Source organism: Panicum virgatum, chromosome 4N (genome assembly GCF_016808335.1).
Source record: "Panicum virgatum strain AP13 chromosome 4N, P.virgatum_v5, whole genome shotgun sequence".
In the NCBI taxonomy this organism is placed as follows: domain Eukaryota; kingdom Viridiplantae; phylum Streptophyta; class Magnoliopsida; order Poales; family Poaceae; genus Panicum; species Panicum virgatum.
Window position 1 is genome coordinate 10,658,489 of NC_053148.1, and position 71,511 is coordinate 10,729,999.

Consider the following 71,511-nt stretch of genomic DNA (forward strand, 5'->3'; position numbering starts at 1 on the left):
AGGGAGTAGGCTGTACTGACTCATATGCTACTAATGATCACAATCTTCTCTCTGAAAGTGATGTGCAGAATTTTTCCGGTGATGGTTTACAGCAGAGTTTAGCAGAGCCACAGGCGCCTGATGTCGCACCGGATCCCAGCGCCGGATCCCAAGAAGATCTGCCCAGGGGCTCCAGCTCGCGATCCTAGGTAGATACGCCTGCTCCATCCAATGATGAGGGAGCCTGCCCCAGATCGCCGCGTGGGGGGGCAGACGTAGTCTCGCGCAGCGCGGCCTCTCCTACTGAGACACCTGGCCCGACAGAGGCTGCATCAGATCCCCCTGGTCACGCCCCTTCGCCAGGATCTTCTGTGACTAGTCCCGGATCCGGTGTGGATGCAGCTCCAGCACCAATAGCGCCTGGACCAAGGACTCGCCTGCAGAGCGGTATTGTGAAACCCAAAGTTTATACTGATGGTCATGTTCGTTGGTGCAACAGCTGTATTACTGGTGAGCCAGAAAACTTGAAGGAAGCATTTGGTGATCCACGGTGGAAACAAGCAATGCAAGAAGAGTATGATGCCTTGATACAGAACAAGACTTGGCATCTAGTACCTCCAAAAGAAGCGAGAAACTTGATTGACTGCAAATGGGTGTACAAGATTAAAAAGAAGTCAGATGGAACTGTGGATAGATTCAAAGCTATGTTAGTGGGACAAAGGCTTTAAACAACGTTATGGCATTGATTATGAAGACATATTTAGTCCCGTGGTCAAAATTTGCTACTATCAGAACAGTTCTATCTATTGCTGTCTCAAGAGGGTGGTGCTTAAGGCAATTAGATGTGCAGAATGTGTTTTTGCATGGTGTTCTAGAAGAAGAAGTATACATGCGACAACCACCTGGGTTTGAGAATGAAGTTGCCCCTCATCTTGTGTGCAAACTTGATAAAGCTATCTATGGCTTAAAACAGGCTCCAACGGCCTGGTATTGAAGGTTAAGTTCTAAGCTTGTTAGGCTTGGTTTTCATGCTTCCAAGTCAAACACTTCGCTGTTTATTTATTCCAAGCAAGAAGTCACATTGTTTATGCTTATTTATGTTGATGATATAATTGTCACTGGTAATTCTGAAAAAGCAGTAGCAGCTCTACTCGGTGATCTTAAACAAGACTTTGCTTTCAAGGATCTTGGTGATTTACATTATTTCTTGGGCATAGAAGTGAAACAAGAGAAGGGAGGCATATTGCTGTCTCAAGAGAAATATGCCTAGGATATCCTGAACCGAGTAGGTATGCGAAATTGTAAGACCTCCTCAACTCCTTTATCTGTCTCGGAAAAATTGTCCAAACATGAGGGTGAATTGTTGAATGCTGAAGATAGTACCAAGTACAGAAGTGTTGTAGGAGCCTTGCAGTATCTTACGCTTACCAGGCCTGATTTGGCTTACTTAGTAAATAAAGTCTGTCAGTTTCTACATTCTCCTACAACAGTACATTGGTCTGCAGTAAAAAGGATTCTTAGATATGTCAGATATTCAGATGCTGACTAGGCAGGGAGTGTTGATGATAGAAGATCAACATGAGGTTTTGTTGTTTTCCTTAGTGATAATCTAGTTTCTTGGAGTGCCAGAAAACAAGCAACCATATCTAGGTCAAGCACAGAAGCAGAGTACAAGTCCATGGCCAATGCGACGGCGGAATTGATCTGGCTGGAGTCCTTACTTGCTGAACTTGGAGTCAGGTTAAGTCAGCCGCCATGTTTGTGGTGTGATAATCTTGGTGCAACGTATCTCTCTGCAAATCCGGTGTTTCATGCAAGAGCAAAACATATAGAGATAGATTTTCACTTTGTAAGAGAACGGGTCACCAAGAAGCAACTACAAATCCGGCTGATTGCTTCTCAGGATCAGCTTGCAGATGGTTTCACCAAGGCGTTACCAGTACAAAAGTTTGAGGACTTCAAGCGCAATCTTAATCTCTTGAACAAAGACAAGCTTAGATTGAGGGAGGCTGTTAGTTGAATAGATTAGTTCGGTTGTAACAGTCTGTTGTTATCCGGTAGTTGTACACAGCGTTGATCTCCTTTAGAGATAGATTCAGGTTGTTGTAAACAATAGCTTGGAGATCAAGTCGATGACAACTATCTGCCCTATAATCTTGGAACGATTGTTTCCTATAACTACCAATATGTAACCGAGAGCTACCCAAGATAGGCAGCCTCGTTCCTTCCACTTTTACAGGTTGCGATTACCCTCAGCCATGGGAGGGACCTGCTGCTGCCAGGCGAGGCTGTGCCATCGGGCTAATGGGTTCCGGGGGATGCAACCAAAGCCAGAGTGCAAGATTTGTCCCCGGCGCCCGCCGCTGTGTTGCCAATTTTTGAGAGAACAGTCCGCCCCTGTGCTGCCTTCGCCTCGCTCCCGCAGCAGCGCCATCACCCCCACGCGGCCACGCCCCTGTGGACGAGCACGATGGCGTTGCCCAAAGCAAGGCGTGGCGCGACAGCCCATCGAGCAAGGGGGCGGCCAGAGGACGCAGACACCCGCATCCAATTTGGAGAAACGAAAAAAAAAGTCATGTGCACACGGTACGGGGTGGGAGATTGACGGACGAAACGAATAGGCAGAACTCACTAAGGATTACTTGCTTTTAGAAATTTATTATAAAATTAAATAGGCAGAACTCAGGAAGGATTACTTACTTGCTTTTAGAAATTTAAAATAGCAGTGTCTGTGTTGCTACGAATAATATAATAGATCTATATAATACCATCAACTTTATGTTTGTTCACTCCATGTACCAACTGTGTTGTTGCTTTTAGAAATTTAAAATAGCATAGTGTCTGTATGATGCTACAAATAATATAATAGATCTACATAATACCATCGAATTTATGTTCGTTCACTCCATGTACCAACTGTGTTGTGATCATACGAGATATTAATTGTCCAGGGTCCGATTAAGTTTCTGATTGATTTGTACGGATTCCAATTATAATTCTAATTGATTTGTCTGCATTCCAATTAAAATTTCAATTGATGAAAAACTAGTCGAACTCACATATAGGATGGACTAAAATCCACCTATCAGTGAACAAGGCAAACCAAACCAAAATTTGAGATGAAAACTTGGTGTAGATCTAGATTTGCCAACGCCAAGTAAGCCTAAACGATGCGAGCAGAGCTAGGATGCTCTACCACTCAAAAAGTCGGGAACATGGCAACCAGAACGTGGAATTTAGCATGTGGTACCAACAAGGCAGCATATGATATCTGAATGAGAATTATGATGCGCAAACTGGACAAAAATTGGAGGGAAACAACATATCAAATCATAGCCTGATGAACCGCAAGCTAAGAACAATCGTCCCTGATCCACAAAATCCCAAAGGCTGGGACACAGCAACAGGACATAAATATGCAGAAGAGATCATTAACAATAGAGACCATAGATTACCTATATATTTCTATAAACAACTCTCGAGTCCCAGCTACCTGTAAAGACAACATTCATGAAATCACCCGACTCCACTACGTTGGAATCTCTAGCAGCCGATCCGGAATACGCTCCAATAATCGATACGACAAACAGGGCGTGTGCCAGGCAAGAATACATGTTCATGGATACCAATCAGCACGACTAGTATCTTGGTGGTGCTGGAGGCAACCGGTTTGGCGTGCGTCGGTTGCCAGAGTTGGCACCTGTGCTCACATCCCCATTCTCGTAGCGCCGGCTGCGACCATCAGCGCTTCTCGACCTTGACTCGCTGTTTGAGCTGGCAGCAGCAGGCCCATTAGATGCAGAATCGAAGGCAGACCTCCAGTCCTCACCTGAGCGGCTGGGTATTCGAGGGCTCTCTGCAAATGATAAATTAGCATGCGTTACAAAGACCAAATTCTAAATTGTTACTACTCCCTCCGTTCCAAATATATTAGTCGTTTTGTCCTTTTCTATGTGCGTGGATTTTGCTATGCATATAGATATACATTATGTCTAGGTGCATATCAAAATCTATATATCTAGAAAAGCCAAAACAGTTAATAGTTTGCGACAGAGGGAGTACCTCTGTTCTTAAATATTTATACAGATACATAAATCTACAAGTCAAACATAAAGTAATTTGATGACAAATCTAGTGATACTTATTTTACTTTACTGAATTAATTGAGTATGTAAATATTGTTAGTCAAACTTTGAGCAAAAAGTCAATGGAGTCATATATTTAAGAATGGAGAAAGTACTCTATCAAGTCTTCCATGTACAGCCAAGAACATCTAAAGGACAAAGGGCGTGTTTAGATGAAACGCAAAAAAAATTTGCGATGGAATCTTACTAATTTGAAGTACTAAATGAAGTCTATTTACAAAACTTTTTGCACAGATGGGTTGTAAATCGCGAGACGAATCTAATGATGCTAATTAATCCATGATTAGCGGATGGTTACTGTAGCATACTGTTGCAGATCCTGGATTAAGTAGGCTCATTAGATTCGTCTCGCAATTTACAGCCCATCCATGCAAAAAGTTTTGTAAATAGACTTCATTTAGTACTCCATGCATGTGTCCAAACATTCGATATGACGTTTTTTTTTGCGTTTACGGGGTTTACGGGTTGTGATCTAAACAGGGCCAAATTTGGTTTGGCAAAAAAAAATGTCTCCTTATCACCGACCTCGACCATAAGGATTATCTAGCTAAAGACGGTTTCAATTCATGAGCCTCCTTACGTTGATTTAGCTTGTCTAAGCTGACTTCTTAACATTTGCTAATATAATTGCAAGCTAGTAAACATCAGCATCAAAATTACCACATACCAGACAGTATATTATCTACAATTCTATATTAAGCACCAATGCCAATAGTTGTTACAATGATAACAGAAGGGGAAGAAAGTTTATTGCACTTGCTGTTGTTAGCTTACCAGCTTCACAGGTGTCGTTAGAATAAGAGGAAACAGATGCCCTGTTGTCATGGATACTGAGTTGACGAGTAAGTTTTGACAGGAGAGATGATTGTTTTTGGTACTTCTCCCTTCTGCGCTTAGCATTATGGTCTTCTTGGAGAAGCTCCTCAATCTTAGCATTGCTTTGCCCACTGGTAGAGAAATGATTGAGATTACCAAAGCTATTCAAAATGTACTTAAAATAATAAACCATACTGAACATATGGCAACCATCCTTGATTATAAATACTAGAAAATGAGAGAAGTTACATCTCAATTAGTGAGTTCTACATCCTTAGTTTGGAACTCTGTTGTCCAGATAAACTCAGGATTTTTTTTAAAAAAAAACATATGTCCATACAGTCTAGAATCCAGATAATAGGTCTAGGGGATAGTGTACTTCTGTGTTCAAGTATATGTTAGCGTTATTTTCTAGAATGGTGTATCGCCCCAATATTTCTTAGTCTAATGGATTATCAAGCTACTTTGCTTAAATCATCTGCGAAGTGCTGATCTCCAAATGACAATAGATAATGTATGCTCCCTCTGGTAAAAAAAAAAATTGTTTTTACATTTTTTATGTTGACCTTCCAGCACGACTTTAACCACTTAGAATATATATATTTATAAATTTAATATTTAAGATATTATGAAGGTACTTTTCAACAAAAATTCTACCCATGGCTCTTATGTTTCCTAACCAAATATCTTATAAGTGACTGACAGTGAAAGTTTTAAAAAGTCATTGCATCTTCCAGAACACCAACTATTTGGAACCAGAGTACTAATGTACAGAACAACCTTATTGAGCTGTATAGCTGGTTAAGCATATCTTCCTTTGCTTTCTCCACTTGGCAAAGCACAATGGCCTAATAGGCAAAGAAAAACGATGAAAAATTAGAAACAAATAACAAGGTAACAAAATGAATATTGTTAGAATATGAACCTTTGGAACATTTGCTGCAAGACTATTCAAAACAGCCTCAACATAACCACGAACTTCTTGAGACATCCATCTAAGTTCTTCTTCTGGATCAGCAGGTCTCCGTGCCATAGTATCCTTTGAAAAGTGTATGATCAAATGTTAATTTGTGTAAGACGGCCAAGGGAAGAGTATCTGTATACACTTCCTAAACATATTGGTGAGGGAACCTCAAATTCCATGATGACTAAACATATAACACAGAGATAGTTACAAATGCAATTCAGCCATGAATAATCTAAGACTTACTAAGGAGCCATCCGAATGGCTTTGCCTCATTGAACCACCCTCAGTATTAGGACCCTTGAAAGAACCGCCTTTGCTCTGAATAACAGCTTTGATCTTATTTACCCACTCAACCTTGTCAGCCATGCTCTCAGCCTTTAATACAACGGCACTGTGAGCTGCAAAATTTAAACCAACCAATTATATATGTATATAGAAAAAAACCCGTTAAGTACTATGTTACATTCAAAAGGGTATTAACCTTTGAGGACTGTTTTGTAAGCAACCCTATTGGTTATCTTAAACACAAGACTTGGAGTTTTTTCTGGTCCATTTGCCTTTTTTGAATCCTTTGAACTTTTAGAAGGTTCCTCCTCTACCTCCTCAAGGTTGCACTCCTGCCAAAGAATACAGCTTCCAGCATAAATAAGTTGCTAAAGCAGTCTTACAATTTTTGTGGTTACATCAAGTCTATGTTTTGCGAGGTCAGTATATCTTTCTGCTAGGATCCAGTCAACAGGGTGGAACTGTTTAAGTGACAGTGCAAAAATTATGTAATCAGATATCATTTCAGCGTCGCAGAGTAAATAACACAGAATATAAAGGCAAAAATTATGCACACCTCAAGAGTGATGACACCACGAAAATGTCTCTCCTCTTGTTTTTTTGTGTATCCAAGCTGATATAGAAAAAACACATGGTGAATACAATCACACCACGTAGATCAAATAAGTACCATGAAGTATAATGATCAACAACAAGCACTAAGGAAAATTTGAAAAACAGAAGGACATCCTCATAACTTTAAGTACCACAAACAAATCAGGAGTTCAAAAAAAATATTCAGGAGAACTGATTAACCTTTCCACTCTTCTCATTAAGAACAAACCACCTTTTGCTCCAGCCATTAGTTTTTGCGCTTTTCTTTAAGAGGTAACCTGCAGATGAAAAGAAAAATATGCTTATACCTCTATTTGTTAAATCAGTCAAAATGTATCTATTACCACAAAGTTAGACACTGATAATCCAATGGACTAAATAGGTAAGGCCTCAAAAATACTAGGGGCCGTTTGGGAGAGCTCCAGCTCCAGCTTCTCCAAAGAGAATCACTCCCAACCAGCCAAACGCTCAAATGTCAACTGATTCAAGTGGGGATCAGGGGAGAATCACTTCTCCATTTACACTAGGAGCTGGGAGCTAAAAAAAACCTGCTTCACGCTGCTCCCTGTTATATTCTGGTGGGGATCAGCGAAGAATCAATTCTAATTAGCTCCCCACCCTGCTCCCTCCTAGGAATCTCATAGAATCATTGCAATTGGGGAGCAGAGCTCTCCCAAACGGGGCCTACATTTAGTAAGCGCATAACGCAAGGAAACAGCCGATTTGTGATGAGGAATTAATCCGGTCAGCAGAATGTTGGCTTGCACAAGTATAACATTAATGTATTTCTATGACTTAACTTAGGCGCAGAAATATTTGAGTATCATACCTGCAGTAATTTCACCAGCAGGACCAGCAACCTGCAAATTCGATCCCTCTTTTGTGTCTTTATCTTGCTTGTCTTTATCTTGCTGACCAGATTTGTCTTTCATTGATTTTAAGCTGCCACCACCTTGCTCAGAGTCTGTTTGCGGACTGGAGGCCTATAATAAACAGTTTACGTCAACAACCAGAGCCAATACGTACTTTAAGTCAACAAAGTCAATATGAACTATACGCCTGTAACAATACAAAGATCTTAGATTTCCAAATATAGCATTACAATAAAACAAGTGCCCACAGCAAAGATAGATGCAAAATCATACCCTCTTTGACGTTGACTGTTCAGCCTCTTGTGTTTTCTTAGAAGATCGATTTTTTAACTCATCCTCGCGACGCTGCCTTTCCATTCTGCCAGTATCAGACAAAAAAAAGTGAAGGCCAAGGGTCAGTATTAATAATGTCATCATGACCCGCAAAAAAAATAATCTCATCATGAAATAATGGACAGTTTAGTTTACAATAACTGTAATTCAGTACATTTAAACATAGCAAATATGTATGCTTGATAATGCCCTTTGGTGTTCTCGTGTGATGTGGTGACTGGGCAGTTCAAAAGTGCAAGTATGATTGTACTACTTCAGCTAGAGCTCATTTAACATCAGACTCGTAGTCGAAAAGGAGGTGAAAGTGAAAGAACATAATACCTTTTGTCAAGTCACAAGCACAGAACAGTGCAAATGAAATAGAAATCTACATCTAGAGACAGCTACATCAATCTAATGACTGACCTTCTTTGCACTAAGCGGATAAAATGTTGAGGAGGAACAAAGGCACGCTCCATATCAACAAGTGCTACAACCATCTTCTTGGCATCGTTTTTGAAGCTCTCGAGTGCATTTGATGCTATTGCAACAACCTTGACCAAAGAATAAAAGAGTTTACACCCAAAAAGGCGAAAACTACTTGCGAAACAGAAACCTACTTGCAAAACAGAAAAGTGATACCTCACGCTTGAATGGAGGATACCTTCCAAGTCCTGGTGTGGCATTTGCAGAAGCATTGACTATGTCTAACAATACACGATGAACCTAATGCAATAACAAATTAGTTTCCGGAGGAAGGAGGCAGTTAAGACTTAGATAGTGTTACTCAACATGTGCACACACAAAGAATTTCACAACCATATACACGACATTAAGACAGACAATGCTAACGAGGCCATAGCAGATACCAACTGGGAAACTCTAAATAGAGCACAGTAAAACATTGCGGTGAGTATAGAATGCAAAGTTTGTCAAAACGTGATGTGTGAAATAATGTCCATCACAAAAGAGACAACTAAGTTCCATCATTGCTTGTCTCCTGAGGAGTAGGGAGTACAAGAATAAGTGTCTCGACACAAAGTTGTGACAGCTTCTTTTTTTTTATTGATTGATTAGGACATACCTCTTCAACACATAGTCGTGATGGCTCCTTTGCCATTTCCAGTACTATTTTTATTAAGGATCTCAGTCCTTTCTCTGGAGATATCAAATATGGTTGATAACCATCGGCTTCCAAGACAATCTAGTGCATCAAGAGAAATCTATTTAAGTAAGTGGCTAGAGGTCCACCAGAGCTCAATGTAAAAGTTGAAACTGATCTTACCCTTTTGACATTGTTGAGATCAAAATGCCTGTCCAATGGTAGCTGTTTAATTCTATCTGGAAACTTGCCTTCAAAGCTTGCAACAATTTTCCAACCAGATCCCTTTTATATGAAAGAAAAAAGTATACTAACCTCAATATCAACTATTCATTTTAAAGAGGCATAATCAAACCTTTAGTGTAAGTTCATTACTAACCTCACCAGATGTTATATGAGCAAGAAATTTATCTTCAAATTCCCGGCATAGCTCCAAAGCAACTGCCCTGGTTCCTTCGGGACTTTGCACCATAGACTCTCCTAGTCTTGCTAGTTCATCTTGCACCATCTGAGATTTACCCTGAAGGCTGATATTGTAGCACAACCAAGTGGATGTGATTTAACACTAGACCATGCATACAAGTGAATTACATCATTTTAAGGAACTCGTCTAATACTATATACCATGTATATCCAAGAATTACATAGCAGATGCAATGGTTAATGAAGGAAATGACACATAATTCTTACCCACTCAATAGGTTAGGAAGCCGCACTTTCATTCTTTTACGTATCTGCTTTGCAATGGTGTCAACCAAAGCAAGTCTGCCAAGCTTATTCTGAGGAGCACTAGTTAAGATGTTTTTCAGGCTTTCAGCTTCAGCTCGCCAAGCTGTTTCTAGCGAGTTTTCAGACCCAACTGATTGCGCTGACGCAATTGCAACAGATTGTCCTATTAGAGCAACCCACTCAATGTCTGGAAGGTTTTTTGGGCCCTTGTTTGACAGTAGAGCCTGAACACAAGCTATAGTTTTTGCATCTCCATTTGCTTGATCAACTTTGCTTATAACACCAACAGTTCTCGTCCCTACAGTTACAGTGAACGGAAATACATCACTCAATACAATAATGGCAATAGAAATAGTGATGATATTTTCAGAGAGACCAACCATCTGAATCAATATCCTTGGCCAGCCTTAGAGCTCGAGATGATGCGACATCAGCAGCTTGCATTGCAGGTATCACAACAAGCAGTATTGCATCATTGTGCCCAGCATACTCATTGATCTAAAGTAAGGAAACAATCAGCACTCTGCTACAAGGAGTAAGAAAGTTGACAGCCTCAAAGAACTAGAAGTGATCTCCCTAAAGTAAATGTGCAATAATAGTTCAAAAGCTATAAAGGAAAATGAAACAAGCTATAGAGAAACGAAAGTATGTTCTAAGTGTGTGTCCCAGGATAAAACATGTAGCATGTGCTTCACGATTAAAGTTTGATCAAAGTTTACTGTGCAATTGGTTAATGAGCATTCTACTTACTCTCTAAGCATTTACGAACAGGAAAAGTAGCTAAAAATAATTCAAGAACCTACCATGGAATCATCAACAGCTCGCTGGTCTATCCCAGGTAAATCAATCAGCTTTAATGGGGGAGCTGAAGATAAACACAAGTAATGTGAGGGATTTTTATAAAGCAGAATAACAAAATAAAAGGCAAACTACCTCAAAGCAGATTTAGAAAAGAGATTATGCATAGGGATAGCGTTCACCAAGACATTAAACATAGATAAGAAATGGACTACTCGCAAAATGTTTCTCCTGTTACTTTGTTTCCACAGAGCAGTGTGCAACTGCAAACAGCGCATACAGTGCCACAAACATAAATACAACAAGCCAATAGTTGTTCCATAGATAAGAAATGGACTACTCGCAATATGTTTCTCCTGTTACTTTGTTTCCACACAGTGTGCAAACAGCACATACAGTGCCACAAACATAAATACCACAGCCCAATAGTTGTTTCATCATTGTTCCATTACTACAAGTACATCCCCACCATCACCAAAAGTGAGACGATATACTCAGCAGTCAACACCATGTTCTGTATAATGCTAGTGAAGCGGAGGGGGAAAACAGTTAAGGTTTATTAAAATGATTATACTACTCGCAGTCGCAGACAGACCTGTACTCGTCCGCAGCTTGAGGTAAATCTCATCAGCGCGGCCCCTCCCTGATCCACCAGACGCCCCCTTGCTGAGTCTGTCCTGCAGTGAATGCCGGAGGGCACCTGCAGCACAACAGAACGAAACAGGAAATGTCAAGTTCGAGATCAGGTGTAGTCCCCAAGCTCCCAAAACTCGTCAATAGATGCAGGAAGCACAGCGACGAGATCCAACTTACTTGCGGACACCTGCTGTGACTTGCTGTCGACCTGGAGCACGATGGACTTGCTGCTGAGACCCGGCTCCCTCTGCAGGTCCACCACTATCGGCGCCCGCGTTGCCCCGTTCTCCCCTGTCGGCTGCACCGCACACCACCACCACCATCACCCAAATCCAGTAAAAAAAAACCGCAGATGCCACAACGAGGGAAGAGGGGGGAAGGGAGCTGAGATGCTAGGCTAGGAGCTCACCAGGACCGGGTGACCGATGAGGCTGTTCAGCAAGGCCGACTTGCCTGCTCCCTGCACGCACAGACGGATCGGGAAACGGATCAGATCGGAGCACACGAGCAGCAGGAGCAGATCGCGAGGGGTTTTCGTCGGAGGGGCGGGGCTGTGGCGGCGGCCGATTACTTACGACGTTGCCAAGGGCGACGGCGTTGAGGAAGGTGGTGGGGCGACGCGGCGCGGCGTCGTCGGAGGGGTCGTCGTCGGCGAGGAGCGACGCCGCCTGGCGCATCGACTCGGAGAGCTCGGACAGCTCCTCTATGGCCTCCATGGTCGGCGGTCCCTCGGGCGGAGGCGGGGGCAGATCTCGGGGGATCGGGAGCTGCGGGCGGCGGCGGAGACCGAGCCTCGAGCTGCCCCTCCTGGCCTGACGCGGATTTGAATTCTACACGGGGATGGAATGGGGGACTTGGGAGGAGAGACGTGGGGGTGGTGGATTTGGGCGAGTGGGGGGGATGGGAACGGAGCAGCAGCAGCGGAGCCGTTTGCTTGCTTGGCTTCGAAGGTGCACAACTTTTCGGAGAGCGGTGGGGGCCCTCGGGTCTGGGCGGACCCGGGGCTTGGTTCGGGCTAGAATTCTAACGGGCTAGGAATAGTAACAACTTTAATTGTTAATTACGGTGTTAAACAAAGTCAGTTTACAAAACCAACTTCAGAACCCCTGCGCTAGTGACCATAAAAAATCCAACGAGACTTTTGACCGCGCGATTAGAGGATGATTACTGTAGCATCACTGTAGCAAATCACCGATTAATTACCGTCATTAGAGTCGTCGCGAAAAGTTACACCCATCCCTTAAAAGATTTTGCAAATAGACTTCATTTAATACTTCATGCATTGCGAGATTCTTTTTCCAGGAAGCGTGCGCGCTAGATTTGTTGCGGAACCGAACAAGACCCAGATTCGAAATATTTTGCGGGATTGGGCCGTCTGGCATGGGCTCGCGGAGCAGTATTTTGCCTGAAATTTTTATCCATCTTCCATATCATTTGATTTCAGTATAGTTTACACTCCCTCCACTGGTTAACTAATTACTTAAACTTTAATATACTCCCTTCATACAATAAACTTTTCGCTTTCAAAAAAAAGTAAACTTTTGAAATGTCACTAGTTTATTCTTCCGGAACTTCAAGTATTTCAGACTGAAGTGAGCATGTTACTTGGTATCCAAATATCAATAATTAGCATATGATTTGTCACCGTGGCATGTCAATGTGGTCAAGTCTCTCCACCCTTCATGATCAAATCGGAGCTAAAGAGATATGAGGATGTTAAGTGATGACAATTAAGTCACAATAATTTTTTTAATTGGTTGTCACTGTCATGGTTAACCGCCATATGAATGATGAAATGGAAAATTTGAGCGGTATGAATGCCAAGTAGACAAATCAACATTGAATACAGAGGTTTGAATCATAAGTGAGCCACTTAGTAAATTTAGGACCCATCAGATCTGCAAATTATTGTGCCAGGAACTTAGGTGTCATCCTTGCGCAAAATTAGGGGCTAATCCTGTATTTTTACTCTTTGAGTTAATATCATTATAGTGATAAAGGAAGTGTATGTGTATGGCCGGTATGGATAACTTAACCAGCCATATGTATGCCATGTGGCACAATTTGATTGAATGGAATGGTTATGTGATTAATTAGTCTGCATATCAAGCATGAAATGCATTGTCTCATGCAACAAAATAACAGTACATTTTTCAAATCAACACTTGGAAAGTACTTTTCCAATATTTTGAATATAGATCTTCCACATTTGGATATATCTTTTCAACACTTCCGCATAGATAAATCAGACTTCATAGATAGTTAAATTGGCTTTTAGGAAATCTGAAATATGTAAAAATGGAGAAAACTATAATTGAACAAACAAGGTTAGTTATAGAGATTAGTAGGTTCTGTATATTCCTCCACTTCGAATAACTTTGAGGTTGATGCAAACGGGACACATGTAGCCATGATGGCACAAGGCAATGACCTGACAGTACATCATATAGGACATGTGGTCTTTGTGGTGGCTGGGGAATCTCGAGAAATTATTTTAGAAAAACTTCGAATGCATCAAAACATTGCTTTCATTTGACAAATCTTTTGGACCATGATGTCCGCTGTGATTGATTCTGTACAAATGAGATCAAATTATATATTTCATTTTAACAAATAATTTACTATTTTATTTTAAAATCTTAATTTATTCCCAACATTTTCAAATAAATTATTGAGACAATAGTTCCCAAATGTTAATTTTGGTTTTAAAAATGTTGAATACAGCTCTCAAAATGTTAAATGTAAAATATTATAAATATTATGAGTTAATCATCAAAGAGTAAAACAAAAAACGGGAATAAAAGGAATTAGTTCATTGTGCTCAATTTGGTTGAACTCATCCATATTGCCTTTGCTTGGGCATCCTATTTGTGTTTGGCTACTATTTGGTTGTTCAGCAGTGAATCTGAAAAATGATTTCAAATGCCCATATGTAGGGGGCAAATTAGGTGAGTGACCAACAACTAAATGGTCGTGATACCAACTAAGATATACCATTTACAACCATTGTTTGCACCAGATGGGCCACTATGGTCTTTGACATTTGCCCATACACCTTGTTAGAAATTTGCAAAGTAAAATTTTATTTTATATTTTGTACATAAGAAATAAAAAATAATTTTGTTTTTTTGCTTCTCATCAATAATTCAGCTATATATGTACATCGTCCATCATAAATACATAGTAGGTTTAATTACATTTGCACCCCATAAACACAAGGAACTTTGCTAGCAATACCATCTATCATCTGACTACATCCAACATGCATGGTTGTACTTAGTACATAGCAGGTTTCAAGAATGTATGTTAGTACATACAACTGTATAAAAAAATTCAACTACAACTTAATGATGCATCAGCGACTTCTATTAAAAGATATCATGCACCAATTAAGGTTTCAATACATCCATTGCACTTTCATCTAACTAAATCTAACATAGCAGGTTTCAAGAATGCATGCTAAGGCCCCGTTGAGAGAGATCTACTCCTTGATTCTTCCGCTCTGATGGAGTGATTCTATGAGATTCCTAGGAGGGAGCAGGGTGGGGAGCTAATGAGAATTGATTCTTCGCTGATCCCCACTAGAATATAATAGGGAGCAGGGTGAAGCAGTTTTTTTAGCTCCCAGCTCCTAGTATAAATGGAGAAGTGATTATCCCCTGATTACCACCTAATATAGTTGGCATTTTGAGTGTTTTGGCTAGTTGGGAGTGATTCTCTTTGGAAAAGCTGGAGCTGGAGCTGTCCCAAACGGCTACATACAATTGTTAAAAAAATTCAAATACAACTTAATGATCCATCAATGACTTCTGTTAAATGATATCATGCACCGATTAAAGCTTCAGTGCATTCATTGCACTTTCATTTGGTCCAGGTCCAGAACTTAAGGGTATTTTGATTTCTAAATTTCATCAAAAATCTTGTTTGCAATATGAAAATTTGTGTTCACTACATGAACCTAACAGACCAATTTTTTATAGGCATCACAACACATACATCAATAACCAAGTTGATTTATGCATGCCCTACAACAGAAGTAACTACAAGTTGTAGTAAGGTTGTTGTTATTGATAAGAATTGACTATATGTTCAATATCTAGTCAATATAATCATATGGCATGAAATAATGAAAGATATCAATAAAACTATAATGTTTAACATTTAAATATAAATTCTTATTGTAAGTCGTATTGCCAAAAGAGTAAATTTCACCAGCGGTCCTTAAACTTGTCCCAAGTTCTCATCCCCGTCCGATACTCTTAAAATGCACATAATAGTCCACAAACTTGTCCCGAGTTCACATCTTGCTCCCGGTTCTCTTAACATGCACATATAGTCCTTAAACTTGTCCCACACTCTCATCCTGGTCCTTAAACTTGTCCCGAGTTTTCATCCCGGTCCTCGTACTCTTAAAATGTACATAAAAAATCATATACTTATCCTAATCTCTCAAAAAAGTGTATATACTTCCAAAATATTAGAAAAAAACTTTTGCAAATTATTTCAAACTTTTGGAATTTCAAAAGAAGTTCTAATCTCACTCAAAATTGATAAAAAAAATTCATGAGGCAATCATCTTGGATACAATATTTGATGATTTGTAGAGGTGTTGTTTGTTATTTAATAGTTGATTTTATTTTAGAGATTAAAATAATATTGAAATCATTTATCCTCTGCTCTAAACAATCATGAGAAAAACACAAAAATATTCAAATATAGGTTATTTAGAGATTTTGATATTTCACATTCAATTTGTGATAATTTATCCATAAATTTTGGATCCACTTTGAGTGCGAATCAAACTCTTGATTTGAAATTCAAACAAATTTGAAATAATTCGCAAATTTTTTTCTAATTAAATAAAGCATTTTAGAAGCATATATAGACCTAAATAGATACAATAGTAGATAATGTTTAATATTTAAGGTATATTTGGTTCATATCCATGCTTCAACTAAACCATATAACTTCCCATCCGTACTTTGCTAATTAGCAAGACACGTTGATAAAGACATGTAACACTACTCATATACTAATTTGCTTTGAATTTATCCATGCCAGAATTTGAAACATACAATTCATTTGTCGTCATGATACTTCGTTGCTATCGAAATAAATTCCATATGAAAGACATATCCTCTTGTAATAAAGAAGAAAAGGAAGTCTGAAAAAGAATACTGACACCAAGGATTTAGGAGAAACACAAAGGAAGCCAAAGCAAACAACGTCATCCTGACACCAGATTGTACTTAACATGTCGAATTGGTCTGATTGCTACGCTCCACTAAGCTGCTAGCTCAATTGCGAGCTCGACAGCCCACAGGATAGCACGTCCATCTGCGGAAAACAACTAGCCAGCAGCTTTAGTTTGCGAAATTTTTTCGGTTTGGCTACTGTAGCACATTCGTTTTTATTTGGTAATAAGTGTCTAATTATGAACTAACTATGTTCAAAAAAATTCATCTCATCATTTACCGCTAAATTGTGCAATTAATTATTTTTTAAAATTATATTTAATACTCTATCTATGTCCCAAAAATTGATGTGACATAAAATCTTAAAATTTTTTGAGAACTAAACATGGCCTCAACGGCAGCGACACGCATCCGAGAAGAAACCACGGCCAGCCGAGGTTCCAAGGGACAGGCCAGAAAACGCCGTGGTCCGTGGATTCTCACTTTTGCAGATACACCCATAAAAAAGCTTCGCAATCTTCCTCCCAACGAACCTCACTTGGCACAGACCCTTCATAACCAAATAGGCCACTTTCGAGGGACTACACCGTAAAACCACCAGAGCAATCCAAACCGCGCCGTAGTCTCCACGTCCGCTTCCGTTACCCGCCGGCGCCGCCCGGACCAAACCGAGGACACGCCACAAATCCAGGGGCTCCCCCCCCCAAACGACCCACCCAACTAGACCTGGGCATGGGCTGCCCGACCCGACGGACCCGACCTAACCCGCCCGAAAATAGCCCGACCCGAAGAGTTTGATGGGCGGGCTCGGGTCAAAATTTTTGACCCGGTATGACTGACGGGCCGGGCACGGGCTAAAATTTTTGATCCGAAACCCAAAAAACCCGAAAGAACCCGACATTTTACATAGGCCCGGCCCGACCCGACCCGACCCGAACCCGACCCGACCCGACTGGCTATTGGGTCGGGTGCGGGCTCAATTTTACGGCCCGGCCACCGGGTCGGGTCGGGCACGGGCCGCTAGAAAAAACACCGGGTTTTTTTGGCCCGACCCGAACCCGACCCAGCCCGGAGGGCCCATGTCTACACCCAACCCATCGCCCTCGCACCCTCCTCGGCCCTCGCCTACCCCCATAAAACCCACGAGACGGCGACGGTCCCCCTAGCTTCGCCCACGGCATATTCCCCCACAACCCCTCAAACCAAACCAGACCAGTGAGACGCACTCTGCTCTCCGATCCGGGACACATGGCGGCGGCGGCGGTGACGTCCAACGGCGGCGCGGCGGCGGCAGCGAACGGGCCGTCGCCCGGGCGGCTGGCCTCCGTGTACAGCGAGGTGCAGACGAGCCGCCTCCTGCACGCGCTGCCCCTCCCCTCCGTCCTCCGCTCCGACTTCTCCGTCGTCGACGGGCCCGCCAGCTCCGCCGCGGGCAACCCCGGTAAGTTTGACTCCCCCGACCATTACAGCGCGGCGCATCGTCGGATGCTCGTCTGGATCTCTCGGGTCCTGCTTGCGGTCCAGTCTGCGCTGGGTTTGAGCTCATCAGATTTGTTGGGTTTTTTAATCGATCTGGTGCAGATGAGATCGCCAAGCTCTTCCCCAACCTGTTCGGCCAGCCTTCGGCGTCGCTGGTGCCGTCGGCCGAGCCCGCGGCGACAAGGCCGCTCAAGGTCGGTGTCGTGCTCTCCGGTGGACAGGCGCCAGGCGGGCACAATGTGATCTGCGGCATCTTCGGTGAGTACCAACTACCAAGCATTCACGAGCACTAGAAGACCCAGCTTTGTTGCCGATGGAAGTGTCTCAACCAAATTTGGTAGATCTGAAGATGACCATGGGCTTGTATTTGTCTATTATTAGTGTCGTCATGCTAGCTTGTCGATAGTGAAGGAGTGAACCTGCACAATTGTAGATCTTGATAGAACTAACCAGTCGGATGATGCTGGATTGGCTGAACTCACCTAAGTTGAACTTACATGTTTTCTGTGCATTAGATTGAATTGGTAAAGTGGGGATGTGGCGTGGTTTTATGGATTTTTGAAGCGTCCTTGTGGTTGACTTAGCTTTGTTGGGTTGGGTCAGATTACCTGCAGGAGCGTGCTAAAGGCAGCACTATGTATGGATTCAAGGGAGGTCCAGCTGGGATCATGAAGTGCAAGTATGTGGAGTTCAATTCTGACTTTGTATACCCCTACAGAAACCAGGTAGAGTAACATGGCACCCTCATATGTTCACTTCTGCGTAAAACGTGTTAGTTTGGCTGATAGTGTTAGCTATAAGATTTAGGAGCAGGCAAGATGGTGGTTTTTTCTCCAGTGCAATCTTAGAGATTTTTTTTTTTGTTTCTTGTCCGATTATTGTAACATTAGACATCAACTACTGTTGATGGATGGTCCTTCATGACACATGCGCCGTTGTTTTGATGATTCATTTAAATTGTTTCTTTTTTTTATAGGGAGGATTTGATATGATCTGCAGCGGAAGGGACAAAATTGAAACGCCAGAGCAGGTATGTCTCTGAGCATGTTTTGTATATATGGTTAAACAATTTTTGCTATGTGGCAGTTGTGCCTAATCAATATCAAGTAACTGATGCTCCACTGTCAATATCTTTTCTCTCTAACTCATTTTGTTGCTGGTGCAGTTCAAGCAAGCTGAAGACACAACCAACAAGCTTGATTTGGATGGACTTGTTGTCATTGGTGGTGATGATTCAAACACCAATGCCTGCCTCCTTGCAGAATATTTTAGGTTGGTTTCTAACACTGTTTAGTGTTTTTGGTCTTGTACCATGTTTTGCTGTTTTGGTGTCTTACAATATCATTGGCAGACTGGATGACTTGTGAATTTTACATTGAGGTTGCAATCCAATGTTTTCTCGACCATATTGTTGATTTTCTGCTTCTTCATGACCAAATATATATTATTATGATTTCTAATATTGAACTTGCTTCATAGATCAAAAAACATGAAGACTCGTGTCATTGGCTGCCCAAAGACTATTGATGGAGATCTGAAATGTAAGGAGGTTCCCACAAGCTTTGGATTTGATACTGCTTGCAAGGTATCTGATTCTTGATCCATGTGCATCATCATGTAGTATTCTGCAAATCTTATACTAGATTTTAAAGCTTTCACTATCATGCCCATGGAAGACTTGCTTACAAGCGTTCTTCCATTTTAAGGAGAAATTAGGATATTAGCTAGCCACAGATGCATTTGAGAACCTATAATGACAATAACTCATCTTCTGTTTCAGATATACTCTGAAATGATCGGCAATGTCATGACTGATGCAAGGTCAACTGGAAAATACTACCACTGTAAGTTCATCATTATTTTGTGCATGTCGAAACTAGATAATTTTCGATAAAATTGGTAAAGTGAGTCAGTGGTAATTATACCATGTGCAACTGCCAAATCCTAAAACTACTGTTGATTGAAGCAGATTGGTTGTCAATATTTTAAATTTGAAAAGATGCCACACTTGGCAGGGTCTTTTTGTTAGCAAGCATCCTAGTTAAGCTTGAAAATATACATATCCCGTAACTTCTTTTGTACAGCATAGTTGAGACAAGTTTTACCATTAAAGTTCTCTATAATGAAATGTTGAGAAGGAAGTCATTTAGCTGACTGGCAACTTGATTACTCTGCTGTTCGTGTATATTGCATCCTATTGGAACACCTGGACAAACATCCACATCATGTAATGCCAACAAGCATTTCGTGACATTATACTACAATGCTTACACATAAGTCCATTAATTTTTGAAGTATGCAACAGCATTACTAATGACACATTATACATTTTGGCATTCTTTTACAATCAAATCCCTAAGTATCACTTGCTATGGTTGCAGTTGTGAGGCTTATGGGGCGTGCTGCTTCTCACATTACATTGGAGTGCGCTTTGCAAACACATCCTAATGCTGCACTCATTGGTGAAGAGGTTGGTATTACTTACATTCAAAGTTCTTTCTACATTGAATTAGCACCATATGGCTTTCTGGCGTTTATCTAGCTAGATTAGAGACATTAAATGGTATACAAGGAGGATATATAGAGTTTCTTGCATAATCTCTATGGCATTTAGAGAACAAGATTGAGAGCTAGAATATTGTCTGTACCTGACAAGTTACATTTTGTCACATTATAGCTTTATTCTGTTTCTTTATGTTTCTATGCATTATTATTTATCAAAGAGTGTCTTTTTTTCTTTGTAGGTTGCTGCAAAGAAGCAAACTCTCAAGAATGTCACAGACTACCTTACCGATATTATCTGCAAGCGTGCAGATCTTGGTTACAACTATGGTGTTATCCTTATACCAGAGGGCCTGATTGATTTTATCCCAGAGGTTTGACACTCTTTATGCCCTCTGACTTGTGTTGGCATAGACTGTATTACCAATATCGCTCCTTTCTTTTGCAGGTTCAGAAACTCATTGCGGAATTGAACGAAATTTTGGCACATGATGTTGTTGATGAGGCAGGGGCTTGGAAAAGCAAGCTTGAGTCAGAATCCAGGCAGCTGTTTGACTTTTTGCCCAAAACCATTCAGGAGCAACTTTTGCTTGAAAGGGATCCTCATGGCAATGTTCAGGTTAATATAGGGAAAATTGTTAAATCTTCATAACTTTCTTAGTCCTGTGACATGATTCTTTCTGCTGATAAGGATCAGTGAGTTGGCCATTCTGACTGGTGTCCAAAATTGTCATTTCAGGTTGCAAAAATTGAAACCGAGAAAATGCTTATTACCATGGTTGAAACTGAATTGGAGAAGAGAAAAGCTGAGGGGAGATACCATGCAAGCTTCAGAGGACAATCTCACTTCTTTGGGTAAGTATTGAATAACTCATATTGAAAATGTCTCTCCCAACTCTTTCTCATGCAGCTTGTTTGTTATCTTGCAGATATGAAGGAAGATGCGGTCTTCCTACTAATTTTGATTCTAGCTATTGCTATGCATTGGGCTATGGATCTGGTACCCTTCTCCAAAGTGGGAAGACAGGACTTATTACCTCGGTATGCCCCGCTTATCTTGTCATGTTATGTCAAATACTCATGAGGTATATTTGCACTGTGCATTGCAAATTCTGCAAAGACATTGAGACAGAAAGACAGGCGCCAGTGTCAATAATGTAAACGTCACATCCCAATATTCGTAGGTGCTTTGCAAAATTTTGTATTTGCTTTGCCCTTACCGTAAAGTGGATACAAAGTCATGGCTTTGTATTTGTTTTGCGCTTACTGTAAAGTGGATACAAAGTCACGGCTTTGTATTTGTTTTGCTCTTACTGTAAGTGGATACAAAGTCATGTCTTATAGTGACGCATGAGGAATTCATAACCTAATAGCCTTGTAGCATTAGGTTTAACCTGGATTTTTCTTTTTGAAATACGGTTTTATGGAAGCTCTTGTATGCTGTTGCATGATTGGAGTTGCCAATTTTTTCCTCGACCCAGGTTGGCAACCTCGCTGCTCCTGTTGAAGAATGGACTGTTGGTGGAACTGCTTTGACTTCATTGATGGATGTTGAGAGGAGGCATGGTAATTTTCTTTGCTTTCACCTTGCTTTCAACCAAGGACTTCTGAACTATGTCTTCTATTGTTTATTCAAGTAGCAAACGATATGCCAAGTCTTGTTATTCTCTTTTGGGTTGATTAGTGTCATGTTTTCTGACTATACTGCATGCTGCATCACTTTTTTTGACATTGCTCCCTGCGATCAGGCAAGTTCAAGCCAGTGATCAAGAAGGCTATGGTGGAACTTGATGGTAGGAACACTAGCATTGCAGTTACTGACTGTTATGTCTGGTTTGTGCCCTTTATTTTTATTAAAAAATGATTTGTTGTGACCAATTTCAGGTGCACCTTTCAAGAAGTTTGCATCAATGCGAAATGAGTGGGCCATCAAGAACAGATACATCAGCCCTGGTATGTAGATGTGAAATTGCTAGAGCTGACCATATACCAGTTTAGGGGCCCATCCAGTTTAAACAAATCGACTTGCTAACCTTTCTCATGACGCAGGCCCCATCCAGTTCAGCGGACCTGGAAGCGACGATTCGAACCACACTTTGATGCTGGAACTTGGCGCACAGGCTTAGAGATGCGTCGATGTGGCCTGCGCCTTCAATTCTTTTTGCTCTTACAGTTTTGGAAGCGGAGACTGGAGTTCCTCTAGAGCAGCCTGCAGTCTCCATTTTGTGAAATGTCAAAAAATAAGAGATTTTTACCGGAGTTTGCTGTGTTAGGCGGATGGATGTGTTAGTAATAAGGACTGCTTTTAGTTTTTGATTGTTTCGGTTGCCCCACTTACGCATAAACTTGCTCTGTGGCTCTGATTATCAGATTCTGTTACCATGGTCGCAACCTTGTAAACATGTACGTACCATCCATGTTGCTAAAACAATCAGATGGTGAACACTAGATCCGGTGCTAGAGACCAGCCACAACCACCGCCAGGCATGGAGCAGTTATTTGCAGGCCAGATTGAGTTTCTGCGTAACCTGACAGCTCAGGTGGCCAGCCTCCAGGCTCAAGTGAATCAGCAGCCACCACAGGCTGGCCGATTCAGATATGCGTACAAGCTTGGGGTAGGAAGATTTGGGTCTGTCCTGACCCTGTTCTGCTCCAGCAGCCTCCAGTTAGCCAGCAGTGTTTTTCTTTCATCTCACTCCAACAACAGTCTTTAGCCACCGGCCAGCCAACAGTATTTTTCTTTCACACCACTCCAGCAGCAGCTTCTATCACAGCGAACAGGGCCGATGGGGCTGCTTATCCAGCCTCCAAAGGTGACATGGAAAATGCTCGTCGGTGGCATATGCTCGTCGGTGCAGCATCCCATTGTGCTATCAGTAGGAAAATGGATGGTGCGTGGATCACCACTGTGCAGGTCAGGAGCAGCTGCCACTTCGGATCCTCTGACGAACAACGTGACATGGAAACAGTCTCCCCGGGGCACACCCCTGAAAATGATGGCGCCCTTCCCCTCCGCCGCGACACGCACCACCACCGTTCATGGGATCTCCATGGCCAGACCCTGCTTTCACCAGACACAGCTGGTGTCCATCTGACGGAGTATTCAATAGGGGATCCCCATCGCTCATCGCTGATGGCCTGATGGGTGATGATGGCTCGGTGGCTGATGCCGATGCCCAGTGAGTGGATGGGTGGAGGAGACGAGCTCGTACCCACACTAGTGCTCATGCGTGTGGGCAGAAAGATCGAAAGGAAAGGGAAAGCGAGGTGGGGATCGGAAAGAAAAGCGGGTGCACAAGAATACAGACAATGATTGGCTGCACTTGCCCTGCAGCTTGCGATTCAATGGCCGGTCATTTGTTGGTTGTTCATCTTTCTTGTGATGGTTTGTTTTTTTAGACACGATTCTTGTGATGGTTTTGCTTGTATAAAAAGCAATAAACTTTGCCATGTAACTTGGGTCACATTCTTTATGCGCCCAGTAGCAAGCAAGCAGATGCCAGGTTTCTTGCTTTGTTGCTAAAAGTCCCAAACCATCGATTTTTTGTTGTGAGGCTAGCATCTTTTACCGGAAAGAATCACACTAGGCAAAACCGAGGTTGGCACTCGATACTGGAGATCATGTTGAAGAACTGGAAACGTCGCTACACATACACATTCAAGTATGCCGTCCATAGTTTTCAAATTTCAACCAAGATTAGAGCAGGCTCGAAATTAATTGGCACAACCTCCTCATGGGAACCTTTAAAGTTCCCGGTCACAGGCCTCTTGTGTGGGCTTTGAAGAGTATTTATTCATTCCTGACCTATATAGAATCCAAATGGATGCAGAGAATATAACATTGCAGCTGTTCTCATCAATCTGTGGGAGTGTATCCCATTGGGAAAGAATCCAACCAGAGGTGAAAAAGACATGTTCCAGAACAACTACTTCAAAAACAGAGATTCAATTCCAGGTCTAAAAATTCAGGATTCAGCTGGATCAATCAGAGGTTGATATAGCAGGAGAATTCCAACTGCTGATCAACAGAGATCGGTTCCAATGCTACGATTCAGGCTCCAGCCCGTCATTAGCAGTAGAATGTACTACTTGATACAGAATTGAAACAGGTACAGAGCGTATAGCAGGGAATAGTTACCACTCAGGAGTAGAATGTACATCATGAACAGTCCAACTGCAGTTACGTAGGCATGTTGCAAGAACAGTTCATTCAAAGCAAGAACAATTCATCCAAAGACGGACATATCACATCAGGTGACCAATGCGACATGAATCTTCAATCTACAGAATGTTTAGATTATGCTAGTTCTTGGATCATAAGCACTTACCTCAGACTTTGAGGCTTGAGCATCAGATTTGATCGAGAACTATGAGCATTTCAAGAACCACTCAATTAAAGATTATTGCTTGCGTTGTGCTTCACTGAGAATACACAAGGCATTCCACACAATTCAGTTCATCATTTCGTACGAATTAGAGTCAATAAGCCAGGCATGGCATATGAATGAAAGAATGGTCAATAAATAATACAACAAAATTCCAAGTCTTCCCTAATTGTACACCCTCCAATCGAGAGAATTGGGAACCCCAAGGATCACCGGCCGGACCAAAAAGAATCAAAATCCCCCCACATAACCAATCTGAATTCTACCCAAAAGAGCAAGAGCTCCTCCCCCTTTCTATCAACTCATCCCCTATTCTCGTTCGCCTGCTGCTGCCACCGCAGCTCCCTTCACCGCCCTGTACACAGCCCACCATGAGCGGCAGCTAGCTCATAGCGGCGGTGGCAAAAACTGCAGCAAGACAATGGCAATGGAGCACATTGCCATTGCCAAAGAAGCGCTCAATCAGCAAGTAACTGTTGCACGCCTATGCAACTAGCCAACTACACAGCTCCCTCTACCATGAAAACAAGGATGCGGCCAATGCAGGCCCGGACGCCGGCGAGGCGGCGCCGCTGCCGTCGCTGGGGATGTAGAGGTCATACGACTTCCAGGTGTGGTCGAGCGGGCACGGCCTGCCGGCATCGAGGCGGTCCCACGGCTTGCCCTTGCCCGACCAGTGCATGAGGCTGACGGGCCCGTCGTGGAGCGGGCGGCAGCTGCCGTGCACGTTGTCGCCGCCGAGGCCGTGCTGGTTCCAGCGGTGGTCGACGGCCTCGACCTCGCCAGCGAAGACGAGCAAGAACGGGGGCAGCGAACCCAGCTCGTAGATGCGCTTCTCCTTCTGGATCTCCATCCAGCGCTCGATGCGCTGGCGGTAGTTGCCGGCGCGCCAGCGGCGGAGGTCGATGACCATGACGCCGGTGTTGAAGTAGCACGGCGGGCGGCGGCGCCCGGTGAAGACGCGCGCGCCGAGGCCCGGGTCGGACCAGAAGGCCGGCGTGAAGTAGCGGGAGAAGTTGGCGTGGCAGTACTCGGGCGCCGCGACGACGGCGGCGGCGGGCAGGCGCGTCTCCCAGAGCCGCCTGACGTCGTCGGCGGCGAGCACGTCGGAGTCGAGGTATATCGCCCGGGGCACGCAGCGCGGGAGCAGGTCCGCCAGGTGGTTACGCGCGTAGTTGAGCGGCGCCTCGAGCGCGGCGCGCACGGACGCCGAGATGAGCCCCGCCACGGCCTCGGCGCGGAACGGGTAGATCTCGAACCGCAGCGACGGGAACGACGCTGCCACCGCGCGCCGCAGCAGCCCCGGCTCCGGGTCCGCGGCGAGGAAGTGGAAGAAGATGGAGTCCGGGCAGGACGCGTGCTTGAGGAGCGAGTACACCGCCGCCATGGATCCGCGCAGGTAGTGCGCGTCCAGCGTCATGGCGATGTGCACCAGCCCCGGGTCGCACACCCCGGCCGCCGCCGCCGCCGGGCACCCCTCCCCGTTCCGGTACTCCGGCGCCTCCGCGAACCTCGGCAGCGCCCCCGCCGCCGCCGCCCCCGAGACCGCGACGGCCAAGAGGACCGCCACAACACCGGCCCGCATCGCCTCGCCGCCCATGGACGCCGGCGACGAGGGTGCTCCTATGCGCCTCTCCTCGGATTCTCTCCTCTCCCCGCGGCGGGCGGCAGCCTGTGCTGCGCTGTCTCGCAGTAGTGGGGAGGGGAGTGGTCGGTGGGGAGGCGTGTGTAATGTATTGGGGTGGGGAGCCCGGCCGCCGGTAGTAGCTGTTTGCGTGTACAAAACGCGGGTGGCGTTAGCGATAAAGGCCGGGAGTGGGGGAGGGGGCGTCCCGTGCGTGCCTTGGGGAAGCGCGTTAGTTTTTGGTGTGTCATGTGTGGATGGGTTGGCTCCCCAGTTGTGCTGTTTGTTTCCGGTTTTTTTTGTGCCTCTCGGTAGCTGTTGCAGGCTTGTGAGCAAACAACATACATTTGTACCGTTGGAGTAGTACCTTGATGCGTGTTTAGGGGGTGTTTAGTTGGTGAAAAAAATTGGGTTTGGATACTGTAGCACATTTCGTTGTTATTTGATAATTAATGTCTAATTATGAATTAATTAATATTATTAGATTCATTTTGTATAAATCAGTTAAACTGTATAATTAATTATTTTTTCCAACTACATTTAATGTTCCATGCATCTGTTTGAAAGTTTGATTTGATAGCTACTGTTGCAAATAAAATTGAGAACTAAACGGTGCATTATTCTTCTGTCATGATGTGGTAGGATGGTCGTGGGAGAGGAGGTTTGGTCTACCGATTAACTTCAATATTTTCTATTATAAATATTGCACAATTGATCTGGAGTCGACGGATATGGATATGAAAAGATAATATATCTAGTCGCCTGCTTATGCTAGCGCATCCGTCTAGCTTCATTTTATATTTCTAAGCTATACTGAATGTTATCGGTTTTGTGTTTTTGATATCATTATTTTGTCGGAATCCATAAGTTAACTGTTTTTTATTGTCACGGTTGCACTATCTTCCCGTTATAGCATACAACTTACGTTGCTCAAGTAAATATATCAGTTCTTTTTTACGCCATGTGTGACGTGGCTATGCAACTGTGTAGGTACTTTTTATATTTATGTTTATAGCAGTTACATTCGGTTACTATTTAAACTCTCAAAGTATAATATTGATCATGTATTCTCTTCATAATATCATGCATGTGCATTTATTTTTAATAAATGATGCATGTTGTGGGAAAAAAAGTTGTACTACCTCGATTTATATTTATTTTAATATCAAGTGGTTGGATGGTCTTGTAAGGCTGACTTTGTACCATGACTATAATTGTAGGAGATAGTACCACTACTAATTTGTATTCCATGGATATGGTGAGAAAATCAGGGCGCGTTTAGTTCCCCATCCAAAAATTTTTGGATGTCAAATCAGCACTTTGACCGGATGTCGGGAAGACTTTTCGGACACTAATTAAAAAACTAATTTCAAAACTCACTTGGAAACCACGAGACGAATCTTTTGAGGCCTTTGACCGCGTCATTAGCACATGTGGGTTACTGTAGCACTTATGGCTAATCATGCACTAATTAGGCTTAAAAGATTCGTCTCGTCATGTACATCCAAACTGTGTAATTAGTTTTGTTATTTAATTACATTTAGTGCTTCATACATGTGTTTAAAGGGGAGGTGAAAATTTTTGGGTGAAAATTTTTGGGAACTAAACGCGCCCTCAATATAGAGCCATGTACTTGTGCTATTATTATTGTCTATCTTTAGGCTATCCCTAACAACTTTTTGTACCTTTATCCTCGGTACAGTAGTTATGTCGGAATTCGAGGGTCAATTGATCTCGTTGATGATATTAACTTTCAGTTAGTGTCCATTTATTATCTTTTCTTCGAATAGCTTCATCTATAAATGTGGGTGTAGATATGATGTTTAGTCTACATTTGAATTCAATATTTTTGGTTTTACAATTGGTAGCTATCCGATTTCTTTTCATATATAAGTTGTGGTGAACTGTTATAGCTTTTGTGCTCTTGGAATCATCATTATACCGAAATCAAGGGTTAACTATTTCTATTGGCCAAAATTGCACTAACTTCTAATTGGACCCAATATAACTTAAGTCGCAGAACTTAAATATGTTGGTTAGCATGCCTATTTGATTGTGGAGGTACTTTTTACATTATTATTATATTCTGCTCAAAGTAAGATAGATACTTTTAATTTTTTTACATGAAAATGCATGTAAATTTACTATTAACATGTTTTGAGGAAAAGTACTCATACAATTGGGCTACCTTCATTTATATTTATTATAATGCCATGTGGTTGGGTGTGGTCATGGCAAAGACCTTCAATCTATGTCTAACTCCAACACTATGACTACCATTGTTGGAGGTAATACTGCTAATTTATAGTCCATGGATGTGTGTGTGTGTGTGTGTTGAGTACATACATATGCTGAGTCAATCAATATCTAGCATTGTACTCGAGCTAGTATTATTTGTTTGTTGAGTTTCTGTCCTTAGAGCAACTCCAACAGAGACCCTATTTGAGTCCCTACTTTTAAAGTAGGGGCCAAGAGCTCAAAAACTCACTCCAGCAGAGCCCCTACTCGAGTCCCTGTAGTAGGGAGGCACCTAAATTTCTCCTCCCAGCCCCATCTCCCATGGGTCCATAGGGAGGCCCCTACTTGGAGCCCGCGTGCCACCGCCACCACCGCCGCCCCTACTCCTGCACGCCACCGCCCACCGCCGCCGCCCCTTCTCCGCGCGCCACCGCCTACCGCCGCCACCCCAGCTCCTGCGCGCTGCCGTCGCGGGTCGAGCCTGCAGCACCATCCCAGCTCTTCCGCGCCGCCGCCGTCGACTAGGCTCTCCGCGCTGTCCCCGCTCCTCTGCACCGCCGCCACCGGCTGGGCTCGTACATCGTCCCCGCTCCTCTGCGCCGCCGCCGCTGGCTGGGCTCGCCGCATCGTCCCCGCTCCTTGCGCCATAGTGGAGATCTAGCTTTGCCCGCTTCTTTGCGCCGCCGCCGCCGCTTCTTTAAGCCACCGTCGCAGGCCGGCTCGGCGGTGCTCCCCCTGCTCCTCCACGCCGTCGATGCAGGCCTGGCCGGCAGCGCCGCCCTTGCTTCGTCGCAAGAGATATCTGTTGGGGAGAGAGAGACGAAGAGGAGCACAGGGAAGGGGGCGAAAGAAAAAGGTAGAGGATATGGATGAGACTCTGACAGGTGGGTCCTACCTGTCATAGGAGAGTAGGGGCTCAAATGTAGAGACTGTTGCTGGAGTTAAAACTAAAAATTATAGCTCATAAAATTAGGAGGAGCACCTACTCAGAAAAGTAGGGACTAGAAATAGGAGCTATTGCTGAAGATGCTCCTAGGCTATAGACCTATGGTGAATCATTTTAGTCGGTTCTTGTACTTTGCCATGATGTTCTCGATAGTTGATTGTTCTCGTCAGTCATGATGATTGTGCTAACTTTCAATTAACATTCATATTTTTATATCCGTATTGGTGCTTTCTATCTCTAGGCTATGGCAAATAATTTTGCAAGGATGAATGATGATTCCATGAGTGCTCACTATTATGTCCTGCCTTTTCGACACACCCTTCGTATTATATCGGCTAAATTTACAAGTATTAGTGGATTAAAGTGCCTTTTAGGAGGTATGACACACAATTCATGCTATGGAACCCTATAAATAGCTAGGATGGCATGGTCGCATTTTTAGCTGAATGACACAAACAACATTTTTACTGAACCCCGAAACATGGACATTTTATAATTTCATAGAGTATCCGCTTTGCTATTGCAAAATACATGTGTATTTACTCTTAAACACACGCATGTCTAGTGAAATATGTATTTTCTGTTAGTATATTGCATCAATTATACTAGGTAGTATCAACAATGGAGGCGGTGTCAGCACGTGTTGCCATCCTTTAGTTGCTTCCGGTTGTTTTAGAGTCTATGATATTTTTAGTGTTGTTCTTGATCGTTGCACTCCATCAGGGTTTTTCTTTTTCTTTTTTTTAATGTAAAATTCGTTGATCGCGTCCAAAATGGGGCTTGAGAGCAGACGTGATCGGTACGTGCACCTTTTCTGCTTTGCGGCAGTTAAAAATAATGTGCTGGAGCGACTAAACAAACACTTGTCAAAAATACTACTGCCACGGTAACTGGTAGAGTAGATAATACTCTCTCTGGCAAAAATACTACTACCACGATAACACTTGTCAAAAATACTACTGCCACGCTAGCATCCATGGTCATCACTGTCAAGAATGCCTAATACTCTCTCTGTCCCGAAATAAATATAAATCTAGATTTCCGAGAAGCCAAATATTTTTAATTTTGATTAAATTTATACAAAAAATATTAACATTTGTATCTTCGAATCGATGTAGTATAGAAATATATTACATGATTAATCTAAAAATACTTATATTGCAATACATATTAGTACTATTTTATATAAAATATAAATTCGGTCAAAACTGAATTTGTTTGACTTATCAGAAAACGAGATTTACATTCTTAGAAAACAAAGCTACTCTATACTCCAGTCATGGGCTCCTCAGGAACCATGGACTTGAACGCACTAGCCATGAGTGGTAGTACTACCTCCGTCCTAAAATATAAATATTTGTTGACTTCTGCTGATCATATTTGACCATTCGTCTTATTCAAAAAATTTAAAAAAAAATAAAAATAATTAAGATATACTTCAAATATATATGATGCTAAAACATGTCATAACAAAATAAATAATATTTTCTCAAAATTTTTGAATATGACAAATGGTCAAACATAATCAGTAGAAATCAACAAATACTTATATTTTGGGACAAGTAAAGTGCTTCACCGGTCCCTAAACTTGTTCGATTGTGTCATTCTGGTCCCTAAACTCGTAAATCGATCGTTTAGGTCCTCAAATTTATTTGGTTGTGTCATTCCGGTTCCTAAACTTATAAATCATCTGTTTAGATCATCAAACTTGTCCAGTCATGTCATCACAGTCCCTAAATTTAGTTTTGAGTCTCATCTAAGTCCAAACCGGATGATCTAAAACCTCTATATCAAAAAATAATTTGTAACTTTTTCATATTAACTCGAATGAAGACAAACTTATATCAAAATTGTATCTCTCGACGCAATCTACAACTTTGCAGTTGAAAAGTATTTGAATTAAAATTGTTTAGACTCCCAAAATTTAATTTTAAATTTTAAAATCTATAAACTTACAATAATATTTTGCGACCCTAAATAGTTTTAATTCAAAAATATTTCAACTACAAAATTTAAAAAGTTCATATGAAAAGTTTATGAATTATTTTTTAATATATAGATTTTAGATCGCCTTGTTTTAACCTATATGAAACTCAAAATCAAGTTTAGGGACCGAAATAATATGATTGAACAAATTTGAGGACGTAAACATTTGATTTTCTAGTTTAGAGGCCGGAATGACACAGTGGAATAAATTTATGGACCGAGAATAGTTGATTTGTAAGTTTAGAGAACGGAACGACACATCGACTAAGTTTAGGGACTGATGATATGGAGTTTACTCTTTTGGACGGAGGGAGTACAAGAAAATTTCACACGGATTCTGCAGAAGACCGCTGGTTACTCGTACCAGGATCCGGAGGGAATACGTGTACTCGGATCTGGGACACGGAGGCTCTCTCGTGGCTCTGCAGGGAAGATCACGCGACGCGAGCTTGGCTGGGGACCTGCGTGTGTTCACGCGAGTGGTTGATCCGGGTGCCCGGCAACTTTTGCAGGCGGCCGCAGCCCGCAGCAGGGAAACAGCTGTCGGTGTGAAAAGGCACGGGCCGGATCTGGCCTCCGGAATCCGATGACTCCGGGCCGCGGGCCGCCGCGTCCCGTTCTGCGCCGCGTGCGCGCGTGCTGGGCGTGTACGGCCTAGAGTACGCCGGGGGGGGGGGGGGGGGGGGGGGTGAGGGATGGCAAATGGTATGGCAGGCGGAAAGATGGGGGATGACCGGAAGACGGAGCCGCTCTGGATTAGCCATCGATGGGAGGATCAGTAGATAGGTGAGCTGCTATTATTATTATTATTATTATTATTATTATTATTATTATTATTATTATTATTATTATTATTATTATTATTATTATTATTATTATTATTATTATTATTATTATTATTATTAAGACCACCACTCGAATCTGTGACCTCTCGGTTCACAGGGGACAAGCACTACCACTTTAATCTTGTTCTGCTCAAACAGCCTCCAATCAGCCAATAATATTTTTCTCTTACACTACTCCACCAGCAGACTGAAACACCAACACAACTGAAAAATAGGCATCTTCCGAAAGATTCTCGAGTGGTGTTCCGTCCCAGTGTGCCGTCACGAGCGGCTTGGTGTTGATGTCATGATGGTGTGTGTGTTCGTCTAGCAAAATGTGCTGACGCGACACCGACGAGCTGGGAAACTGGTCCAGCCGGCGGTCCCATCCGGAAGTGTCAAGTGTGAGACGGCTGGCTAGATTCCCCGAAAGAACACGGAATTTTTCTTTTTTCTGAGGGAAGAGAAGCAGGGAGGGTGGCTGGCCCCGTTTAGTTCCCAAAAATTTTCACTTAAAAATTTTCACCTCCCTTTTAAACACATATATAAAGCACTAAATGTAATTAAATAACAAAACTAATTACACAGTTTGGATGTACACGACGAGACGAATCTTTTAAGCCTAATTAGTGCATGATTAGCCATAAGTGCTACAGTAACTCACATGTGCTAATGTCGCGGTCAAAGGGCTTAAAAGATTCGTCTCGCGGTTTCCAAGTGAGTTCTGAAATTAGTTTTTTAATTAGTGTCCGAAAAACCTTCCCGATATCTGATCAAACATTGACAAGACATCCAAAATTTTTTTCTTTTGAGAACTAAACGCACCCCAATCGCCTGCGGAGCGCCGCCTCTCGCCTGCTGAGCCGAGAGCGTACACACGGACATGAGCACAGGCCAGCAGCTGGGCCCTCATCCCGAGCTGCAAAACATAGGCCCTAGTTCGAAAAAATTTTACACAATATCCATCTCATCGAATCTTTGAACACATGCATGAAATATTAAATGAAGTTGAAAAAATAACTAATTACACAGTCTAACTGATTAGCACGAGCTAAATCTTTTAAGCCTAATTAATCCATAATTGAATATTATTTGTCAAGTAACAACGAAATGTGCTACAGTACCAAAACCCAAACTTTTTCACCAACTAAACACACTCTATGCTAGGTGCAAATTATCATATTGCTCCTTGTCTTTTGTAAGGACAATCTAGATATTGGCTTATCTTTTGTAAAAAAATTTTCAGACTCTTTTTTTTTGTGGTTGTTAAGTGAAAGTTGTATTTTTTGTGTGACAAATTTTGAATCATATAATTACATTTATTTTGAGACGGAGAGAGTACTCGAAATTATATACAATTAAAATATACAATTATATCCCAGTTTCTTAAAAAATGCAATTATATACTCGAAATTTCGACGTGTCAGCTGCCTGCACACGACTGGAATCGACATCCTTTTATGATTGGGCGGCGTCTTGTTAAAACCGATTGTTAGTGCTAAGCTTGTCTAGATCACAAAGGGCACCATTTTTTAGCCACTATGAAGTCGAGTCACCTTTGTCCCTTTTGAATTTGGACGGTTTCCTTAGTGAAAACCAAGTGAACGGCTGAGAATATAGCAAGCACTCATGTTTCCTGCTATAACCAAGTGCTGATGCCGAGCAACTCAATTAGATGGTTAACAATGAAAACATTATTTGCCAATGAAACGCAGGGCGAACCATAAAATTGGCAACTCTGGTCTAACGTTTGACTTGATTCCGCAACTTTGAGTATGGCGTATGTTTTCCGATCATGATACAGACGGTAGTGCTCACACAAATATATGCATACTTATGAATGCCGAATTCTCCGTGAGACATATAAATTTAGTAACGAGTAAATTACACTTCAAATCGCTAAACTTATTCCGCGATTTCACATAGGTCCCTAAATTCTCAAATCATGCCACACAAGCTCTCAGCGCCGACGTGGCATGACACGTGACGCCTCATTAGCAAACATATGCAAAGAAGCTCTCGTATTGGCATAGGGTATTATAGGGAGGGAGTGACCAACCAAACAGAGCACTACCTTTACTTGTGTTGCGGGCGGCACGTCCGGGTGTAGTCACAGTGCAGGTATAGCGCAATAATCCCATCAAATTTTTGGGAAAAGGTGGTATCCCCCCAACAATAATCCTAGGTGTTCGGGTAATTCGGGTTGGGTAATTCGAGGAATGCAAAATTCGGGTATATAAAAACGCTACCCAAAATTGACCCAAAAATGGAATACCCGAAATTTTGGGTGGAAATTTTGGGTTCGGGTTCTGGTTCGTGTTTTCCCGAAATACCCGATCAGCTGTCAAATCTTTGTCTCTCCCATTAAGCAACAAGTAAAAAAAAAGGATAAAATACAAAAATAAGATCAACACATCACTATTATTGCACAAATCAAACAGACAAGCAATCAACAAATCAAACAAATAAATTTCTCATTTTGGGGTCAAGTAAGTGAATTATGCCATGATCTATTGTGTTTGCAATAAAGTTCGGGTAATTCGGTACGGGAGTTAAAACCCGAACTACCTGAATTTTCTTAACGTCGTACCTGAGATAGTGATTGGGTATCTCGGGTTCAAAAATTTGGGATCAGATTCGGATTTTTCAAGTTCGGGGTTCGGATTCGGGAAATCATGGCTACCCCTGCCAACAACACGAATGATATCTCTTGCACGAGTAGTGAGCCCGAAGCCCTCCTGTCAGCAGCCGTAACGACAGAGGCTTCATTGTCCAAGTATTGACCGCTACTAGTAGATTCCTTCCTCCAGAATTCCAACAACAAGGATAACCAAATCAGGTTCCATTCCGTTCTCTGAAGAAAAGAAGCATCCTTCGAGTCGTGGTTGGCTTGCGATCGGGGGAAAGCCCTGTCCCTTTCGCGGAAAGCGGTCGTCCTCAGATGCGTCTTCTAGAGCGTTCGTCCTGGAACGCCACAGCAGCCCGCCGGTGGAAGCGAAAGCGAACTCGGCGTCGGCGGGCAGGCAGGGACGCCCCGGTGGGGAACGGTGTCGTGTGTCGCGAGCGCGCAGCGGCGCAGGCGTCCCCCTCTCGCTTCGTTTTGCCGGTAGCGTTCCTTCCGCCTCCCGCTGGTGAAATCTGGTCCCGCGAGTCTTGGCGGCCGTCGCGACGAAGGGTCGCCGCCGCCCACGGGTTCGTGACCCGGCCGGTGACTGGTGTCCATGGCTGGGGGCCGTACGTACGTGTTCCTTTTGATCCATGGTCCGTAGAGAACCGGTCGTGTCCTTCCTCTGGCGGTCTGGCTCGGCGTCCGTCTTGGACCCGGGCAAAGCCAAGGGATCCGATCGCTCGCTGTTCCGTCCGGGCCGCTCCGGAGACCGGAGCACGCACAGGTGACAGGTCTCGCTCTCGCACCCGCGCCCCGGCCTCTCGTCGCCCGCACGGGACGGACTCCCAGTCCCGGCTGAAGGAAACCACCGGCCGGGCGGGTGCGCGGGCCGGGCCGACACGCGCGCGCACGGTGGGCGGGCGCGTCGACGTCCGGCGGTTACGGGCGGCCGGCGCGCCACCGGCTTGTCCGGCTGTCCATGAGCTGTGCAGCCTGACAGCGACGTCGCGGGCATGCTCTCCCTAGGGGCTAGGGACACTGGCCCACTGCTGAGGGACAGTTAATGCGCGACCTTCCCGTCTCATCGCGCCTGGAGGCCTTTCTAGGGCTTCGGCCGGGTCTGAACCGCCGCGGCGACGGATGCTGCTCTGCTCGCCCAACGGCTACTTCTTTGTGCTCATCTTCATCTTTGTCCTGCTCGTCGTCGGTCAGGTCTTGGCGACGCTGTGAGCTGGCCCGTGGGTGCCCAGATGGTAGCCACATGAGCTGCCCGTACGCTGATCTCAACTTCGTGTCTTCTTCTGCCCTCCATTATTCCGTTGAGATCAGCGTACGAGCTCGACGGCACGGCGAACGGGGATATGAAGATGGTTGCCCTTCATGTTGGGCCTGAATGTAAGATGCGCGCGGATCAAGCCCAGCCCAGTGAGGACCACGGCCCGGCTCGAATGCGCGTTGGACCTAGTAATCGGAGTTCATCACGACACACCGAGTGGCCCATTTCATCTCGCCTTCCCTCATTGAGCGTCCCGTTTCCATACACGACTCTAGAGTCCCCCCCCCAACTGTCGGGACCCTTTATCAGAAAGAACGAATCATAAACAAGGTTTCCCTCATTGAACATAATAGTAATTCATTTAGGGAGAAGATGTTACATACATCTGCATCACACGCGACAAGGTTTCAGCTGCACATTGTCACGACTCAACGGCCAGAGCAAATCATAAACAAGGATCCAAAAGGGAAGGGCCACTGAGGCGTGATGCAGAAACAGAATATCCATCAGTTGTTTGCCTATGCATCTCTTCACACACACAAAAGCTTATTTCGTAGCAGAAAAAAACAACGCACAGCAGGATCCCTTCGTCTGTACTTGCAATCGCTAGTAGTGTAGCTATCCTCGGTACGCACCATATATGTTCATGCATATTAATGAAACTGTCCTTCTTTGCCAGCCTACGGAAGAACGGTCCTCACCACCTTCCTGTCTACCCCAAAGGACTGCATCACGGAAAAGATCATCGGTTAGCATAGAACATCCGGTTCAGAGTGTTATGCCACTTTCAAACTAACCAACCTACAGCAAGAGCAAGCAGGTACGGTTTGCACTTTGCTACTTCTCCATATGACCATATCAACAGTTGCTACTTGTTCATCTGGGCCCACTCCAATTCAGTAATTCCGGGGCCAATTCAGAGAAGCATGCAACAGGTTTTGAATAGAGGTGTAATTTATGTTAAGACACAGTTCTGGGCCCATGGGAATTTGCAGGCAGGGAAAAGAAATCTACATAAGCGTCTACAATCCGGAATGAATTAGCCCTTAACACCTGCTTACCTCCAAACCGCAGTCGTTGACATAAACGTTTGTGAAGAGCTCAGATGGATCGGGCATTGGACTCTCCTGCACATATAAATTCCCATGAACTCATAAGCAGAATTAGTTTGAACAAATAAAGGATGTGTAGGCATTGAACATGTTTAGCTGAGACTCGGACCTTTGCTTTAGCAATGGCTGCGTCAACTTGCTTCCTTATCTCCTTTTCCATGTCCTAATAGAAAAATATGTAGTCTTAATGAATTTCATACACAATTCGAATTGTCTTCTATCGGCCAAGTAAAGTATGTTCAAAGCCATGTGCTTTTGTGATACATTTCTTTTCTATGTCCACTAAGAAAACATTTTGTGATGGTTTGTAGTCTTTTTTTTTCGAAAACATGATGGTTGGTAGTCTTAACAAACCAAATAATACCTTTAGCTCTTGGGCTGTTGCGAAATCATGGGCCAATATGAGCTTCCTAACCCTTTCGATTGGATCACGCTCCTGTTGTATCATGAGTTCATAACACAAATAAATCATTCGGAATGTCTGCCCTTCGAGGAACAGATTTTTTTTCAAGTGGTGAGACAATTGCCATCCTAACCTGTCTTATCCCTGCAATCTCATCCCTGGTGCGGTAGGTGCTACCAGGATCTGACATAGAGTGCCCATGGTATCTATAGGTGTCCATCTCAAGAATCTAAAAATAAGGAATGAATAGAAATAGGTAACCAAGTAACCAACAGCTTTAATGAAAAATATTATAAAATAGATGTCAATGAGCCTGATAGCACATTCGAAATCAGAACCAATTAATAATCGACCATATATTTCCAAATCATGTCCACTCAAGAAAAATAACAGGGACCTAAAAAGGACAACACCTGCAGCTTTCTACAAGACAGAACCAAAAAATTCTGACAAAACATGCTTCTAGGAGTAAGTACTAACAACAAAATCTGCAACGAATATCATCCAACACAAATGTGGCATGCTAGATTTGCTTGTTGAATAGAACATGATGATAAACACATGTTTAAAACAAAAGCAAACCTGCATTGGATAACATATGCCAGCAAAGAAAACCTCATCAACAAGAATTGTACTCAAGATAACAGTGTAAAAGCACAGCAACCTGACATTCAGTTGAAATGTTGCCGCAGAACACTGAAGTTGGTCTCAAAAGGGAAAAGAACTGAAGTTGAATTCAAGTAGAATTCTAGGGTGCTTCTGATTGCGAACATAATATCTACACATTTGACTAGTAAGATTGCATTTAATCTAAAAAAAAGTTTGTGTTCTACGTAGAAAACAGAGGGGCAAACAATGGTCAAGCTAGTAGACAGGAGGATGTGTGGTATCTGCCCACAGCATAATTAAGCTTTCCAGCATTTTCTCCTTTCCTTTCAGTGTATGTATCCAGTATCCTATATGCAGTATCATGACCAGTAATGAAAGTATGAAACGCTAGTAATGTATTCCAGAGGTCCAGCCTAACCCCGTACGTGATGAATTATATGCTCCAACATATGCATCCATATGAGAAAAAATCAGAGTTATTTCTGAAATACTTACAATTGGTCCATTTTCAAGGACATGATCTTTGGCAAATTTGCAAGCTTGCTTCACAGCAAGAACATCCATTCCATCGACCTGCACCAAACACAAGCTACCATCTCAGTGCCAAGCTTTAACTCAATTGCAGACATGGTGACCAAAATCAACCTCCCAGTTTGCAGACTTTGCTGAACCAAGGAATTCGAAATGAAGATCAATCTCAACAGTACGTGCGTAATGTAAACAATCAAGCCTCAGAAGGTTCAAAAAATCATAGTGCTGCTAGTCCTTAAAATTATCACGAGTTTCATCTACAATTTATGAGATCAGATCAAACCCAACAGTATCAGTGTATCACAGCCAAATAATTGAACACTGCACACCACGCAACAAAATTTGCATTTACAAACCCAATCTATAGTGTCCAGTTCACTTGCAAATTGCTATGCACAATTGCCCATCAACTCTGCACTAAACCAAGCCGACAAAGAGTTTTTACCTTTAATCCAGGCACATAGTCCCCGCGCTTGTAGTAAGCAGGGCTCTTGGACGCCCTCCACTCTGCAGTCCCCATCCCATCTGCACAAATCAGGTACTGACCAAAATCAATCCAATTTCAACTTCCGAGTCACACCGACGAACCGTATGATTGCAGCACGAGCACAACCACACTTGGTAACATTAACAGAAGTCAACTCACAGTGGTTGTTCTCGCAGACCAATATGACAGGCAGCTTCCAGAGCGCGGCCATGTTGAGCGCTTCGAAGAGCTGGCCCTGGTTGGCGGCGCCGTCGCCGTAGAGGTCGAAGGTGACGGTGCCCTCCTTCCTGTACTTCTGCGCGAAGGCGATGCCGCACCCGAGCGGCACCTGCGCGCCGACGATGCCGTGCCCGCCGAAGAAGTTGGCGTCCCGCTTGTAGAAGTGCATGGATCCCCCCTTGCCCCTGGAGCAGCCGTCCCGGCGGCCCATGAGCTCGGCGAAGGCGGCGACGAGGTCCCCGCCGCGCGCGAGGTAGGCGCAGTGGTCGCGGTAGGCGGTGATGATGGCGTCGGCGCGGGTGATGGCGGCCTCCATGCCGACGGCGACGGCCTCCTGCCCGTCGTAGAGGTGGCAGAAGCCGCGGATGAGCTTGGCCTTGTAGAGCGAGTCCGCCGAGATCTCGGCGCGGCGCATGAGGGCCATGTCGCGGAAGAAGGAGAGGAGCTCGCGCGCGGAGGTGGTGGCGGAGCGCGAGGGAGGGTCCACGATGTGGGACATGAAGGGCACCGAGGTCTCCACGGTGATCGCATCCGTTGAGTCCGACACCCCGCGCGCGAGCAGCGGCAGCGGCCGCGGCCGCGGCGCCACGCGCGGGCTGGCGGCCGTGGTGGGGGTGGGTGTGAGGCGGCGGAGGATGGCCGCGGCCATGGCGTGCGGGGGTTGTGGGGACGGGTGCACGCAGGAAGCAGAGCAGAGCTGAGAGCAGAAGGTTAGGGAGCGTCTGCGGGCGGGGACCCGGGCGGTGCTCGGCGGAGTGGCGGGGGGGCGGGTGCGTGTGGGAGACGCGGCGCGGACGCGTGGTGCTCGGTTTAGCTCGGCGCGCGGGCGCGTCGTGGCGCCGCGCCACGAACGGGAGGACAGCGCGTGCCGCGTCGACGCGATGCGGCTTCTCCGGACCTTGGGGAGCGTGACCTCACTGTCACACCCGGTTTTAAGGAAAAAACCGAATGCATAACTATATGTATGTTAGGATCAAGTTTCATATATATAGAGACATCATAAGTAAATAATCAGCAACAATATCACGAAAAAGAGAAACTAAAACAATTAAAAGACTATCAGAGTTATACAACTTATCCTGGAAACGGAGACTCCAAACTTCACAGGCAATCGACTGGGGGTTGCGTACGCCTAGAACTCAGCATCATCTTCAAAAGACTTCACAACAACTTTTTCTTCTGAGCAGCAGTAAGTAAGGGTGAGTACACTTATGGTTGGTACTCAGTAAGGCCACAAGAAATAACCAGAAAATGATTTAAATCCATCTTTAAGTTTATTAATCATGTGAGGGTCCAAGCCGCTCTTGACCGTGAGCACGGCTAACCGGTTAGTTTTAACTCTGCAGAGGTTGTACACTTTCACCACAATTCGCGTAAAAGTTCCGAAGAACTTTGAACCCAACCACGCAATGTGCTAGCTAGGCACAATACCACACTTCCGAGGTGTGATTGCATAGGGACGCTACGAGGCCTTTACAAAGAATCCCTATATGTATGTGTTGGTCCCTGCCGTGCGGTCCCTCAGAAGACACAGCTTCCTTCACCCGCTCCACAACACAAACTCATAACCACCAAGCGGAACAACCCCAACACAACATATAGTTCATCTAATTACTTAGCCAAGACCAGAGCCCATTAGTATTGTGGTTGTACGGTTTTCTTGGGTGGTTCTCCATGTTCCAATTAAATCATAGTACTCTTGTAAATAAAGCATAAATAGAAAGATGGTTAGGGTCACTTGCCTTTCTCCAACGAAAAGCTACTCTTACTGCTCTTCAGCTTTTGCTCACTTGGAACTCTTGATCTTCAACTTCGAACAACGATCCTTCTACTCGGAACATTCATCGGGCAAACATACAAAGCAACAAACAAAAGATACATCTAAGAACATTACACCATAACAAAAGAAAGGCTTTAAAAGAACGCACTAAAGAATAGGGCTCGCTGCTACGGTTACAAGGGCGCAAGAAACACGGAAAACGGAACTAAAACGACGATTCTATGAGATAAACAATGCTTCAGGGATCTAGTCGCGATTAACTAAAGGGTTAAGGTCTAACAGAAAAGATTTGTAAGACACAACAAAGTGTGCTCACAGAGGATAAAAAGGTTATAAAGCTATTGCACACGTCACAAGAATCACGTGAGCGCAAGGATCGCTGAAAACAGAGTTAAAACGAAGAAGTTATAGCCAAAACAGGGTTCTAGGGGCTCATTTGTAAAGAAACAGAGCTTCCAGGGGCTAGATCTGAAGAAACCAGGGACCTAAACATAATTAAACCTAAACTTCAGGGGCTAACATGCAAAAACTCGAGCTCTGGTCGGCGGGTTCAAATTTATAAAAGCATAGGGGCTAAAACAGAAATAAAAAGGACTTAAACAGAATTATTTTTGAACAGAGCAGGACGGCGGGTTGAATTTGAGAAAACCGAGGGGTCTTTTTGCAAAACGTCTAGGGTTGACCGGTATCCAGGACATTGACTCAGTTTTGGATCTAATCTCGCCCGTCGATTTTAGATCGGACGGCCTGGGTACAAAAGAGGTGATGGTGGCGGCGCCGACGACGGCTGGCGGCGGCGAGCGGCGGCGAGCTCGCCGGAGTTCACCGAAACGGTGACTCAGGGCTCGATTTCAACTCGGGTTTGGGTCAGGAGCGAGCTAGGACCACGCGGAACGCGTCTAGGGGATCGTTTGGTCGAGTGGGAGGCCGGACAGGGGCTTGCGACGGCGAGAGGCGGAGCGGCGATGACGACGGGCGATTGCCGTGGCAAGGAGACGCAAGATAGAGGAAACAAAGGAGGCATGGCGTCGCTCACCCTGCGGCAGAGCTCCGGTTATGCGCGGGCGTCGAGGGGAGGCTACGGAGAAGTGGGTCGACGATGGCCCGAGCTCGTGTGGAGCTCCAATGGCGGCGGCGGTTTCGGGGTTAGGGTTTGTGCGAGAGGGCGGCTGCGGCTCGAAGAGGGTCTAGAGGGGGTCCAAGGGGGCGGTGCGGGGCTATAAATAGGGGCGGCCACGAGTCTTGGCGTGCGCGCCAAGGGAGGCGCGGGCGGCGCGTGTGCCGGCCGGACTCTGCTCGAGTCCGAGCCCGGCTCGAGGTCGGGGACGGCCCCGACAGGTGGAGCCCACCTATCGGCGGCAGAGAAGAGGGAGGCGCGAACTGGGCTGGAAAAAGGAGTTTGGGCCGGGTTTTGGCCGGGACAAGAAACGGGCTGCGGTTTGGGCTGCGGGGAAAGGAAAGGAAAAAGGAGAGGAGGGGGATTGGGCCGGCTGGGCTGAAAAGAGATGGGGAGAGGGAGAAATGTTTTGCATTTTTTTTTGAAATAGATTCAAACCTATTCAATTCAAATTTAAATTCTGGAGAATTCAAATTTGAGTTGAACAACAAGCAATGGAATAATGCATTGCGACATGAATGCAACACAAATAAAACAACCTCAATTAATTTGGAAAACAACCAATATTTATTTTCTCTTACACTAAATTCTCTGTGAAGAAAACAAATGTTAGGAAAATTTTAAAATTATGAGAAAATTATTGTTTTGTTTTTAATTTTAATCACATCCTGAAATCCAAAAATTTCAGGGTGTGACACTCACTTCCCGTTCCAGCAGAAAAACGGCAACTAGACGCGGGCTGTGTTTAGTTCCCCACTCTTCCAAACTTTTCAAATTTTTCATCACATCGAAACATTAAATGTAGCAAATGATTTATGCATGGAGTACTAAATATAAGTAAATAAAAAAACTAATTGTATAGTTTTGATGTATGTTGTGAAACGAATCTTTTGAGCATAATTAGCCTATAATAAGACAATTTTTACCATATACAAACAAAAAGTACTGCGCAAACACTTTTCGTATATTTTTTGCAACTAAACACAGCCGCGATCACCTGTCCTGGGGTTAGAGCAAACCAGCCAAATTTTCTTTTGGGTACAGCTGTAGTATCTGTTTATACACACGCACGCCCACTCCACACACACCACACGTGTACAAATAGCCCTACAACTACACACAGATCTAACACCGCGTCCTTTTTGATATCACCAAAATCCTCTGACTCTGTAGGCGACGGGCGAGTCGCATTCCCTTTGTGGCTCCATGCGCGAGAGACAGATATCTGAAATTATTTAGGGAACTACTGTTTCTCCGGTGGGAAAACCCCGCCCGAACCGCGCTCGAGCGCGGGGCGGTGGGCGCTGCAGCCAGCCGCTCCAGCTACCGCTCGTTCCCAGCCAAATTTTCACAGGAAAACGGAGCAGGGTGACAGGCCGGATCGTGTGAGTTCTGAAGGGCAAGCAAGACGTACTCGTGAGTCGCGACGCTTTACCACTAAACAAAGCAGGCATGGCGCACAGGTGGCTCGCCGGTAAAAGCGACCTGGAGCCGTAGCTGGGACCATATTGCACCCGGCGGTGTTCCGTTGGCCAAGGCCAAGCCGTCGTTTTCGACGTACGCACACCTGTCGTTGGTCGTGAGTTACCAGATCACGGACCAACCGCGCCACGACAGGCAGGCGGACGCAAGCGGACGCAAGGCATCTGGTTTTCCTTCGCGATTGCCGGATGACGATGACGCAGGCCCATGTATCATAAATTTATTTGTACTTATCATACTCTAAATTGATTTTTAAAATAATATTATATCCTAGTCATTAATATTCTCTTCTCCACATCTAGTTCTCCTGCACTCGTTCATACTCTACTCATCCTCTATATCAACTACCAAGTCATGGACCTACGTGTCATAATTTTTTTCTCCACCCTCCCACCGCCCGGTCACTCTCTCTCTCCTCCTCCCCCTTTCTCTCCCATCTCCACCCCCAACCCGCGCCGCTCCTCCCCTGTCACCGGCGGCCATGGCCCCCTTTTTCCCTCCCTGTCCCTGGCCGGCGGCCATGGCCAGGAGCGAGTGGAGCTGGGGGACCGCAGGGCGCGAGGCCGGCGGGGACGAGCCGAGCCGCGCCGGCCGCCCTCCTTCGCGCGGCGGTAGCGGCTCCCAGGCGACCTCCACACCCGCCTCTGCGCTGGATTCCGCTGGAGCACGCGAGGCGAGGCGATTGCGAGCTTGGCCATCTCTTCCTGCGGCTCGGCTCTGCAGCCTTCCTCCCTCGCCGTGCCCCTCCATGGCACCGCGGAGGCCTCGAGCTCGGAGGCACTCCCTCCCTGTGGCAGAACCGCCTAAATTATCCCGGCTCAAGTGCACAGGCCATCACCATAAAGGCAACAACAGCTCAAACGCACTTCAAACGGAACAATTCTTCGTCTGTCGGGTAACGTCCCGATACAACCACCGGTTCTCGGATCAAACAAGCATACCCCGCACGAAGGCGAGTTCCAGAGATATTGCAACCACCATTTTACAACACAAGTATAGTAATGATTACAAACCAGTTAAAACCATTATTACAAAGCCAACTTAAGTAAAACAGTTATACAAACCATAATTTAAGTTCAGAGTTTAAAACAGCGGAAGATAAAACACGACGGCTACAACACGTCGCAAAAGGACACCAGGCTAGCCCAAGCATGGTATCACTCATCATAGTTATTGCCGGTCGCAGACGTATCCCACTCTATGGACCAGCCAGGAGGCAACGAGCAAGGGTAGGTCAAGCTAGCGATCTGATTCTCAAAACTCATACCTGAAAGAGAGTTCAACAGCAAGACTGAGTATTCTAATACTCAGCAAGACTTAACCGCCAACGGGTATAAGTAGCCCACTTTAGCTAGACTATGCAAGGTTTTTGTGAGGCTCTGGTTTTCCTTTGCTGAAAAGCAATAAAGAGTATGTCCTTACTTTCAAGTTTTAGCTTTCAAGATTCTAGTTGATTAACCATTCTATGTAAGCAGCTACTATTCAACCATGGTAGAAAACTAAGCAAACATCAAGATTGATAAAAATATTGTTGCTCTTATTACTCTGTGTGGCAAAGAGATCAAGCAGTCTCATTTCATCATGAGAGGCGGACGATTCTAAATCGAAATTCAACCTTGCAAGGATAAACCTAGCACACACGTCTGGAACACCGTCGGGTCATTCCCAAACAACCGTTGACCTTTCTTTCCGGCTTGTGGATAGTGCCACTCTCCCCGACTACAGGGCTCCAAGGCCGAACCTTGTCCCTAGAAGTCGTAGTGTTGCGCAACATAAAATAAAACCTATCCCTAAGAGAGAGTGGGAGGTATATCCACTCCCCGGTCCAATCGGCTACTAGGCTTGCCGCGTACCATATTGACGGCATGTGGCTAGTACTTTCAAAGACTTAACCAACGCTACCACACACCGCGACCTTAGCAAGTTCATTAACACAGACGGGGTCTCACATGAAGTTATGATATCGATCACAACCCCGTCCGTCGTCCTTATATTGTTAACAGAAAGTAAACAGGCAATTCCTATAAAGCTCGCGAGTGACAGGCAATCACTCGACTTTTACCGGTCCTATAAGCTTAGCAAGTAGTCGAACTCAAGTCTAGTGTTCAGTACATAGGTTCCTAGGATCATGCATCTAGGGTTTCAATTCAAATTCTAAGAACTGTAAATGCACAAGTAAGTAATACAGTAAATGATATTAATTTGAAATATAGGTTATGTCCGGGGCTTGCCTTCTCGGTAGTCGTTAACTATTTCAGCTCTAGGCTCTTCCGAACTTTGGTCCGGGGCTTCAGTTAGTACGGCGGTGTTCGCTTGAGCTTCGAGATCACCTCCGTCAGACTCCGGGATCAGCTCGTACGTCCCGTCCGATAAGGCAGTCGTGTCTATATGTAATGCAAGAACAACATTAAAAACACACATGGGCAATCATTTATAGAGTAGTTAAATAACAAATCTAACTACACAAGGCATCATGATCAACAGCACAAAAGAAGTTGACTAACTTCATAAACAAGTGGGGGTGGTTTTCTTATAACAAACAAAACATAGTTTGCTAACCAATCAACTACTCATAGTACAAACAGTAATAAAATCTGCCAAAATTACACTAAACAGAACATGAACAAAGCAATCTACCCTGTAAAAAATCATACCAAGACATGTAGCCATTTAATCACAACAAATTATTCATGCAGGAAGCACATAGAACAAACTTGAATTATACAGGTCAAATTAGAACAAAGCAGAACCTCAAAATTTAACAGGAGGTTGATACAGAAATGAACTAACTACAGTGAATTTTTCATGATTTTATCTACACAGAAATAAATATGAGAAAATAAACAAAACAGAAAGTAGACTAACAAGATTCATTTTTAGCTCCTGTTCTAGTCATGAACTGAAGCTCAAACTTCCTGGACAAGCTAAGATACTCCAGATGAACACTCAGGAATATTTCAGGATTTAACAAGAACAGAAACTACTTATCATAAATAAAGTCTATTAAACAAGGATTAAATCAAAGGGAAAGCTACACATAAGAACTGAGCACGAAATTTTTATAGCAACACCATATACATATGAGTAAACCATCATAAAAATTTCATTGCAAGATCAGGCTTCACACAGTAGATAAGAAAAATAAAATAAAATCAGCCAATAATTATGCACTAGCAACACAAATTAAAATCTACAGCAAAAACTTGCAACTAAAGCCTAACATATTATGGTTCTACTACATAGAGCTCTTCAAGAGGATTCCAAAACATCAAGATTTGCTATTTTACGAATTTGCTAGGAATTGATATTGAATTTCAAAGTTCACTGAAAATCATAGCAAAGAAGTCCCTATAGCACTATTCATCTGAGTCTAGGCCTATTCAACCCGAGGTCCCTGGGCCGGGTCAGAGAGGGGTGGCGGCGGTTGACCGGCCGTTTCCCGGCGAGGGGCTCATCGGCGGTGAGGTATGGGTTGGGGGAAATGGAGTAGAGGTCGATGCGGTTCTCTGGAGGCTCTTGGGTCGCGAAATGAGGGCGGGAGGAGGTCGGTCCACGGCGAGCGGCGGCCGGTGGAGCTCGGAGCACGGTGGCGGGGTGGCTCCGGTGAGGTTCGGGCGAGGGGAAGCGGTCTGGGAGTTGCGCGAGGGCGAGGCGCGGCTAATGGTGGGGGCTATTGGGGTGGAGCGGGTCTGTGGTGGCGGCTCCGCGGCGGGGTGAGCTCGCCGGGGTTCGGGGTGGTGCGGCGGCGGCGTTCCGAGGCGTGGGCGCGAGGGAAAAGCAAGAGAGCGAGGGGAATGGGTTTCTGGGGTTCCTTTATTGCTCGGGCGCGCGTGAGGAGAGGGCGGCGGGCTCTGCCCGGGGCTGTCCACGGCGGCGTCGCGGTGGCGGCCGTCGAGGCGGCTCTGGAAGCTGCGGGGCTCGTGGCACGGCCGGGGAACTCCAGCGCGAGGCAACAGGATGGGGAGGAGGAGCGGTGCGACGCGTGGGTGCCAGCGCGAGGCGGAGTAATGGCCGGGAAAGCTTTCCCCGGCGCCGGCGGTGGCGCTGTCGGTGGACGGCGGCGAGAACAGAGCAGGGGGGTGGAGGTGGAAGAAAAGGGTCGTTTTGCAATTACCAAAAGTTCCAGGGACTAAACTGTAAACCAACGATAACTTTTAAACCAAAGCTCAAATGGAAAAGTGCCCAACATGAAAGTTGTTCAACTTTTCAAGATCTACAACTTTAATGTTGTGCAAAAAATTATTTGACCCAAGATTCAAGAGCTAAAATTAAAATCATTGAAGGGATTTTGAATTCTAGGAATTTTGTCTTTTTCAAAGCAAATTGACTTCAAACATAGACTTAAAAGTAAATTTTGCTGCCATGCATTAAATGCACTGAAATTTTGCAAAAACACCCTCCACAAAAGCTATAATCAGAAATAACTAAAGAAAGGACCTTGCATAAAATCATAATTACACATATAGCCTTTTTTAATTACAAAAAGATCATTTTTAAGCAAATCAAGCACATGATGCATAGCAAACATACACAATTACTGTGCAGACACCTATTTAATTACTGTGCAGACACCCGGGGTGTTACAGCCTTTCCCCCTAAAAGGAATCTCGTCCCGAGATTACAGGAAGAAAAGGATGCAAAGACTTGGTACCTGGATTGGTTCTAAGAAAGTCGGGAAAGTTTCGTTGGAGAAAATTTTCAGTCTCCCAAGTAGCTTCTTCTACCGTATGCTGATTCCACTGGATTTTGTATATTTTAACTTTCTCCCTTCTAGTACTTCTTTCTTTGGTGTCAAGAATCTTGACTGGATACTCCGTATAAGATAGATCGGATTCAATCTCGATATCTTGTGGTTCAAGGATCTCAGTAGGTACCCTGGCACACTTCCGGAGTTGTGATACATGAAAGACATCATGAATGGCAGCCAACTGAGATGGAAGACGAAGTCGGTAGGCAACGGGTCCACAAGTTTCGATAATTTCAAATGGTCCGATGTATCGGGGTGCTAATTTCCCTTTTACGCCAAAGCGTTGAACACCTTTAGTAGGAGATACTCGCAAATATACGAAGTCCCCTACCTCGAATTGTAAAGGATCTCTTCTTTTGTCTGCATAACTTTTCTGTCTTGATTGAGCTGCTTTAAGATTAACCTGGATAACTTTGACTTTCTCCTCTGCCTCAGAGACTAAATCTGGCCCAAAAATTTTGCGTTCTCCAGCTTGTGACCAATTCAAAGGAGTTCGACACCTTCGACCGTATAATGCTTCAAATGGTGCCATTTGCAAGCTGGATTGATAACTGTTATTATATGAAAACTCTGCCAGTGTTAGGCATTTAACCCAGTTCTTGCCATATTGAATAGTACATGCCCTCAACATGTCTTCAAGGATTTGATTGATTCGTTCAGTTTGCCCATCTGTTTGTGGATGATAAGCTGAACTACGAATCAGTTTTGTTCCAAGGGATTCTTGCATTTGCTCCCAGAAACGTGCAATAAACTGAGGCCCACGATCAGAAATAATTGTCTTAGGAATTCCATGCAAACGAACAATCTGATCGAGATAAATTTCTGCATATCTCTTGGCAGAATAAGTTGTGTGTACTGGAATAAAATGAGCGGTCTTGGTGAGTCTATCAACGATTACCCAAACAGAATCCTGCTTATGAGGAGTAGTGGGTAGGCCAACGATAAAATCCATACTGATGTCCTCCCATTTCCAGGATGGAATGGGTAAAGGTTGGAGAGTACCAGCTACTTTCAAGTGACTAGCCTTAACTCTTTGACAAACATCACATTCAGAAACATATCTGGCAATCTCTCTTTTCATTCGAGTCCACCAGAAGTTTTGTTTAAGATCGTGGTACATCTTGGTACCGCCGGGATGAATAGAAAACTTCGATAGATGTGCTTCATCAAGGATTTGCTTTCTAAGCTGATAATCCTTGGGTACAACCAGTCGAGATTCAAACCATAGAACTCCTCTATGATCCACTCGGAAACATTTGTACTTTGCTTCTCCTTGTGATAACTTTTCCTTGATGATCTTGATACCTTCATCATGTAATTGGCCATGATGATGCTATCATGAAGTGTAGGCTCAAGGGATATATGGTTCAAACTTCCTTGAGGTACCATTTCTAGGTTTAACTTCATCATTTCCTGGCATAGAGTTTCATTGAATGGTTCTACAGATAGACAATGGCATTGTGACTTGCGGCTGAGTGCATCCGCAACCACATTAGCCTTTCCTGGATGATAGTGCACTTCTAGATCATAATCCTTTATCAACTCTAGCCAGCGTCTCTGTCTCATGTTGAGATCAGCTTGAGTGAAGATATATTTGAGGCTCTTATGGTCAGTGTAAATATTACAGTGAGTTCCCATAAGATGATGTCTCCAAATCTTAAGAGCGTGAATGATAGCTGCTAACTCCAGATAATGTGTTGGATAATTCTTCTCATGATTCCGGAGAGCTCTGGATGCATAAGCAATAACCCGATTATCTTGCATAAGCACACAACCAAGTCCCGTACCAGAAGCATCACAATAGACATCAAAAGGTTTGGTACTGTCCGGTGTAGCCAATACTGGAGCAGTAGTTAATCGTGCTTTGAGAGTTTGGAAGGCTTCTTCACACTTATCATTCCAAACAAACTTCACTCCCTTCTTCAATAACTCCGTCATAGGCTTGGCTATTCAAGAGAAATCAGTAATGAATCGTCGATAATATCCAGCTAAACCAAGAAAACTACGAATTTGATGAACTGAAATAGGAGATTCCCAATCCATCACTTCTTGTACTTTAGTTGGATCAACAGATATTCCATCACTGGGGATAGTGTGGCCTAAGAATTTCACACTGTCTAACCAAAAGTCACACTTGGAGAATTTGGCATAAAGATGGTGATCTCGTAATTGTTGAAGAACGATACGCAAATGCTCAGCATGATCTTCTTCATTCTTGGAGTAGATCAAAATATCGTCAATGAATACCACGACGAATTTATCCGGCTCCGGCATAAAGACTGAATTCATTAAGTACATAAAATAGGCTGGGGCGTTGGTAAGACCAAAAGACATGACCAGATACTCATAGAGTCCATATCTGGTCGAGAAAGCAGTCTTTGGAATATCACAAGGCCTGATCTTTATTTGGTGCTAGCCAGAACAAAGATCGATTTTAGAGAAAACCTTGGCTCCAGCTAACTGATCAAACAATATATCAATGCGGGGAAGAGGATACTTATTTTTAATAGTGACCGCATTGAGTGGTCGATAATCAACACATAGCCTCAAGCTGTTGTCCTTCTTTTTCACAAACAGGGCTGGACATCCCCAGGGTGAAGAACTTGGACGTATAAAGCCCTTGTCAAGAAGGTCTTGGAGTTGGACTTTCAATTTTGCTAACTCATTTGGAGGCATTCGGTACGACCTCTTAGATATAGGGGCGGTACCAGGTTGAAGCTCAATAACAAACTCAATATCTCTATCAGGGGGCATTCTAGGCAAATCATCTAGAAATACATCCGCATAGTCCCACACAATAGGGATATCTTCAAGTTTAATTTCTTTTGTGGCATAGGCACAAGAGTTGAAGCACTCTCGTTGTGGTAGATAGAGTATGGTGGCTCCTTGATGTGGTGAATCTATCTCGATAGCTTGGGAAGAGATATCTAACAGTACTTTATGTGTAGTCATCCAATTCATGCCCAGAATAACATCCATGCCTTCTAAGTTCAACAAGATCAAATCTGTCTTTATCAATTTGCTACCCAGCTTAATTGGCACACATCTAGTGATTTGATTGGAAGCTATCTTCCCACCAGGGGTTATTATCATAAAAGATCCCTTAGTATGACAAAAGTCCAATCCTATTCTGGCTCCAAATTTGGCACTTATAAAACTATGCGTTGCACCAGAATCAAATAATATGACTGCGGGTTTATTGTGGATAGAGAAGGTACCCGTCATTACTGGTGCTCCTTCTGGAAGGTCTGCAAGAGTAGTGAAGTTAACTCGCCCTTGCCGGACTTGCACCATTTGCCTCTTAACCTTGCCCTTGTTGTTGTTCTGGTTGGAGTTTTGCCCTGGATTATTCCTTCTGGGTTGCGGACAATTCTTGGCAAAGTGAGAAGTACTGCCGCAGTTGAAACATCGATTATTACTATTCCCACTATTGAACTGTGGGCCATTCGGCCTTGGGCTAAATTGCTGCTGCAGCTGCTGCTGTTGCTGTTGCTGAGGCACTGGAGGTCTGAATCCTCCTTGTTGCTGAGGCGGCCTAAAGACAAACCTGCCCACTGGGGCATTTCTTTGTGGAGGCCTGGGTGGAGTATTCTGCACTAGACGATACCTCGGTGGCTGGGCACTCGAGGGTCCTGTGGGTGCCTTCCGCTTCTTCTCAGCACGATGGGCAGTAATACAGTCCTCCTGTGTAATGGCCAGGTTGACCAGCTCAATGTAGGTGTTGGGCTGAACAAGGTTCAGGCGTTCCTTGAGCTTGGTATTGAGGCCACGACGGAAACGATCACGTTTCTTGGCATCAGTATCAGCATGATGGCCCGCATACTAGCACAGATGATTGAAGGTCTGTGCATATTGTAGAACAGTGCGGGTTCCCTGATCTAGAGCCAAGAACTCATTCAACTTTCTTTCAATTAGTCCCTCAGGAATATGATGTGATCTGAAGGCAGTTCTGAATTCCTCCCAGGATATAATATGTTCAGCAGGCTGCATTGCACAATAATTATCCCACCATATACGTGCAGGACCACAAAGTTGCTGAGCGGCAAAGTGGGCCTTGTTTGCATCAACACACGGTACTGCTAACAAAGCAAATTTGGAATTGATTGTACGGAGCCAAGCATCGGCATCCAGTGGGTCATCAGCTTTGCTGAAAAGCGGAGGTTGGGTACCAAAGAATTCCTGGTAACCCGCTAGTTGTGCCTCCCGTCCTCCATACTGTTGGCGTGGCTGATTTTGTTGCCCTTGGACTAGTTGGCGAAGTAATTCTGTTTGCATGGCCATTAACTCGGCCAGATTCGACGGGGGTGGCGGTGGCTGCTGAGATCCACTGCCAGCTTCACAACCGAAGCCATCAGGCGTTCCACGAGTATGACCTACCATCTGTAATTATGGAAGACATCCATTAGATACATATTTCTTGCTTCCAAAATCAATGGTACATGCAATGATCATACATTGGATATCAAAATAAAATCAGCAGAATTTAACTAAATGCGGTGTAGCACAATATGCATAACACATATTTGTGCAACCCATAATACTCAAAATAGGTCAGCTGTCAGATAGCTTCATGCTCCATCGTTTTGGATACTTAATGTTGAGAGCAAAAGGGTAAAGAAGATAATCTAGCAATTCATTCTTTATCGCTATGTGCTATGCTGCTAATCAACGAAGATCATAGAAGTGATTGGACTAAAAATTTAGTCTCACAAATTCAATAGGCTAAATTTGATGAGCACCCATGCCACAAAACTTGCAACATCTTTAGTATTCATCAAACAACCTAGAAATGTACAAACGAAGAGAATTGGTAAACAGGAAGATCAGGATTTCCAAACTGGTAGCTGCTACTTATATTACATCCAAAGTAGCATTTTTCTTACAACCTAACATCACTCACCCTTACCACATATAATACAACAAGTGGTACTCCTCCCTAGGGCTATTTTTCAACATCTCTTCCCTATGTACATAAGCTACAACAAGAGAAAACACGAACTATCTAGGACTAGTCTAAGGCGTCTAGAAGTCGTCGAGGTTGCCCACAGATGAGGCACTGCCGGAAGAAGAGTCATCCGGCTGAGGGTTAGGCTCAGCAAGTGCGTGCTCTGAATCTAAATCAGATACTCCCTCAATCTCCTCTGGGTCCTCTTCTGCTACTGCAGGCTCGGCTGGGGCATCTAGTTGCTCCTGGAGCATACCAACATGTGCTAAAGCATCAGCCCAATCTGCTTGAAGCTCATTCACCCGCCCCTGAAGAAAACCAATAACTATGTTGCGCTGCTCTATCTCAGCACCATGCTCCATAGCCTGATGCTCAAACTGTGCAATGGCCAGATCCCTCCCAGCAATGGCATCCTGAAGTCCCTGAATCTGAGTATCCCTCAAACGAAGGCCTCGCTGAAAACTCTGGGCCAAGTCTATCACCTGGTCCATGTGTCGCTGCTGGAGTATCTGGTAGTGAGACTGAGCATTCATATATCTGACTACTGCCTCAATAGTCTCATCCGCTACATCTCCAATTAAGTGCCCGAAGTGTGTGACCCTGAACAGCCACTCTGCATTGCCAGCACTGACTGCTGGAAACAAACCGATAGGGTATGCAACTACCTCCTCGGGATGGTGCTCACAAAAAGTAGTAATTGCTTTGAGAGCTGCTGTCTCAAAAGCATCAACAAGACGGTACCCAATCACCTCAATCTCAATCGGTGGCCACTCCAAGGTGGGGTGCTGAGGAATGGTCATTGTAACTCTGTTCTTCTTAATTCCCTCCTCAGAAAACTGGCGTCCCGTGTACTGGGGTGGATCTGGGTAGTGAAAGATACGAAGTGAATCCCAAAGAATCCTTGGGAAACCCTCCCAGTACAGACAGTCGGTATGAGCATTTCCCTCCTCATCCCGAAAGATCTGGGAACAAGTCGCCATCTGAATAAAAAAGGATTCAAATGTGAGTAATACAATTATCTCAATCTCAAATAAAGCGTTAAGAAGACTGCGGTAAAACAAATGTGATTTTGATTCACAAGATGATATGGTTCCAAACTCAGAAAATAATAAACCACAATCGGTACTGGTTCATCATTTGAGATTCAAAGGAATGAAAAGATCCTTATAACAACAAGATGGGGCTTAGAATGAACACACGACTCGAAACCACCTTTTTCAACCAAGAATATCTAAGTATTGCAACAAACATGCTCTCTAAATTCAAAATTAACTTACTTATGGCTTAAGCACACTAACACTTATCTATGAGGATTCATACTAGAAATTCCTTAAAAAGATAATGTAACAACTTCAAAGACTAGGAATCAATTAGAACATCAACCAAATATGCATGCACGTCCTGACCGTTCTCACAAGATAAACAATTGCCAACTATGGTTGGGCTTATGTGGCTAGCACGGTGGCATACATAGATACGGCTCTCCCTATATAACTAGTCGATACACTCTAACCGTTCTTAACCTATCAAATCGCGGTTAGTGTACCTGCAGAAGATTGGCAGAACATATATATATCCAATGAACCTTTCATGCCAGTACTCATGAAAGCGTCCCCAAACATTACCGCTCACTATAGAAGCGGCAGCCATACAATTCCCGCCGTATGGCCAATGTTATCATACGCTACTTAGAGGCGTATTCACAAGTTCCTTTACTCCCAATATAGTCGACCGAGGTCGGTATATTGGCAGCAGCTCAAGTAGGTCACTGCTTGAGCGCAGCATTCGGTTCGCATCGCCGACGGGAAGGTCAGACTCCCTCAGCTGACTGAGCACACTTTACTTCCAATATAGTCAACTAATCGTCGATATATTGGAAGCACCTCAAGTAAGCCACTGCTTGAGGGCAGCATTCGGCTCGCATCACCGACGGGAAGGTCAGACTCCCTCAGCTGACTGAGGATCCTTACCATCTTACCTCAACGTAGGTGCGTCGTTACAGGAATTAAGAGTTGCTTGTGAGTATGGTTTGACAAAAATGTAAAGTGCTGGAAGTCAGATAACATAAACCATACACAAATAGCCACCTAGTAATTCCCGTAAATTCCCTAGGACTTTACGTTCTATGCACAACTCTTAACGAATCCAACGTAGTTTTTCGAAATCCTTTGTTGTTCCGTTTTATACGGAAAAATAATTTTTAAGGTTCCAACACATCTGGTGTATGCTTGCAGCTCTGATACCAGCTGTGGCAGAACCGCCTAAATTATCCCGGCTCAAGTGCGCAGGCCATCACCATAAAGGCAACAACAGCTCAAACGCACTTCAAACGGAACAATTCTTCGTCTGTCGGGTAACGTCCCGATACAACCACCGGTTCTCGGATCGAACAAGCATACCCCGCACGAAGGCGAGTTCCAGAGATATTGCAACCACCATTTTACAACACAGGTATAGTAATGATTACAAACCAGTTAAAACCATTATTACAAAGCCAACTTAAGTAAAACAGTTATACAAACCATAATTTAAGTTCAGAGTTTAAAACAGCGAAAGATAAAACACGACGGCTACAACACGTCGCAAAAGTACACCAGGCTAGCCCAAGCATGGTATCACTCGTCATAGTTATTGCCGGTCGCAGACGTATCCCACTCTACGGACCAGCCAGGAGGCAACGAGCAAGGGTAGGTCAAGCTAGCGATCTAATCCTCAAAACTCATACCTGAAAGAGAGTTCAACAGCAAGGCTGAGTATTCTAATACTCAGCAAGACTTAACCGCCAACGGGTATAAGTAGCCCACTTTAGCTAGACTATGCAAGGTTTTTGTGAGGCTCTGGTTTTCCTTTGCTGAAAAGCAATAAAGAGTATGTCCTTACTTTCAAGTTTTAGCTTTCAAGATTCTAGTTGATTAACTATTCTATGTAAGCAGCTACTATTCAACCATGGTAGAAAACTAAGCAAACATCAAGATTGATAAAAATATTGTTGCTCTTATTACTCTATGTGGCAAAGAGATCAAGCAGTCTCATTTCATCGTGAGAGGCGGACGATTCTGAATCGAAATTCAACCTTGCAAGGATAAACCTAGCACACACGTCTGGAACACCGTCGGGTCATTCCCAAACAACCGTTGACCTTTCTTTTCGGCTTGTGGATAGTGCCACTCTCCCCGACTACAGGGCTCCAAGGCCGAACCTTGTCCCTAGAAGTCGTAGTGTTGCGCAACATAAAATAAAACCTATCCCTAAGAGAGAGTGGGAGGTATATCCACTCCCCGGTCCAATCGGCTACTAGGCTTGCCGCGTACCATATTGACGGCATGTGGCTAGTACTTTCAAAGACTTAACCAATGCTACCACACACCGCGACCTTAGCAAGTTCATTAACACAGACGGGGTCTCACATGAAGTTATGATATCGATCACAACCCCGTCCGTCGTCCTTATATTGTTAACAGAAAGTAAACAGCCAATTCCTATAAAGCTCGCGAATGACAGGCAATCACTCGACTTTTACCGGTCCTATAAGCTTAGCAAGTAGTCGAACTCAAGTCTAGTGTTCAGTACATAGGTTCCTAGGATCATGCATCTAGGGTTTCAATTCAAATTCTAAGAACTGTAAATGCACAAGTAAGTAATACAGTAAATGATATTAATTTGAAATATAGGTTATGTCCGGGGCTTGCCTTCTCGGTAGTCGTTAACTATTTCAGCTCTAGGCTCTTCCGAACTTTGGTCCGGGGCTTCAGTTAGTACGGCGGTGTTCGCTTGAGCTTCGAGATCACCTCCGTCAGACTCCGAGATCAGCTCGTACGTCCCGTCCGATAAGGCAGTCGTGTCTATATGTAATGCAAGAACAACATTAAAAACACACATGGGCAATCGTTTATAGAGTAGTTAAATAACAAATCTAACTACACAAGGCATCATGATCAACATCACAAAAGAAGTTGACTAACTTCATAAACAAGTGGGGGTGGTTTTCTTATAACAAACAAAACATAGTTTGCTAACCAATCAACTACTCATAGTACAAACAGTAATAAAATCTGCCAAAATTACACTAAACAGAACATGAACAAAGCAATCTACCCTGTAAAAAATCATGCCAAGACATGTAGCCATTTAATCACAACAAATTATTCATGCAGGAAGCACATAGAACAAACTTGAATTATACAGGTCAAATTAGAACATAGTAGAACCTCAAAATTTAACAGGAGGTTGATACAGAAATGAACTAACTACAGTGAATTTTTCATGATTTTATCTACACAGAAATAAATATGAGAAAATAAACAAAACAGAAAGTAGACTAACAAGATTCATTTTTAGCTCCTGTTCTAGTCATGAACTGAAGCTCAAACTTCCTGGACAAGCTAAGATACTCCAGATGAACACTCAGGAATATTGCAAGATTTAACAAGAACAGAAACTACTTATCATAAATAAAGTCTATTAAACAAGGATTAAATCAAAGGGAAAGCTACACATAAGAACTGAGCACGAAATTTTTATAGCAACACCATATACATATGAGTAAACCATCATAAAAATTTCATTGCAAGATCAGGCTTCACACAGTAGATAAGAAAAAAAATAAAATCAGCCAATAATTATGCACTAGCAACACAAATTAAAATCTACAGCAAAAACTTGCAACTAAAGCCTAACATATTATGGTTCTACTACATAGAGCTCTTCAAGAGGATTCCAAAACATCAAGATTTGCTATTTTACGAATTTGCTAGGAATTGATATTGAATTTCAAAGTTCACTGAAAATCATAGCAAAGAAGTCCCTATAGCACTATTCATCTGAGTCTAGGCCTATTCAACCCGAGGTCCCTGGGCCGGGTCAGAGAGGGGTGGCGGCGGTTGACCGGCCGTTTCCCGGCGAGGGGCTCATCGGCGGCGAGGTATGGGTTGGGGGAAATGGAGTAGAGGTCGATGCGGTTCTCTGGAGGCTCTTGGGTCGCGAAATGAGGGCGGGAGGAGGTCGGTCCACGGCGAGCGGCGGCCGGTGGAGCTCGGAGCATGGTGGCGGGGTGGCTCCGGTGAGGTTCGGGCGAGGGGAAGCGGTCTGGGAGTTGCGCGAGGGCGAGGCGCGGCTAATGGTGGGGGCTATTGGGGTGGAGCGGGTCTGTGGTGGCGGCTCCGCGGCGGGGTGAGCTCGCCGGGGTTCGGGGTGGTGTGGCGGCGGCGTTCCGAGGCGTGGGCGCGAGGGAAAAGCAAGAGAGCGAGGGGAATGGGTTTCTGGGGTTCCTTTATTGCTCGGGCGCGCGTGAGGAGAGGGCGGCGGGCTCTGCCCGGGGCTGTCCACGGCGGCGTCGCGGTGGCGGCCGTCGAGGCGGCTCTAGAAGCTGCGGGGCGCGTGGCACGGCCGGGGAACTCCAGCGCGAGGCAACAGGAGGGGGAGGAGGAGTGGTGCGACGCGTGAGTGCCAGCGCGAGGCGGAGTAATGGCCGGGAAAGCTTTCCCCGGCGCCGGCGGTGGCGCTATCGGTGGACAGCGGCGAGAACAAAGCAGGGGGGGTGGAGGTGGAAGAAAAGGGTCGTTTTGCAATTACCAAAAGTTCCAGGGACTAAAGTATAAACCAGCGATAACTTTTAAACCAAAACTCAAATGGAAAAGTGCCCAACATGAAAGTTGTTCAACTTTTCAAGATCTACAACTTTGATGTTGTGCAAAAATTTATTTGACCAAAGATTCAAGAGCTAAAATTAAAATCATTGAAGGGATTTTGAATTCTAGGAATTTTATCTTTTTCAAAGCAAATTCACTTCAAACATAGACTTAAAAGTAAATTTTGCTGCCATGCATTAAATGCACTGAAATTTTGCAAAAACACCCTCCAGAAAAGCTATAATCAGAAATAACTAAAGAAAGGACCTTGCATAAAATCATAATTACACATATAGCCTTTTATAATTACAAAAAGATCATTTTTAAGCAAATCAAGCACATGATGCATAGCAAACATACACAATTACTGTGCAGACACCTATTTAATTACTGTGCAGACACCCGGGGTGTTACACTCCCCACGCCGGCGCTCCATCCCGCCGACGAGCCATCCGCCGCTGCCTTCCCCTGTCCCCCTCCCTTCTAGAGCTCCGCCGAGCCGGGAGAGGGCGAGGCCCGCCTGCTCGACCTCCGGCGCAGCCGGATCTAGCGCCTCCTCCTCCCTCCGCCTCGCTGGCCACGTGCGGGTCCATGCCCTCCCCGCCCACCTCCCTCGCCTTCCTCCTCCATGGCGCAGCGGCCTCGAGCTCGCGCGGCGGGATGGCCGGATGCGCTCGCATCCTCCCATGGCGGCGGCGGCTCACCTCCCCGCCGCAAGCTCGCCCTCCTCCCCGCCATCTCTATTTGACGCGAGCTCGGGCGCTTGCGTTGAAATCGTCGCGTCCATGGTGGGTGGAGGTGGCCGGGGCCCGCGAGCTCGTCGTCCTCCCCGACCTGCAGCCGCTCCGCCGGCCTCGCCTCCTCGGCCCGCGGCGCGCCCCTCCAGCCCTCCTCGACGGCGGCGGGCGCAGCCGGCCGCCCCCGCCCCCATCATCTCCTCTGCGTGGCGGCTGCGGTTTCCGGCGCGTCGGAGCCCCAACGGGCGGTGGGCCTCGGAGTCCCAGCGGGCAGCGTGCGACGAGGGCGAGCGGATCCCGGCGGCGCCAGCAGCTCCTCCACTGTGGCGGCTCCTCGCGGCAGCGGCGGGGCAGGTCTGCCACATGACGGCGGCGGCTCCGCACGCCTGCCTCCTTCCTCCCCGCGCTCCCCTGCTCCGTGCCTTCTCTCCCTCCCCTTCTGCTTTGCACGGCGGCTAGCGGCGGCGGGAGCTCGGCCTCCATCTCCGGCCGGCGCGGTTGGTTGGGGTGGCGCGCTGTAGAGCGGGGCCCGCATCCTTGTCAGTGGATACCGCTCCTCCTGTACACCGCTTTATTTGGCGTGCAGCGGGCGATACGGAAAGATACCATGGCTGATAGCATTCGCCGCTGCAGACGTAAAAACGGCAAATTGTACCCAGTGCACACAGTCTAACCTCGGCGATATTCTTATTGGGCGAACGAGTGACTTCAGATAAAGTAGGAAACTATCTCAAAAAAAAAAGAAGATAAAGTAGGAAATAAGGCTTTCTTTAGATGCACCCTAAATTCCAAAACTATATAAGATTTCTCATCACATCAAATATTTGAATGTGTGCATGAAGTATTAAATATAGCTAAATAAAATAACTAATTACACAGTTTGACTATAATTTGCGAGACGAATCTTTTGAACCTAGTTAACCCATAGTGGGACAATAATTACTAAATACAAATGAAAGTGCTACAATATTTTACACCCAAACTTTTCGCGTCTAAACAAGACCTAAATCGTGAAAATGAAATAAGAAAGGCATTCAGCCCTGACGACTTGCGCTTCGGATGCCAAAACAATTTCTCCGCTTTCTCAAAAAAATATAGTGCCTGAGATCCAGGTTTATAAGGTACAAAAAAGGGGAAAGGACTTGATAAAGTAGAGGCCGTGCAGAGGCTCTCGACCTCAATTCAGAGGCTGCAGATGAGAAGTATGAAGGCCTGTCCGTCTGTATTTGCCATCCGAAAATCGTCGCAGTACTTTGGAGCTTGGACCCTGTATGAAATTACATGCTACTGTTAAAGTGGAAGTGCAACTGTGCAAGCAGGATCAGGAGTGCGTGCACGGTCCAAATAGGGCCAGGCTTCCCTTGGAGGAAACTCTAGGATCTGAAATGCGAGAGAAGATAAAAATGTTGAATGTTCACCTGGCGCCTCGCCCACAACAATCTGCCAATGTACAAACGTTCAAGTGCAAATTCAGTTGCCGAAAGAAGTCCCTTGCATATTTAGACTGAGTCCAACAAAAAAAGGCATTTTGGGGAGGCAAATTGGCGTTTGCCTTCTGTGTACAGTGTTTATTCGTTCGTTCACATGGCTCCGGCTCCAACAGCAATGAGCAAAGGCATTTCCTCCGCGTTTTCATCCCCAACGCCTTCTCCTTCTCCCTTTCTACTTCTTCGTCTTCCTCCAGACAGAGGCAAGCTCGAGCCGAGCTTCTCCGGCCAGATCCGCGGCCTCTGCTACACCTTCCTCAAATCACCGCCGAGCCCACCTCCTGCACCTTCTCCTCTACCCCCGCAGACCGCCAAACGCCGCCGCCACCTAGCATGGCGCCGGGGATGCAAGATTCTGCGGCCGCCAGTGCCGCTCGGCCCCGACCACCACCTCCAACTGTGCGCTCGGGGGAGGGGCAGATCCCCCGGCATCCTTCCCGCGGCGGCACGGAGGCCATGGCGGCTCGGAGGCGGTGGAGGAGCCGCGGGTGCGGGAGGAGACGGCGGCGCGGCAGAGCGAGCACGACGGGATGGCTTCGTCCTCCTCTAGCGCGGCGGCGCAGCACGGAAGGGACGACAGGCGTGGGCCCGCCTCCTCCGCCGCGCCGGCCTCGGCGCTCTCCCCCGGCTGCGGCGAGCCGGTCCTGCTTCGCGATGGCGGCGAGGTCGGCGTGGGAGCAGCTCGACGGCGGTGGTGGCGAACCCGGGGGTGGGGGCGGGGATTGGTCTGCTACTCGGCGCGGGAGCAGCTCGGCGGTGGCGTGGTTTCCGCGAGCCACAGCGGCGGTGGCAGCGAACCCGGGTGCGGGGGCGAGGGCAGGGATTGCTCAGCGACGGCGAGGTCCGAGGTCGGGGAGCGCTTGGTGGCGGCGAGCCTCGTGGCCGGGGGCAGGGGCGGGGAACGCTCTCCTCGAACGGCGGCTGAGGCAATGCATCAGAGGAGAGAGGGAACGCATTTTTAGTTCGCCTCTCTCCTCCGATGCAAAATGACTGCTGGGTATGCATGCTCTGTTGGACACCAATTTGGTGATGCACAATGTGTTGGGAGACTTATAAATAGCTTTGCATCTCCTTGTTGGAGTTAGCCTTAGGGATCGGGATACCATAATGATTTGCATATCAGGATAATAGCTTTGCTTTGGAACAGGTTTCTGCCTCAGGCCTCTTCTTCGGTTTGACCCCAGTGGCGGAGCCAGGATTCGAAAGTTGGGTATTCCCACTTTCGAAAAAAGAGCAGTTGAACAGTAAAAAAATCCGCAATATGTCAGTACTAATAATAGTTAATCGAGGAAATAAAGCTACAAGTTGTCATTAGCAATGCTTGGATGCAAAATGCAGTCGGCCGCCTCCTCTCACTTGGCGACCTGCCGCTGTTGGTCGAGGGCCTGGTTGCTGGGGCTGCTGGCCTGCCCCAGCACCTCCCCCGGTCCCGCCCTAGCGGCGACCAACTGTGTCGGGTACCATAATTAGGGGCACCATAACTAGGGGACTAAATCACCTTCAAAACGCAAAACACGTGTCGAGTGATCGGGCCCACCAAAGCCTGCAGTCTCCTTCCGATCCAAAGGAAAGGAAAGGACTCAAAAGGCCCAATACGTAGCCCACGTCCACAGTATGACCTATTCAAAACTCCCCTCGAACCTGCGGAGCGATCTCCGCTTCGCTCGAGGCCTCCCCGCCGAGACCCTCGACAGCGCACCGCAGCTCCGCGTCGCTCGAGGGTCACTGACCTACCCTCAGGAGAGCAGGCCAACTCCGCCTCGCTCGAGGCTACCCCTCGGCAGACGGAGTTAACGATCTGCCGGCTCACCATCCGCCGGACAAAAGCAATAAATGCCAGCCACTCCACCGCGGAGTGGGTGGTCAGGCGGCGTCAGGCCGCCACGCCGCACAGCGGCTGTGACCAGAATCCCATCCGCCAACTCCGGTCACTGCTCAACCAGCCCCAGCACTATGGCGCCACTATGGGAACCTGCGACGCCCTGTGCGAACATGCCCAGCACTGCTCCCGCCACTGTGCTGCCAACTCCCCGTACTACCCCGTGTACTTTTCCTATTGCGGAACCGTCGATCGGCATGGGCGCGACCCTCGAACGCGGCCCGGGCCTTGACCAGAGCAAGACACCCGCCCACAGGACCCTCGGCGCCCCGCCACGTCGAGCACGGAGGACGGTACCCTCCACAGCAATCACCACGACGCCCACTGGAGCCGCAAGGACGTCGGCGCGATCTCCGCAAGGCTAAGGACGAAGCTCAAGACAACCGCACACTTGGCGCCATGATCTCCAGTGCCCCACAGTGTACTTTCTATAGTAGTTGTTCACTGTGCGCCCCCGATTCGGGGAGAAACGACAACTTCTTCCCCCTCCCGTACATGTACACCGCCCCTCCTTGTGTCTATAAAAGGGGGAGACGGGCTCTATCTTCTCCATTCTCCCTCTCGCCTCCACGCTCTCATACGACCAACTCCTTAGCTTCGCCCGCTCGTTCTCCTGATATTGGCACTTGCCTCAATCATTTAGCAGAGACTTGGGAGCTTCCCTCCCTCTCTCGCCTCGCTTGTACCCCCTACTACAAGTACCCCAGGGCAAGATAGTACAATGTGCTCGCACACCTTTGCTGGACGTACGGCCCCGCGGCCGGAACCAGGATAAACCCGTGTGTTCCTGTGTTACCTCTTGCATTAACCATCCAGGGAGAGGGATCACGCAACATCTTCACTAGTTGGTGACGGACCGCCGGGTCAGGACACCGACAAGCTGAGCCGCCGTGCCCACGCCCTCAGCGGAGTTGTGGCCTATGAAGCACAAGCATGAGGCCCCGAGCCAACCGTCCGCCGCCGTCGCGCCCTGCCATCACGGAGGCAGGAGACCGATTCCAATCCTCCCGTCGCTCGGTGCCTTGGTTAATCGTTGTCTAGGGCTTAGGATTTGCTGATTTGGGGCTGGGATTCAATTTCCGAGTTGGGGAAAGATGCCGAGCCGATGAGTGCTGAGAGACCGAGGGATAGATCGATACACGAGAGAGAGGAGTACTGGAGGCTAGGGGATCGATTTGTGGGCTGACGGGCCTTTTGGGCTGGCTTGGTGGGAGAATTTAAGCCTAACACCATATGTATTTGTGTATAAGTTATCTCAAAAAATGTATTTGTGTATAAGTTGAAGTATACTTGATTTTATGTAAGAAATGTTGGGTATTCCCGGGAATACACAGGCATCAAGCTGCCTCCGCCCCTGTTTGACCCGGAGGCAGAACCGCAGAAACCAAAAACCAGAAGCCAGTACCGCAATTAGGGGTGGCAAAAGACCTTAATTTTTTTGCCTAGAAAATTTAAGGGTCGGGTTCTAAAAGAACCGGGTTCTAAAAGAACCGGGTTCTAATCCTATATAATTTTGAGCTAAAAAAACTAAGGATGAAGTAGAATTAATGAATTATGAAGAAATTATTAGATGTATGGCCCATTACCACCGTCCGCAATACAGTGAGCAGCGGGCCAACGGCCACCCACCCAACGGAATGCTTGCCTGATGGGCTTCCGTTTCGATTTCGGCCCGCCTACATTGACCTGATTTTCCTGAAGCCCAAAATCTTATTGCTGATAAGCCTGCTGAATCCTCGGGCTTCTCTCCGAGCCCAGAAGCGCATGGCGAGGTCCGTGTTTTCATTTGGGCCATGTCAGAGGCGTTATTCATTGAAAGCATAGATTCAGTCATTGGCAAACTTTGGGGTACTTCCATCCCAAATTACATGACTCTCGTTCCCCGAGATAACTTCTAGCGCATTCATGTCAGAAGTTGATTAATGGTTAAGCCGTGTTTAGATTATTTGGTCAAAAATTTTTGGAAAGAGAATCTTACTAATTTGAAGTATTAAATAAAATTTATTTATAAAAGTTTTTGTATGGATGAGTTGTAAATCGCGAGACGAATCTAATAAGGCTAATTAATTCATAATTAACAGATGATTACTGTAGCATCACTGTTGCAAAATATAGATTAAGTAGGCTCATTAAATTAATCTCTCGATTTACAACTCATCCGTACATAATTTTGTAAATAGATTTTATTTAATACTTCATACATGTATACAAATATTTGATGTGATGTTTTTTAGTGTAAAATTTTAGAATCTAAACAATAAGAATGTGATGTTTTGAATACATTGACTTGACGGGCAAGAAGAGAATTAGCTGGAATACAAGAGAGAAGTTCCTCAATGCCTCAATGGGACGGGGGCAGTTGCCAGTTGGGACTTGAACATCTCTATCTACTTCGGTATGGCGATAAGCCTCGTATCGGACACGCAATACTAAAATCGCTTGTCCGGGGAAGCAGCCATGGTACCTGGGGCGTTGTTATTCATCACTTGAGGTGATAGTTGTGGACGGAATTTTAGGCTGTATCACAAGCCCATTTATTAATCAAATGCTTTGACCGGAAGAAGTAAAATCCAATCTTTACCTACGATTCCTGCACCAAACCCAAGCCTCTTATAGGGCCACGTCATCAACTATTCATCAGCCGCAAGATTAAAAACCAACGACATCAAACGATGGAACGCGGCCACATATATCTACCAGTTCTATCTGCTTCTAGAACTCAGGCGAAGTTAAAGTGCAGAAGACGAATCGTTTTCTACCCACCGCTTCGTCTCTCGGCATCTACTGCTGCTTCCTTCTCGTCCGAGCCGACGTCCACGATCGGATGCCCTAAGGTGCGTGATTTCTTCACCCCTCTCCCTCCCCTGCGTGCTTCTTGCCTCGCCGCGCGGTGGCGCCTGCTGCTCGATGGTCGCGACTCCGGGCTCGTCCCACATCCAAGCAGCCACCTCGTCGTCCCCTCCCTTCAATCTGCTTGGAGTCCGATGGACCACCTGTTGGCAGATGGCTCATCGTTCGCAGTCGTCGAGGGGCTCCGGCCGCCGACCCACTCTGGCCATCCGCCTCCATCCACGAGTCCCAGTCCTACAGCCTCCACTCTCAAGGCTCCGTTGCCCCTCCCCTCTCTTGCAGACCCGCCCACGATCCTACCGTCCCCTTCTCCCTCCTAGCCTCCTACTAGGACAGGGCGGCACAAGGCCTCCGCCGGAAAGGGCAGGGTTTCGCGTTCCTCCGTGCCCATCCTTCCCCACCCGCATCCCGCACCCGCCATGGTCAACACCGACGAGCTCGGCCAACGGCTGACCGCGCTCGGCATCTCCGAGGATCCTGCCGGAGCGGCGCTCGGTCACCTTGTGGGCGGCGGCTGTGGCACGACTGATGAAGGCGTCTCCGAGCCTCCTGACGGCGCGGCGCTCGGCCATCTCGCGAGCGGCAGCCGCGGCGCGGCTCATGGAGTCCTACGCGAGGCGCGCCGCAACTAGGAGGACCCGCGCGTCGCGCTCGACCTGCTTCCCTTTCCTGCTCGCCAAGGATCCGAGATCTCAGCACCAATACCCTCATCTACATGGATGACGCCCAGCCACCCACCAACTGCTCGATGAAATGCCATCAAGAACGTAAGCCGAGAATCCTCCATCCAGTGCAAGCCCATTAATCATAGATAAATCTGATGTCATTTCATCTCGCTTACGCTGGGATCGCTACGACCATATCATCTAGGCGTTAGTAGGAGCTCGAGTTGACTCTGTTCTATCTTGCCTGCGTGATTTTGTGTTTTCCAATTAGCTTCTGTGTTTGTTCCGATCGTCACCACACTTGCTGTCTCGTAGAAAGCTACATACTTAGCTGGGTTCGTTCTTTCTATGCCTTGCAGCAAATCCTATACTTGCCTGCATCTAGGTTTTAGGCATTAGTATAATCAGATAGCCAATCATATGTTTTATTCTCGGCCTCCTATAGAATTTGAAAGATATACTATTTTCATGCTTTTGTAGTGCTTAGTAGATTCCATTCATATATTTCACTTACTACTACTGATCCAGAAAATTATTGCTGTTAAAGCTTTGATATTATTCTAGCTTCAGGAAAAATTCTGTGGTGCCTGTTGTCGCTGAACCAAAAGAAAAATATTCCTGTCATGCCTTCTAAAAGATGTACAGTGGCTGACTGCAGTACCCACGTAGAGATCAGTGCTGCTACTTTAGATAATTTTGATTTGTTCCATGTATCGAGCAAAGTGGCTGACTCTGAAACATATCAGAGTGCAGTGCTACTAACATTCGATTGTTTTGATTTCTTAATTATATATTGAATTTATCATGCATCGTCAGGAACAGAAGGCTATGCACTTCTCCTTCTGATAGAAACAGGTCGCTTTTCAAGATCACCATTCACAAGATGTTTGTTAGATTTCAGTTTCACATAAGGGGGTTGCGTAGTTGTTGCCCTCTCTGTCACTCCTTGTCCTTTCAGCACTGGATTTCCCAAAACAACAAAATGTTGCGGTTTCTCATACAAGAAACCATTGTTTGCTTGTTTTCCAGTAGGATTCTTCATATTTGCACCATTCATTACCCGCTTAGCATATGTCGCACATATATCATGAATATCATGAATTTATAGTAAACTGTATAAGATACGTACGTTATCTTATATTATACCCATGAATCCAATTTGATTCTTCAATTTATTTGTCATTGAGATGTTTCTTGGATTTGCATTTTCTTTATTATTTTTAGTGTGCTTGGATGGGCTCCGAAGAGCAACCGTAGTAGTACAGGAGTGTGTTGAGTTGGGTTGATTACTGGCGTGGATTAGCGAAAGCGATTGATTGATCTGATAGATTGATTTATTGTACAAAGTGTGAAAACTTATTCTAACAAAATATTACCATGTATTTTCAGGAACTAGGACCAGAAACTGATCCCAAGTAAGCAAAGACCAAAAGTAAAAAAAAGGTACGAAACTGATATTAACATTAGTATTTATCTAATATTATCTTTTTTGTTGTACAAAGTTGTATTTTCCCTTCTTTTACCATGAATTACTCATTTATCCTACGTTTTTTCTTGGCCAACAGTAAATATCTAAAAAACAAAATATCTTTTCCGTATATACATATATCTATACATATATACATACAAATAGTATTATATAAAAGAGAGAGAGAGGGATAACTATAAGTCCCCATATAATATATATAATAGTATTATATAAAAAGAGAGAGATGGATAACTATAAGTCCCCATATATATATATATATATATATATATATATATATATATATATATATATATATATATATAATTTATCCTACGTTTTTTCTTGGCCAACAGTAAATATCTAAAAAACAAAATATATTTTCTATATATACATATATCTATATATATACCCACGAAACTATATATACACGTATATATACATATATATAATAGTATTATATAAAAGAGAAACAGAGAGAGGGATAACTATAAGTCCCCATATGGTTCGTACAAAGAGGAAGGACCAACCTATTATTCCTATAGATATTCAACCACACTGTAAAAAGACTAGGATAGAAAAGATATCAGCACTGCAAATAAAAAAAAGGAAACAAAACAATGACTCAAATGAAGAAAAAAAATTTCCAAGAAAATATGCACGCAAATTAATAGTAATCAAGGCGTGGTATCATTTACACCAGAATATATTCAACACTTAAAAGAGTCATATGATAAAAGATCATATTTAGGTGAGCCAAAATACCAGTGTAAATATTGTGGAGCCATATTCTGGTATAATGAACGTAACCAAACAGAGAGCCGGCACAGCAAACAAGTTATATACACAAACTGTTGTAAAAATGGGAAAATAAAGATACCACCGTATAGAGACCCTCCCGAATTTCTATCACGGTTAATTAATGATAGAAACAGCACAGAATCAAAGCATTTCTTACAAAGAATAAGGCAATACAATAGTCTCTTTGCCTTCACCTCAATGGGAGCAAATATAATAAAAGACATTAACAGAGGAGAAGGACCATATGTATTTCGTATTAATGGCCAAATACATCACCGCATAGGATCATTAATTCCTGAACAAGGTCAAGCACCACAATACGCTGAACTCTATATTTTTGATACAAAAAATGAAATTGAAAATAGAATAAAAGCATTACACAAAGAAGACCCTCAACAAATAGATATAGATCTACATATCATACATGAACTTAAAAACATGCTCGACAAATGTAACCCGTTGATAAAAATATTTCGGCACGCCCGTGACTTACTAGAAGAACATAATGGAATAGATATAAGCATACATATATTAAGTGCTGAAAAAGGAGATCCAATACAATACGAGATGCCACACACCGAAGATTTAGCAATGCTAATAGTTGGTGATCTAAATCTAGAAAAATATAAGAGATATATTATCGTTAGTACTAAAAATAAAGGTCTCCAACGTATAACTATTTTCCATCCAGCATATATGGCTCTACAATACCCACTACTTTTCCCCTATGGCGAAAGAGGATTCCAACTTGGGATACCATATCATCATGAAAGTGAAAGTAACAAAAATAATAAAAAAAAAGAAATACTATTACAATGCATGAATATTATAAGTATCACATGCACTATAGACCAAATCAACCAAATCCATTTTTATGCTACGGTAGACTCTCCAAACAAGCCATAGTGGACACTAGAGCAATGGAAGATGAAGATAGATTGGCATATATTGCTAGCAACCATTACAAATTAAGAGTTGAATATTTACAAGTAGTTTATGATGCCATAGAAAAAGGATTAACTGAAAGTAATCAAGTTGGTAAGAAAACATTACTACCATCAAGTCATACAGGTTGTAAATGATATGCTATACAAAATTATCATGATGGCATCACTATTTGTCGTGTCTACGGACCTCCTGACCTTTTCATAACATTTACATGTAACCCGAAATGGCAGGAAATAGTTGATACCCTAAGAAATGGTGAACAATCCAGCGATAGACCAGATATTATAGTACGAATATTCCATATAAAACTACAAGAACTGATAGAAGATATTTGGTCCGGCCAACTATTTGGCCCAACATTAGCTATCTTATATTCAATCGAATTCCAAAAAAGAGGATTGCCACATGTTCACATCATATTATGGATAGATAAAAAAATATGATCATCAATGCTGAAGTAATAGACTCATGGATATCAGCTGAGATTCCTAATCTAGAAGACGATCCTTTAGGTTATGTCCTTGTATCTGAACATATGATGCATGGACCATGCGGTGACAAAAATGAGAAATGTCCTTGCATGAAAAAGGGGAAATGCTCAAAATTCTATCCAAAAGATTTTACGGAGGAGACCACATTCACAGATAATGGGTTCACTCTATATCGTAGACGAAATAACAATATGTACATTCGAAGAGAAAATCATAACTTAGATAATAGATGGGTAGTTCCATATAATATGACACTACTAAAAAAGTTCCAAGCACATGCCCTCAAAAAAAAAAGTTCCAAGCACATATAAACATAGAATATGTAAACAAAAGTAAATTGTTGAAATATCTTTGCAAATATGTTAACAAAGGACATGACCAAGCATCAATCATGTTTCAACGCATAAGACCAAGAGACAATCAAGCTTCAAGTGAACAAGTTAAACATATAGATGAAATTAAAGAATACCTAGAATGTCGATACATATGTGAACAAGATGCCCTTTGGAGATTATTAGAATATGACATACATTACCATTGGCCACTAGTAGAAAGACTACCTGTACATTTACCATTACAAAACATGGTGCCATTGCATAAAGGAACAAAGCTAAAAACTATTGCTAAGGATCCAAAGTTCCAAAAAACAAATTTAACAGAATGGTTCGAAGCTAATAAGCAATATGAAGACGCAAGGAAACTAACATATTGCGAATTTCCACAAGAATGGAAATGGTACGATCAAAATAGAAAGTGGATAAAAAGACAAAGAAATTTTAAGATTGGTAGACTATTCTATGTAAATCCAATAGAAGGGGAACGTTTCTACCT

The 71,511-nt window shown here is 44.7% G+C and overlaps 4 protein-coding genes across 4 annotated transcripts; 1 reads left to right on the forward strand and 3 right to left on the reverse strand.

The window, feature by feature from the left end:
* Positions 1–3,286: 3,286 nt before the first annotated feature.
* Positions 3,287–12,141, reverse strand: LOC120669614 (dynamin-2A-like). Its single transcript, XM_039949413.1, has 22 exons — positions 11,811–12,141; positions 11,645–11,695; positions 11,413–11,533; positions 11,195–11,299; positions 10,605–10,666; positions 10,182–10,299; positions 9,763–10,099; positions 9,452–9,599; positions 9,256–9,357; positions 9,055–9,174; positions 8,613–8,696; positions 8,397–8,524; positions 7,932–8,016; positions 7,616–7,769; positions 6,988–7,064; positions 6,749–6,805; positions 6,389–6,524; positions 6,151–6,305; positions 5,866–5,979; positions 5,721–5,788; positions 4,899–5,071; positions 3,287–3,835 (listed from the first exon to the last, which is right to left on the reverse strand). The coding sequence occupies exons 1-22, from the start codon at positions 11,949–11,951 to the stop codon at positions 3,618–3,620; spliced, it is 2,754 nt and encodes a 917-aa protein (XP_039805347.1). The 5' UTR covers positions 11,952–12,141; the 3' UTR covers positions 3,287–3,617.
* Positions 12,142–17,596: 5,455 nt separating this feature from the next.
* On the forward strand, positions 17,597–22,859 carry LOC120669959 (pyrophosphate--fructose 6-phosphate 1-phosphotransferase subunit beta-like). The gene is made up of 16 exons (XM_039949887.1): positions 17,597–17,871; positions 18,012–18,167; positions 18,513–18,634; positions 18,886–18,939; positions 19,075–19,181; positions 19,389–19,494; positions 19,690–19,753; positions 20,291–20,379; positions 20,654–20,785; positions 20,860–21,030; positions 21,151–21,266; positions 21,341–21,452; positions 21,893–21,977; positions 22,160–22,204; positions 22,296–22,364; positions 22,461–22,859. The coding sequence occupies exons 1-16, from the start codon at positions 17,679–17,681 to the stop codon at positions 22,535–22,537; spliced, it is 1,698 nt and encodes a 565-aa protein (XP_039805821.1). The 5' UTR covers positions 17,597–17,678; the 3' UTR covers positions 22,538–22,859.
* Positions 22,860–24,851: 1,992 nt separating this feature from the next.
* On the reverse strand, positions 24,852–26,578 carry LOC120670862 (probable galacturonosyltransferase-like 9). Its single transcript, XM_039951040.1, has 2 exons — positions 25,130–26,578; positions 24,852–25,090 (listed from the first exon to the last, which is right to left on the reverse strand). The coding sequence occupies exon 1, from the start codon at positions 26,394–26,396 to the stop codon at positions 25,311–25,313; it is 1,086 nt and encodes a 361-aa protein (XP_039806974.1). The 5' UTR covers positions 26,397–26,578; the 3' UTR covers positions 24,852–25,090; positions 25,130–25,310.
* A 10,042-nt stretch (positions 26,579–36,620) lies between these two features.
* Positions 36,621–40,429, reverse strand: LOC120670267 (pyruvate dehydrogenase E1 component subunit alpha-2, mitochondrial-like). Its single transcript, XM_039950356.1, has 8 exons — positions 39,600–40,429; positions 39,399–39,478; positions 38,918–38,995; positions 37,947–38,042; positions 37,775–37,846; positions 37,520–37,573; positions 37,360–37,425; positions 36,621–37,023 (listed from the first exon to the last, which is right to left on the reverse strand). Exons 1-8 carry the CDS (start codon positions 40,306–40,308, stop codon positions 36,979–36,981), a joined length of 1,200 nt encoding a protein of 399 aa, XP_039806290.1. The 5' UTR covers positions 40,309–40,429; the 3' UTR covers positions 36,621–36,978.
* Positions 40,430–71,511: the final 31,082 nt, after the last annotated feature.

Coding starts and splice junctions, on each gene's coding strand:
- LOC120669614 (XM_039949413.1), bottom strand. CDS start 11,951: ATGGAGGCCATAGAGGAGCTGTCCGAGCTCTCCGAGTCGATGCGCCAG. Junction 11,696..11,810: donor CCGTCGCCCTTGGCAACGTC/GTAAGTAATCGG, acceptor CTGTGCGTGCAG/GGAGCAGGCAAGTCGGCCTT. Junction 5,789..5,865: donor TTGCAGCAAATGTTCCAAAG/GTTCATATTCTA, acceptor TTTGCCTATTAG/GCCATTGTGCTTTGCCAAGT.
- LOC120669959 (XM_039949887.1), top strand. CDS start 17,679: ATGGCGGCGGCGGCGGTGACGTCCAACGGCGGCGCGGCGGCGGCAGCG. Junction 17,872..18,011: donor CTCCGCCGCGGGCAACCCCG/GTAAGTTTGACT, acceptor GATCTGGTGCAG/ATGAGATCGCCAAGCTCTTC. Junction 18,168..18,512: donor TGTGATCTGCGGCATCTTCG/GTGAGTACCAAC, acceptor GGGTTGGGTCAG/ATTACCTGCAGGAGCGTGCT.
- LOC120670862 (XM_039951040.1), bottom strand. CDS start 26,396: ATGGGCGGCGAGGCGATGCGGGCCGGTGTTGTGGCGGTCCTCTTGGCC.
- LOC120670267 (XM_039950356.1), bottom strand. CDS start 40,308: ATGGCCGCGGCCATCCTCCGCCGCCTCACACCCACCCCCACCACGGCC. Junction 38,043..38,917: donor TCCTTGAAAATGGACCAATT/GTAAGTATTTCA, acceptor CCTTATTTTTAG/ATTCTTGAGATGGACACCTA. Junction 37,574..37,774: donor CAACAGCCCAAGAGCTAAAG/GTATTATTTGGT, acceptor TTTTTCTATTAG/GACATGGAAAAGGAGATAAG.